General features: G+C 34.6%; 10 protein-coding genes and 1 long non-coding RNA gene across 21 annotated transcripts; 6 read left to right on the top strand and 5 right to left on the bottom strand.

Annotated features, from left to right (window-relative positions):
- Positions 1 to 18: 18 nt before the first annotated feature.
- LOC110424483 (transcription factor JUNGBRUNNEN 1-like) lies at positions 19 to 1,705 on the bottom strand. Its single transcript, XM_021439055.2, has 3 exons — positions 1,499 to 1,705; positions 913 to 1,223; positions 19 to 614 (listed from the first exon to the last, which is right to left on the bottom strand). The coding sequence occupies exons 1-3, from the start codon at positions 1,692 to 1,694 to the stop codon at positions 240 to 242; spliced, it is 882 nt and encodes a 293-aa protein (XP_021294730.1). The 5' UTR covers positions 1,695 to 1,705; the 3' UTR covers positions 19 to 239.
- Positions 1,706 to 6,369: 4,664 nt separating this feature from the next.
- LOC110423779 (Haloacid dehalogenase-like hydrolase (HAD) superfamily protein) lies at positions 6,370 to 10,086 on the top strand. The gene is made up of 11 exons (XM_021438140.2): positions 6,370 to 6,722; positions 7,193 to 7,242; positions 7,379 to 7,442; positions 7,687 to 7,735; positions 7,840 to 7,908; positions 8,150 to 8,208; positions 8,333 to 8,413; positions 8,786 to 8,940; positions 9,039 to 9,123; positions 9,546 to 9,689; positions 9,786 to 10,086. Exons 1-11 carry the CDS (start codon positions 6,451 to 6,453, stop codon positions 9,886 to 9,888), a joined length of 1,131 nt encoding a protein of 376 aa, XP_021293815.1. The 5' UTR covers positions 6,370 to 6,450; the 3' UTR covers positions 9,889 to 10,086.
- A 463-nt stretch (positions 10,087 to 10,549) lies between these two features.
- On the bottom strand, positions 10,550 to 19,363 carry RL2 (Root hair defective 3 GTP-binding protein (RHD3)). The gene is given in 24 exon segments (XM_089784804.1): positions 10,550 to 11,111; positions 11,495 to 11,591; positions 11,924 to 12,018; positions 12,133 to 12,237; positions 12,318 to 12,479; positions 12,586 to 12,682; positions 12,772 to 12,974; positions 12,976 to 13,034; positions 13,148 to 13,273; positions 13,410 to 13,575; positions 14,401 to 14,479; positions 14,792 to 14,883; positions 14,971 to 15,039; positions 15,124 to 15,173; positions 15,176 to 15,281; positions 15,584 to 15,640; positions 15,748 to 15,810; positions 15,909 to 15,956; positions 16,069 to 16,134; positions 16,222 to 16,285; positions 17,244 to 17,314; positions 17,790 to 17,892; positions 18,002 to 18,068; positions 18,759 to 19,363. Coding segments are annotated over 24 exon segments (2,526 nt in total). The 5' UTR covers positions 18,913 to 19,363; the 3' UTR covers positions 10,550 to 10,784.
- Positions 19,364 to 24,341: 4,978 nt separating this feature from the next.
- On the top strand, positions 24,342 to 27,138 carry LOC110424204 (signal recognition particle 19 kDa protein, putative / SRP19). Its single transcript, XM_021438733.2, has 4 exons — positions 24,342 to 24,650; positions 25,228 to 25,414; positions 26,196 to 26,295; positions 26,724 to 27,138. Exons 2-4 carry the CDS (start codon positions 25,238 to 25,240, stop codon positions 26,852 to 26,854), a joined length of 408 nt encoding a protein of 135 aa, XP_021294408.1. The 5' UTR covers positions 24,342 to 24,650; positions 25,228 to 25,237; the 3' UTR covers positions 26,855 to 27,138.
- A 4,217-nt stretch (positions 27,139 to 31,355) lies between these two features.
- LOC110424268 (hydroxyproline-rich glycoprotein family protein) lies at positions 31,356 to 33,878 on the top strand. 3 transcript variants are annotated; one of them, XM_021438814.1, is made up of 3 exons: positions 31,356 to 31,484; positions 31,651 to 32,857; positions 33,259 to 33,878. In XM_021438814.1, the coding sequence occupies exons 2-3, from the start codon at positions 32,171 to 32,173 to the stop codon at positions 33,619 to 33,621; spliced, it is 1,050 nt and encodes a 349-aa protein (XP_021294489.1). In that variant the 5' UTR covers positions 31,356 to 31,484; positions 31,651 to 32,170; the 3' UTR covers positions 33,622 to 33,878. The 3 variants fall into 3 exon arrangements, with proteins under 3 accessions (XP_021294489.1, XP_021294488.1, XP_021294490.1); XM_021438813.2 differs by having other exon boundaries at positions 31,367 to 32,857; XM_021438815.2 differs by having other exon boundaries at positions 31,370 to 32,861; positions 33,275 to 33,878.
- A 2,417-nt stretch (positions 33,879 to 36,295) lies between these two features.
- RHA1 (Ras small GTP-binding family protein) lies at positions 36,296 to 39,271 on the top strand. Of its 2 annotated transcripts, none has more exons than XM_089784860.1 (7): positions 36,296 to 36,579; positions 37,278 to 37,355; positions 37,449 to 37,616; positions 38,344 to 38,392; positions 38,528 to 38,605; positions 38,766 to 38,855; positions 38,935 to 39,271. In XM_089784860.1, the coding sequence occupies exons 1-7, from the start codon at positions 36,541 to 36,543 to the stop codon at positions 39,033 to 39,035; spliced, it is 603 nt and encodes a 200-aa protein (XP_089640986.1). In that variant the 5' UTR covers positions 36,296 to 36,540; the 3' UTR covers positions 39,036 to 39,271. The 2 variants fall into 2 exon arrangements, with proteins under 2 accessions (XP_089640986.1, XP_021293999.1); XM_021438324.2 differs by having other exon boundaries at positions 36,298 to 36,579; positions 38,528 to 38,601; positions 38,762 to 38,855.
- Positions 39,272 to 40,756: 1,485 nt separating this feature from the next.
- LOC149526704 (Eukaryotic aspartyl protease family protein) lies at positions 40,757 to 42,193 on the bottom strand. Its single transcript, XM_089784925.1, has one exon. The coding sequence runs from the start codon at positions 42,191 to 42,193 to the stop codon at positions 40,757 to 40,759; it is 1,437 nt and encodes a 478-aa protein (XP_089641051.1).
- Positions 42,194 to 45,954: 3,761 nt separating this feature from the next.
- Positions 45,955 to 50,509, bottom strand: LOC110424154 (uncharacterized). Of its 7 annotated transcripts, XM_021438667.2 has the most exons (10): positions 50,341 to 50,509; positions 49,940 to 50,097; positions 49,207 to 49,415; positions 48,890 to 48,978; positions 48,666 to 48,804; positions 48,150 to 48,224; positions 47,528 to 47,649; positions 47,380 to 47,455; positions 46,983 to 47,042; positions 45,955 to 46,301 (listed from the first exon to the last, which is right to left on the bottom strand). In XM_021438667.2, the coding sequence occupies exons 3-10, from the start codon at positions 49,345 to 49,347 to the stop codon at positions 46,173 to 46,175; spliced, it is 831 nt and encodes a 276-aa protein (XP_021294342.2). In that variant the 5' UTR covers positions 49,348 to 49,415; positions 49,940 to 50,097; positions 50,341 to 50,509; the 3' UTR covers positions 45,955 to 46,172. The 7 variants fall into 7 exon arrangements, with proteins under 7 accessions (XP_021294342.2, XP_089641065.1, XP_021294343.1 ...); XM_089784939.1 differs by lacking the exon at positions 50,341 to 50,509 and having other exon boundaries at positions 49,207 to 49,366; positions 49,940 to 50,320; XM_021438668.2 differs by lacking the exon at positions 50,341 to 50,509 and having other exon boundaries at positions 49,940 to 50,319.
- A 3,360-nt stretch (positions 50,510 to 53,869) lies between these two features.
- Positions 53,870 to 57,689, top strand: LOC110423681 (uncharacterized). 2 transcript variants are annotated; one of them, XR_016351731.1, is made up of 3 exons: positions 53,870 to 54,069; positions 56,520 to 56,950; positions 57,070 to 57,689. It is a non-coding gene; the product is annotated as an uncharacterized LOC110423681 (long non-coding RNA). The 2 variants fall into 2 exon arrangements; XR_002445844.2 differs by having other exon boundaries at positions 56,520 to 57,274; positions 57,362 to 57,689.
- On the top strand, positions 54,064 to 56,257 carry LOC110423679 (transcription termination factor MTEF18, mitochondrial-like). The gene has a single exon (XM_021437967.2). The coding sequence runs from the start codon at positions 54,204 to 54,206 to the stop codon at positions 55,983 to 55,985; it is 1,782 nt and encodes a 593-aa protein (XP_021293642.1). The 5' UTR covers positions 54,064 to 54,203; the 3' UTR covers positions 55,986 to 56,257.
- A 135-nt stretch (positions 57,690 to 57,824) lies between the features above and the next one.
- NPR3 (NPR1-like protein 3) lies at positions 57,825 to 62,010 on the bottom strand. The gene is made up of 4 exons (XM_021437968.1): positions 61,366 to 62,010; positions 60,200 to 60,953; positions 59,225 to 59,422; positions 57,825 to 58,454 (listed from the first exon to the last, which is right to left on the bottom strand). The coding sequence occupies exons 1-4, from the start codon at positions 61,912 to 61,914 to the stop codon at positions 58,192 to 58,194; spliced, it is 1,764 nt and encodes a 587-aa protein (XP_021293643.1). The 5' UTR covers positions 61,915 to 62,010; the 3' UTR covers positions 57,825 to 58,191.
- Positions 62,011 to 67,015: the final 5,005 nt, after the last annotated feature.

Genomic DNA, 67,015 nt, shown 5'->3' with positions numbered 1-67,015 from the left:
ATTCTAAACCAAGTTTTAATCAGATTGGTATTCTCTACAGTGTTCTGATCCTAAACACACTACTTTACTACTAATCCCATGCACATCAAAAGCCTAAACTCCCTCTTGACATTATTCTGTCTTTACTAGATTAAAAACCCAGAGCTTCCAACTTAAAACTGATTGGTAATTGTCAGAGAGGTTCAGGGTTATTGACTTAATTAACGAGATGATGGAGAGATATATGTATCCCTTAACATCTACAAATCACTGTATAGCAGTGACGTACCCAAGGTATAGTCAACCACTGGCGTAAGCTCATCCCAGTTCTGTTGTCCGAAGAATTCACCTCCGTTTGGGTTCGAGAAGCTTAAATATGACGGAACTTGAGTTGTTCCTGCAAAGAACTGGTTCCTTCCAAGCAGATGGTCATTGGCAAGCTTCCTTTCAATCTCCTTCTCATCTAAAACTCCGAAACTCTTCACCTCGACGCTATTGTCTGACTCTATGCTGCATGTTCTGGAGCCGGAAGCAGTTGTATTTTGTTTGGAAAGATTCTTCTTATTTTGCCAATCCGATGCAAATTTTCTGTAGGAAACATCACGCTTAAAAATTCTGCATAGTGTCCAAACTTCCTGCAACCCCATGAAGAAAAATCTTCGAGTCAATACTTACCCAAAAACCAGATTGAATTGATCATCAATTCATCACTTGTTTATAAGATTTTTACTAATTTTAAAAAGAAAACGGGAACAGTATTATTGAAGTCCACTACGTCAAGTTCTTAAAGATGTTAGTAGTTATTAATAGCAGATATCAGTAAAGTCCAGGATGCTCAGATTCTAAGCCCTTTACTGTTAGGTTTAACATAGAACTTAATTTTCAAGAGAGATTAAGCAATTAACAAGTTTATGGTAAGGAAATGGAGCTTACAGCTTCTGGCAAGTTGTCTTTCTTAGTGTTGGAGAGACTGGGATTTTGACCGGCTGGAAGGCGAAACTCATGCATCATCCAATCGGTTTTGGTGCCTTTCCCTGCACTTCCCCGGTAATAAACTAAGGATTTCTTTAGGCCTATGCAATCATGAAATTCTCCAACAGAATATATTGGCTTGTCGATACCAGTAGCTTTCCAGAATCCTGACCCTGTAACCCTGTTTGGCCTAATGCTATTCCTGTATTTTCTCCCTCTTCTACAAAAGAAGTACCATTCCTTCTCGGTAACAGTGCTAAGTTTGCTAACTTCTGCACCATCCACAGTAATTAGTTAGCATCAATTAAGCAATAAGAAACAAAGTTTAGTGTACATGAAATTCAAATTTATTAATTAACACCCTTGAATCCACTTTCTTCAACGTTCAAAGGGAATGAACAATAGTTAAGAACTGAAGAAAAAGGATTGACAGAAATTTCATGCTTTTAGAAGACAAAACAACATGGAGGATATTAACATATTCCCCTTGATAACTCAATGGAATTTTCATTCTAAAAAAGAAAGAGGTAAAACATTTGAATCATACTTGGAAGATCCCAAGGATCATATTTGTAGATGTCAACATGTTTGATTAAGTCGATACTAAAGAGTTTCTTCTCCACCTTCCTTTTAAGATAAAACCCCACAAGCTCTTCATCAGTAGGATGAAATCGAAAACCAGGAAGCAAAACATCTTCATCATCTCCATTGTTACCTGAAGAAATCGTCTTCTCCACCTCCATTTTTTCCTCCTCTTGAGTGTTTCTCTCCCACTTTGAGAATGCAACACAGACCTTATATGATGCTTGCGAAGAGACTAGTTGTCAGTCAAAGTCATAGTATATGACTGAAACATGCTATGAGATATTGCTTGCTTAATTATTGAAGACTTGGTTTATAATGTTGAAAACTTATTTTTTAACATAGATTTTGTTTTTAGTCAGATGTTTCACCGGAGCAAAGGACAATTAAAATCTTTATTTGAAAAATATTTTGGCCCTATAAACAGCAAACAAGAACAAGAAAAGTCATTAGCAAAGAACAACTAGTTTGACTAACGTTTGCCTCTAGGCATGAAAACTTGACTAACTACTTTGTGGCATTCCACATTGAGAAACTGGTTTTACGTAATCGTTTCCCATTTATTCCAGGGCATAAACGTTTTTGTCAGCAACAGATGGACTCTGAGCAGATGATATATGCATTTTAGGCAAAGATATTTCTCATCTCTATTAATCCACATTGTCCCATGTAATTGCAGATCGTAAGTGGCCATCCAGTTTAATACAGACGTTAGAAAGAAATCTGAACACATCACACTACATCAATAAAGTCAACTACTGCCCATGACTATTGACTATAGATTAGACCGGCTTAGAGACGATAAAAAAAATGGAAAATGGAAAAGATTGAACTTTTTTTTTTCCATCTAATTGAGCCCAAAATATCCTAATCAAATGTGCTTTTAAGTTGTGACACGTTCGAATTCAAGAAATTTGAAGATTAGCTATACTCACCTCATGTTCTGACTATCTGTGGATTGGTGTTGGAAAATCTTGTTTCATGTCTACTTACATATATGACAATGGCTTAGGTTTTGGTCTGAAAGATAGACCGGCTCTGTTGGAAATGGTGGCTCTGTTGGAAATGGTGTGCTATAACCCTCACCAAGAAATGAAATTGAACTTGCATGGCCATTGGCCAATCTGTCGGCCATATGAATGCATGACTCTAGTTTCTCCAAAGGATGGAAAGTGGTCGAGTGAAAGGAAAAACGTGATTTGGATTGATTAACTCTTTTGCAAGGGATAAAAACAAATCCATTCTTAAAACACCAAATTAGAAGACTGTAAAAATTGATTTCAAAATGTATATCAATATTATTGTCTTTGTTTTATTCGTCTTCATTTGACTTATAGTATATAAAAAAATTATTAACATATACATCTCGAAGATATAATAAAATTTAATAAATTATTATATTTTATATTAATAAAATCAATTCATTACGCACTCGTATTAAATTTCTATAATATTTTTGTACAGAAATATAATATAAAAAAATTATAATTATATATTTTTAAAATTCTTTGATGGAACCATACTTTTTATTTAAAAATGTCCAACATCCATCACATCAAATGAAAAGAATTAAAATTAATTTAACAAAAACCCAACACAAATTAAAATTTAATAAAAAAGAAAGTAACCCTAACAACCTTTTTTTGTATTCAGATCCATTTACCACGTTATGTCCTTGAGGTCTGTTTGTTCGCAAAGCCGGATCTCACTTTCGTTCTCGACAGGGGGATTCCCCTGTTCTTTGAATACAGTTTAACTTTCAAAAATGAAAGATCCATTTACCACGTTCAAACATGGAGATGGAGTGGATTGGACTAAACCTGCCGGCCACTTCTAGTTTAAGCTACACTATTTGTGATTTGATTAATAGTGAGTGAACGTTTTCCTCGTACCTCTCTACCAGGCCTTCTCTCCTGCTCTAAGACCTAGACTGAATCAATATAAAATTAATTTTAATAGTAAGAAGGTAATTTTAGGATTTTTAAATTTTGAATTTGATTATAATCTTTATATATTCGATTACTTATTTGATTTGTTCTTTGATTTCTTTTTTTATATAATAATTATATTATATATATATATATTGAAATTTATTTGTGTTAGTGATTATTTTATTTGTGCGTGAACTGTTCCAAGGTGAGAAAAACAAAGACAACTGGCTAGAGATCTTGCAAGGTAATCCTCGTCGACATAGAGATGAAATTTTCTTCTTCTAACATACACATGCTTTTTTTTTTTTTAATTCTGAAATAAGAATAAACCATTTTAAGCAGTGAGTCAAATTTTAACAGAGAAGTTCTTACATCATACCTTAATTAAATCAGCAAAAACCATGTGCTAATTAAATGAGGAAGCAGATATTCAAATGTAATAATTTAATTACATTACTTTCCCACTATAAAGAGAGAGAAGAGAAATGATGTTACCAGTGAATTTTGTCATAAGTTATATTATGAGCAAGTCTTGGATTCTCAATAAAACAAATAATTAACACAGTAGGAAGCTTCTAAGTGAAAACTTGAACAAGCAGTGGACATACTTATGTATATCGACCATAAAGCAACGAACAATGGAGCTAGTCAATTTTTGTTAAAAAGATCAAAAACGAAAAAAAATAAAAGTTAAACTTTTTTAAAATTAATATGTTAAATTTAACCAATGATAAAAAAATTCATAATAGATAATAATTTTATGTAGCATATAAATAAATTAATTAAGAAAAAAAAGATTTATAATAATTATTTAACAAAGTTGTACTTGACGATATTTTTTTGATTCAAATTCATCAATTAGTGGTTTTATACTGAAAAGACTAGTAATGTCTTTTTCAATATAAACAACTAAACTATCAGCAAGAAACTCATCATCTATTTTATTCCAAAATCTTATTTTCACAATTTTCATTACAAAAAAGACCCTCTATGTGGTTGTTGTATAAGGCGAATTAATCTATACAATTTTTTGACTTTTCTATTTCTATTAATCTCTAGCACAATGCAAAAAGTGTCTTAATATCTTCAAAATTTTAATGATGAGGTACATCAAGCTCGTAATGCCTAATTATAACTTTAAAATAAGTCTTCTTGTTCTGTGACATCCTAATAATAAAAACTCTCGGCTAACTTGCAAATATTATCAATAATAAATTATTTGTAATTGTTATTAGGACTTAAAACAGTGCTTAAAGTTAAAAGTTTCATAATCTCAAATTCAATTCTTGTAATAGAGAATCTATCATTACTAAGAATACATCAACTTGATAATAATGCTCCATAGTTATATCTAGTTGATAAAATTGACTTTTACCTAAGATATGTTGTGCACCCATGTCAGGAATTTCTATATCATGTTTTGACAAAAGTTTTTTATATTTTCAAGTAAATTAAACCACTCATCATCTTCCAACTTCTGTCGGAGTGATTTTATAATCAAAACAAGATGAATTGCATTTAAAATATATTGAGAGCCTAATTGTAATGCTCGACAAATAACATTAGTTATTACTATGATCTTATACATCAAGTGTAATATGAAAATAAATTCAAATAATACTGATATTTTAGTAGCAGTAGAAGCATCACCTCTTTGTGAATAACAGAATTTCACATAATAATTAAATAATATAAATAAAAAGAAGAAAATAAAAAAAAAACTTTTTCTCTTCTTAATTTTACACAATGATAATGAATGGTTTATGTCTTTACTTTTTTTAAACAATAAAGTATGTTTTAGTGATGAATTACAAAAAAAGAGAAATAAAAATAAAAAGACATAAAACAGAAAGAGAAAATAAAAGGAAAAAGAGAAAGTAGTGTGGAGAAAATTAAATTAAGGTAAAGTTAAGTAGGTTAGTGAAATTGTTTTATTTTTTTATTTATATTAATTATTAAATATAAAATTTATTTTAAATAGATTATTAAAAATATATAATAAATAAAAAAATTTAATAATTTTAAAAGAGTTATTGATAAAATATATATATATAATAAATATTTTTAAAAATTTCGTGGGCCCCCATTGTCGGCTTACCCTCCGCCCCTGTCTGCATATGGGATTTTATCCCAGAGTGAAAATGTGAACGGGTGGGAAAAGGATTTTTGTTTATGTAATCATGAGCAATGGAAAATCCGGAGGGCGTTGCTAAGAATTGATCTCCATGTCAATGGGGTAGCTGTCCCTTCCCCCCACCAATGCTGACAAATCAGAAAGTCTAAAAGGGTAGTAATCAAGGCACACACAACAAAAAGCTTTGATTGCAAAGGGAATGGAGGAAAAGGTCAAAGTTCAAAGTAGTTGATACCTATGCAACTTGCTGGCCCTTTAGAAACTTCCTGCGCTTAAACATGCCAAAACTTCTCGCACAATGTTTTCCATAATTTACTTATTTTTGCGTCTTTGTTTGACCGTATAAAAGCACTTGTGATCAGCTTTTCTGCTGTTTTTGGTTTTATTAATACAAATGCATTAAAAAATTTTGAACATTTGTGTGGAAAAATATTCATTGCAAAGCATTTTTCTTGTGAGAGCAAGTTAACCTCCTCATCGGTCATCAATCTCTCTCACTTTTCGTCTAAACGGACACATGGTTGCTGAACGCATAGACTTTGATAAGGTCAAATATGATCTCATCATCATTAATCCCATTTATTAATATATTTGGACCATGAATTTGCAAAGGGCCATCTTAGCCCAGCCAAGTGTAAATTTGGGGGCTTTTACGTAAAACCCAAGTCCAAGTAATCCATATCAATTTACCCGGTTTGGTAGGCTTCTAGCTGCATTCGAGCCCAAATTTTGTTTGGATAATTTCAAACAAGGTATAAAGGTCAATTGAGTTGAGGCCGTACACGAACCGAAAAGCAGTAACCAAGTCTTTAGCAGTCATTCACTCGATTGATGCCATAAGAAATTCCGAACATGGAAGCCGCTTCTTGTTCAATCCTTTACACTCTCCGCTTTTCAACCAACACAGTGACTGCAAGTATGAACAACAACAAGTTGTACTATGAAACATCACTTCCTGGAAACCGTCTTTGTCTGCTTCCTTCTTTTCCCTCGAATTTCCCAAGAAACTTTAACTTTCGTGGAAAAAACTTGCAATTCAATGGCTTTGCTGCTTTCAGCTCACCCTCTAGTGCCCAAAACCAAAACCCATCTCAGGAACTAGCCGTTCTTCTTGAGGTTGATGGGTAATTCACTTGTAGGACTAGCTTTTGGTTTCTGATAGTGTTTTCTCATATTAGTTACATTTCTTGTTCTGGGCTTTTTCCTTGATTTGTTTAATCAGTTATTCATTCGATTAAATGGTTGTTCTTTATTTGTATCATCTTTTATGTATTTGGGGACTTGTATGTTCAAAAAAGAAGAAAAGAAAAAGATCTTTGCACTGTAAATTTGGATTGATAGGCTCTCTCCCTTTGCTTACGATTTGCATTTTACCCCTTTTTTTATGGATTTGTTATTTTCTTTTTGTCTAGTTGGTGTTTCAGCTCCTAGTTGAGTACTTTTTCCTTGGTTCTAACCTTGAATGTTTTCGCTATCTTGTTCTAATGACAAACAGTTATGTAAGAGTATGTTTTACTTTATCTTCTTCTAGAGGTGTATAAAATTACATGTTTTTCTTGCTTGTGATTTTTTTTTTCATTTTTAATTCTTTCAGGGTCCTTATGGATGCATATCGATTGGGTAATCGCCAAGCCTTCAATCTAGGTGCGGCAGATGAAGTGATCATATGTCTATTGCGCAAAAGGATCTAAGTTAATATTTCAATGATTAAGCTTCATGGTCATTTGAAAATCATATGTTTATTACTTAATTTACTGTTTTTTTTTTTAAATACTGCCAGCATTTCTAAAGCTTGGGCTTGACTGTGCAAACTGGACTGAACCTGTCTATTCGGATCTTCAAAGGTGAACACTCAGACAAGATTGTGTTTTTATTGTGTGTTATCTTCAAAGCTAGCGCATTTTTAAGTATGCTATAAATCAACTATTTCTTCATCATTTTGGTGGACTAAGTCAGAGTTGATTGGATTTGATACAATGGTATAAAATTTCACCTTTTTCCCTGGGTCTTTTTAGTGGAAAGTCGTGATTTAAACTATGAATTTTGATATTCAATCTTGTTGAAAAGCAATTTATGATTACTTTCCAGGAGGAGTGCTGGTAATGAAGAAAGGATGCTGATGTTATATTTTAACCGGGCAAGTTCTTGTGGTTAAAAGCATTAAAGCTTAGGGGTTAGCTTTCTGTGTTTTTCATGTTATTACATCGATTATCTCTCTAATTATGTCCTGTCATTTGACAGATTGGTTGGCCTACTTCCTTGCCCACAAGCGAGAAGGAGCCATTTGTGAAAAGTGTATTGCGAGAGAAGGTACTTTGAAATGCGATGAAGAAATGATATAACTTTTCATGGATGTACTTGTGTCTCTGTTATCTTTTATCTGATTTTCTCAATCAATAAGCTGGCTCACCCTGTTGCAGTTATAGCCTTGAGTTCTTTCTTTTCATCACAATCTCTCTTCTAATTATATAGGCTTTTCTTGCCATCAAGTTTAGCTTGTGCTTAGAGTGTAGCGTGGTAAGCTAATGAATTGTCCTCTAGTTATTGGCAGAAAAGTGCACTGGAGGAACTGATGTTGAAAAGTTTACCTTTACGACCTGGAGTTGAGGAGTAAGTTGTCATCTAGTTATTGTGTATGTTGCCCCATTTTTATGTTCTATTCATTTCTGAGAGTGACTTTTCCTCTTTGGCATCTAGTCATTGTCATCTGTGTTTACCATGTGTTTTTTTGCAGTTTTATTGATGATGCATGCATCAAAGGAATACCTGTGATCATCTTAACATCCTACAGTAAGAGTGGGGATAAAATTGCTCGGTATGTTCTAGGGATCACCAATATCATGCTGTGTTGTTTCTGAAATATGAGAAATGTCATGCTGTTGTGATTCAAGTTTGCTGCCAATTTTTTCCTTTCTCTTTTCATTCTATTTTTGTCCAATTAAGTATGCTCCAGTCCATTATACAGCAGTACCATGTAAATGCAAATTTCAATCACAGGGCACATGATAGTTCATCTATTCCGTATAGTCCTTTCCCAACACCTCTTTTATAATACCTCCGGAAAATAATGACTTGTTAAGTTATCGTATTGAAATTTGAACACTTTGCCTAAGTGCTGGAGTTCAGGGTGCTTTGTTGACAGTGTTGAAGCTTTCTAATGTTTCCCTTTTAATGTCAAAAACATTAGATCTATAGTTCAAAGGCTTGGTCATGAACGACTCTCAAAAATAAAAGTTATTGGGAATGAGGAAGTAGAAAAGAGTTTATATGGTCAACTTGTATTTGGTAAAGCAATGACTTCTTCTTTGGATGAGCAACTAGCTAAGGAAGCAAGAAAAGCAGGTAGAATCTTAGTCTTTGTGTTTGGTAAAGAAATGGTATGCATCTTTTCAGTTCAGCGGGTCTCTTACAAATCGGTTTTGTTCTTGCTTTTCTGCCAGCTTCTGCTGAGAAACAAAGAATAGCAAAGGAGGTTGCATCCATACTGAAAGTGAGTGTTGACATTGATACCAGCTCATCGGAAAGGTCAGACCATCCTTTTTTTTTTTTTCTGTTTGTTCCCTTTCTTGTCTGAGTTAAATGTAGTACTAGTCTACTGCAGCAGCCAGCAAATCAACTCACCACTTGCTAGCAACTACTCATGCATCATTACCATCAATAACTACCATTAGCAAACAATACCATCAATAACTGCCTTTAGCAAACATCATTAGCAACTGTCAAGAACATTGCTAGCCAATGGTGTTGTCTAGAAGGATATGAATAAACCAAAATCTTTCAATAATTTTTCAAGCGAGGGAAAATCTAAATGAGAAATAATTCACTTTTGAAATATTTTCTTAGAAACCAGAGTCATGAAAAGTCAACTAACAGTTCATGTCTGATGTATCAAGTCATTTATTTGGTGGCAATACCAACTTTACTCTGATATTGTGCATGCTATCCAGCTTAGAGAAGATTGTAGCTGCACTACGTGCAGGGGCAGAAATTGCTGGGATACCGGTCTACAAATGCATCCTTATTGCGGGAAGCAAATCCGGAGTTGCTGGAGCTGAGCAGATAGACATGCCTCGTGTTGTGCTGCGGAGCAGGTAAATGCTTGCTTATAAATCTTGTCAAATATGTGATGAATTCATGCCTGTTTTCAATTATGTGGTGCAATTCATTCCTTGTCTATTCTTTTGTAGTTTCACATCTAGAGCTGAGTTCCCTTCAGCCAATGCTATAATGGATGGTTTTGGAGGTGCAGATCTAACTATCTCTAAACTATGCCAAAAGCGATGGTCATAAGATGAATTGCTTGGCTGCAATTTTTGTTTCTCGGGTTTAAGATGTTATTGGTCAGCATTTCATGCAATCCAATGGAAAACTTTTGTAACATGACCGCGTTCGTTGTTCAAGCACATACAGGCTCAAAACTTGTCATACAATTTTATATACTTGTTCTCGGCAACATTTGTTTTTCTTAAAGTTAAACATTTTCACATGGATGCAGTGCTGCAAACTGTTAAATCTGAATTATTTGGCAACTTCACGCCTGAAATTCCCATGGGCATGTAGGCTGTAGCCCCGACGTCATATCCACTGCAATCACAGAGATAAGATGGACAATAATTTTGCGGAGACAGAAGCTCAATGCACTGCGAACCAAAGTGGAATAAGCTACCTCCACTGTACTTTACCAGGCTAATTCCCTTCTATTGGGGCCTGAGGAGGGACATGACCTGATTAGATTCCTTCCCAGGGAGAAAGAAATAATGCTTCTGTTTTCTTAAACCAAAGAAAGCCTTACATTTTGTTATGGCAACAACTCACTGTTGTTAGAGAACAAAGAGTTATCATGGACATTTACCCAGGGAGTAGAAGCAAAGATAAAGTAACGTAAGCTGCAAGCTGAAACCAACTTTATAGCATCACGTATAATTTTCAGCTAGAATTCCTGGACAGCCGCTTGAGAAGAAAATAGATTTCATTAAGTAAATCTATGAGAAAGTATACAATACAAGTCGCCCCGCTAACTTTGGTGTTATCATATACTAACCTAGAACACAGCCTAATCCTGCATCCTGGATTATTCTTTTGTTACATATGCAACAGACTCTCTCTCTCTCTCTCTCTCTCTCTCTCTCATATATCCCCATTGTTTACGCCAAAGAAAATTTAAGTTGCATGAGGAGCAGCTAAACCTATTTTGGTATACATTTTACACGGGAAGACTGGCTTTTATTAGAAAGCTCTGCTTCTTGAACTTTTGTACTTTTTCTCTGCGTTAAGTTAGGGCTTGAGTACTCAATACCACCATCAGACACTGAGATATTGGAAGATACGGATGACTCTGGAATTGAGCTTGTTGGATTTAGCTGACTTTGATTCCTGAAACTCTGAAAGGCCATTGACGGTTGTTGCCTGGGGGCCTCAGCAGTTTGATGGCCCTGAGCCTCTTCAGCAAGTCGCCTTAGAAGATTCATGACAGTGGGAAGAAACCTTGACGAAATAGAGATCAGCCCAGCCAGCTGGTAAGAAGGCAATCAAAGAAATTGAATCAGTTTGAAACACGTTCCTCTAATCTGGGCAAGAAAACTAAAAATTAGTTCCTGATGATCTTTGCCTCTCATATTAAAAGTACAAGTCTAGCTTTAGAATGATAAAATTTCAAAAGAACAAAAGAAAGCACAAGACATTTTGGACATAAACCCCCGGTAAAACGTTTTAGCACCAATTTGCTTCAATATTACAAGAGTATGACACTGCTCATGCTCTCAATTACAAGCTAAAATGTGTAAATACGATTTTGAAGGAACACATGCCATGCGCAAAACAAACATTTTGAAACAGTAAATCATACGTCAAACCAACAAGCAAATTTGGCAAAAATAGAGTGCATTCTCTTTCTTACAGTGCCATGTTGAAACTGCCCTCCAACATCCATCTGTACCCACATGGCTTTGGAGAGTAAATATGCAACAAAAAGAAGCATGAGATAGAGAGGATTCCTGTTTCATCAGCAGAGAAACATAGCAAGCAGAATAATTAACATGATAGTAGAAAGTAAACAAAGAACATCCACACTAGTATTATGAAATGTGCTAGGAATCAGACTCCAGATGAACACATCCATGCTAAACATCGGGCTTGGCCCAGTAGGTTCACCCACTGCCTTTGGGGATGCAGTCCCCCAGAACTGAGGATCTAGCCCCAGCTCCTGTCGAAAGCCAGGGGGGTTACCCCCCTTAAAAGCATTGCCTAGCAAAACAGAAGTAAAACACAAGACAGAGAGAGCGGTAAAAAGAAGAGACACTAAAGAATCCAGATTAGATGAAGTTACCTTAGAAGGAGCATGAATTCATTAAATCCAAGGACAACCATTGCCACAATGGCCCATGGAGGAGGTAACCAGTTGTTACTTCGCTTGTAAGCCTCCTAAAGAAAACAACCAAAATCATTACAGAGAGCCTAAACTATTTCCTCATTGATATGGCATCTTGCCCCACAAGTAGCATGAGTAGCAACCAACTGGAGCCTTAGATAACATACCTGTGCTGAAATAGCTTGAGTAACTGTATACTCAGTCTCTGCTTTGAATTGTCTCCACAGTGACTTGCATTGCACTGGTGTAATCAGGGTATTATTTGGTGAAACCTAATACATGCGTGACTTTCAAATGAGGAATTTCAGTTCATAAAAGTATATATTACGAAATTAACCAACCCAATCACTACCTCCTCCCACGTGCTAGAGGCAAGAGGGTCTGAAGAAGTTGATATACTTCTTTCTTGTGAAGATGCAACAGCCAAACTTCCATCCATTAGGGAGGAAAACAGTATGCTTTCAATTTTATCCAGTTTCTCAGCCAACCTAATCGCAGCCATTACCGATAACACCTCAGAGACTGCAAAAAGAACAATGGTTGAAAGTCTCTCAGATTGCTGCAGCATGCACAGTTGGTGATATATCAAGTTCAACTCATGAAATGATCCAGAAAATTACCGCAGTACGAGCATCCTTCGTAATTGTTCTAATATCTTCTTTTCCAGTCCAAACTCTTGGCATTGAATCGTTGTCATGACTGAAGACAGTTGAGAACCTGATACATGCAATCAAAGCATTACATACAACAGATTATTCTAAATAATAATAGAAATTATAAGGAATGTGACATTTAAGGTTCTCTACCTATCTTTCATGCGGATCAAAACTTTTCCAGCTTCTTCTCTTGCCTTCTTCTCCACCACATTTCTCGCATAATTGCTCAAATCTTGCAGCATTTTCTCATTTTTCGGTTGGTCTAACTCAAAACTAGAAATGGCAGTTGAAAACTCTGATACAGCAGTCTCAGTCTCACGTGTAAGAAGCTTTCTAATAGAAGCCCAGGTGTCTATTCTCAGCAGCATCAAATAGAGACTCCACTGGTTCAGATAGTGCTTGACTAAGTTGTTTTCTGAGTAGAAAGTAAAATGTCAACATTTTGCTTATATTTGATAAAAAATGGTGCATGGTTTAAGGAATATCCATATATGAAAAACAGTTATTTAATTAATAAATAAAATTACCTCATAGCTGGCCATCAATTCTGACAATTTTGCATTTCGAACAGATGATGTGTGGGCATCAATATCACGGCGAAGTTTATCCCTAACTTTAGAAGCATCCCAATTAGCCTGTCTGATGGCAGCATCTGGAAGGGGAAAAAATAGACAGATAAGTCTCAAAGCGGTACCTCTAAAGATCATATTATTATTATTATAATAATTTAGGATAGCTTTGAATACTCCATAAAAGTACAAGTTTGTGATAAAAGCTTATTACATTACCTGCACATCCTTGGTCAAATTCTAGCATACAAGACTTAATACATGTATGAGCAGCAGCTGCAAATCCTTCTCCTTTATTCAGCATCTGTTCCAGTCTAGACTTAAAATCTTCAAGTGCTTTGACACGTAAATGTCCCAACAGGTTAAGATAAGCAGGGTGCAGAAACTGTTCAATTCAGGAGAACCTCAATCAGAGTAAGGAAGATATTTTACCATATCAAAAATTTTAAAATGCTTACTCATTATGATGCACACAGTAAACCATTTGGAAACCATATCTGCATTCTTAAACACATGAACCCAAACGCATGAAAACAATCCCAGAGCTATGAAGGGGCAACAATTGGAAAATTCTCAATCACTGGGCCTTAAAGAGATTAGCCAGCAACAATACCATGTTTAATTGCTAATGGATATGTCAGAAGTTTTAGAACATTATGCTCACCAGTACTACTATCATAACCATAGAAACAGGCCTTAAATGCTTTGAGTCTCATTTTGTGATCTACCTAAGAATTTTACAACAAAAGTTTAGTTTAGTTGCCAGATTATTCAACATCAAGGAGAGTCCCACAGAAAATTTCCTTGACCAAATTAATATATAGCAGGCCCCGAAAATATAATAGAAAGCTTGATATGAAGCCACAAGCAAAAATATTAAAGCCAAAGAGAAGTGATAAATACAAAATGATAAATATTGATCAGATCACACCATCATGTTTCAAACAGAATGCTGGTTATAGTGAAGATGGAGATTATAACAACTTCCATCATAAAAAGTTTACTGTAAACATTATGAATGGTATTAAAAATGCAGCTGTAGTTTCCTATATTAAGATAGCTTCAAGCACCTCCATTAACAGCTAAAAAGCCTTGGTGAATGCTACAAACTGCTTAGAATTAAATCCTAAAAGCTTGAATTTTAACTAGATAAAAAATCCACTTTTTTGAAATAAAAAGTATCATAATGATAGAAGTACATAGTACTTACATCCAAAGCTATTGACTCCAGTTGTTTTCGTTTTGCATTTCTTACACCTTCATCAAAGTAGATTGCCTCCATGTCATATCTATGGCAACAGAAATTTGCAGTGTACAAGCAACATTAGGGCTTGCAGGAAAAAGAAAAGTAGTTCAATATGAATCATGAATTTTTGGAACCATTAATTCAACAATCAACTAGCATCTATCCATAGAAGTTTGAGGGGTGAAGAAACTTTTCAAGTTGCACAGGCTGGAAGCGTAACACATAACTTAAAGTCTTTACTACAGGTGTTTTTTCAAATCAGATTACCATCCTTTTGCGTACAATTTAAAACTGATATATAGATACATCAAACAACAATATGTTACTCAACATACTAGACATAGTCAAAACTTACTCTGAAAAGTAGGTTTCTAGGATAGAGCTCAGCTTTCTCCCAAAACCAGATACAGGCCCAGACTGAACGGCTTCTTCCAATGCTAACCAATCCTATACAAAATTTACTTGTGCAGTTAACTAAAAGGAGTATTCAATCAGCCAAAGTAACACCTAAGAGGAAGTTAACTGCAAAAATACCTCGTCAGAGGATAAGCGATGGAGCTTCTCATTGGCAATCTCTTCACAACGAACTGTGGCAACCATTACCTGATGACCATGATGAAAGACATTTACTTAAATCAGAAACAAAGAAACACTATTTAGATAGTAAGACAAGGACGAAGAGGAAACCTTGTGAGCAGGAAGATCCAGATCCTTGTTCTCTTTTATAACTTTCCAATCTGCTGTGCACTAAAAGAGAATCCAGAGGCAGGGACAACACCCCGTCTATCACCAGCAAGTCCTCCTGGAGAAATAGAATTGAAAAACCGTTGTCTTAGTTCAGCAACCTGCACAAGATATCAGGCAGACTGTAAGGCGTAAACCCTTTTTTTTCTAATAGAAATTTAAATTGCTAGTTTAGCATCAAGGTCCAGGATTCAACTCACACCCCGCCGCCGCCCCCCCCCCCCCCCTTCAAGCCTTCAAGCCTTCTCCAATGTCCAAAAGAAACAAAGAATCAAGAATGCCCAAAACCCATTTTTTTGGTCAAGCAAAGTAACATGAAAAGACTTAACTGTATCTAACAGTCAGTTACAGCAAATATTTTGAAGCATGATGAAACTCCAGTAACTAGAGAGTGAGACGCTACCTGCTCTTTGAATAGCTCCTCTTTTTCTTCATAGCTTGATAAAGCAGTGACCTCCACCTTCACATCAAAGATCAAATGTGAAACAATGCTTATACCTATATAGTAATATGTAAGCAAAATACAAAAAGGTGATCAGCAGAAAGAGAAAACGGATATTTTCTTACATTAAAGAATTCACTGAGGGGTGTATCTTTATGGGCCCCAGGTTTACGAACTGCATTCCATATCTGCAGTGATCATCATAAATTAAAATGCTAATAAAAAAAGACAGAGAGAAAGAAAGTGAGAAAGGAAGAAAAATAGAGAAATATATATGCAATGTTACCTTTTGAATATCTTCCCTTAGAATAGGCTCCAAATATTCAAAAGGAGTCTACAAAAACAGTCACAAAAAAGGAAAAAAGTTTATCTCAAAGGTTTTAGCACAAAGCCACAAAAATATCACAAATTAGTTTAGAAGAGAATGAAAAGGCATTAATCCAGACCTTTGTTTTATCACGTATAACAAATAGCAATGTTGTTTTCCGGGGGCTGAATAATCGCATCATAACCTAGGTTAAAAATAGCAACAAGACTGTCAAGCACAATAAACAAGCAGAGATAGACAGAAAACAAAAGGATTAGGCACAGTCGCCAACCTGAAAAACTGTTTTCAAAAGAGGTTTGTTGGCAGCCTGCTCCCGACCAATATCATGACACCACCTATATCAATAACCAATATCTCATTAATGCCTAAATTTATTTCTAGGATCCTCTTTGATAAATAGGCCCAAATATAGGAACAGCATCAGATGGCATAAAAGCAAAAGCCACGCATGATAATGTGTGGAACAACACCAAAGGATAAAAACACAAATAAATAAAAACAAGGGCGAGAAACGCCACTTTGATTTATTCGTTGGATCAAATTTAAAAGTAGAGCTATATTCAGTATTCTCCTAAAGCTGAACTAACATATTATAGCATTATCCATTTCTAATTCAGGATTTATTGCAATCAAAACAAGAAAGGAAAAAGAACCACCACCAGAGCCATAAGTGAGAAACGGGGGCAACTGATCTTGCAATAGAGACAGGCCTTTCTTCCAGTGCTAGAATAACCTAGTCAGGCTGATCAATTGATGTTTGGGTACATGCTAGACATTGAAATTTTTAAATCTTGCTTCACACATTCTTTGTTAAAAGCTTTATGAATGTGTACATATTTAACCTATCCAATTTTTACAGTATGATAGTTGACTGTTTACGGACTAGCTGTACCTTCTGTTTCTTTTTTGGGGTCAATATCTTCCATCCAGATCTCAATTCTATTCATTTAATTTAATATCCCTGATGTGCCATTGGCATGACATAAGAGATGTCGGCTTCATCCAGTGTAGGCCATTAAAATGCGAATAATCCAAATAAAATAATGAAGCAAAGACATACTGATAGGAATACGTAGTGTTTTAAGAGATCCTAAAACACAAGCAGTACAACTGACAATTCTGCTTTTAAGACAAGAAGCCCTCAATTCTTTTACCTATTCATTCTCTAGAAGTTCCACTGTTGTTTATTTCCAACATTTCTACAGATTACACAGCTTAAACTTTGTAAGCCCCAACCTAATGCAAATAACAATCAAATGCCTAAGGCATTAAAGCATCTATTTAGATACTTACATGTTTATTAGCACAATATCTGCAACAGCCAAAGCAAAAAGGGCACTTTGTTTCTCAAATGTAGTGTCATCCTGAAAATGCAAAATAATATATAAAATTTCCAAAGTGTACAAATAGTAACAAAGAAATGTAACTGCCCAAACACAAACAAACAAAACCACCCCCAGAATAATCAAACAATAGGTCTTTTATATCTAGTCAGATATACATTGAGGTTTCCATTACAGAATCAAAACACCTATATGCTTCCATGGCGGTCTCTCTGTGTTTGTTGTATGTTGGAGGTTGGGGGACCAAGGGGACGTACAGCAAACAGGATTTGAGATATACATTCTGTCAATGCCCCAAGCAAGTTCATGTTTATATGACCATATCTTGCCAAAATAAAACAAATCCTGAGGACATTTGACTCCATCAATATGATTCAAGCTCCATTCTTACTGAATAGTGCCCTTCCCCTCCAAATGAAACAACTATAAATCATGCTCCATTGGTGCAAATAGTTTTATCTTCAACAACCAAAAATATTTTAACAAGGCTAGTTACCTCGCCTCTTTCTCTTCCATCAGTTCCTTCCAAATCCATGGCCATTGTGAAAGGCTCTATACCAACACAGTGTGCAATCCAAATACCCTTGGTAGTTTGACTCCTGCAATGAAATTAGATCAAAGAAAAAGCAGAAAGAGAATATAACAGAGCAATAAGATAAATTTTTATTCCTTTTGAAACTATAAAATTTGAGAAATGAAAGAACTAACCTTCCACTGTATGCATCCATCTCCTTGAAATTTGTGTGGAAAAGATGATTTAATAGGGTGCTCTTTCCTGTTAACAGAAGAGAATGCCTTTTAGTCTACAAGACACACACCCTTATAAGCAACACATTGTACAAAGAGCGAAAGAGTTAAAGAGACACTGGCATCCCTGTAAATTACATGCCTCAGAAAATATTACAACAACAGGTATAATCAATCTGACGGGATCACTAATGAAACTATATATAGAAAGAAAACTGAAATAATCTCACCGTTGTAGATTAAAAATTATCATGGAAGGATAAATGAATGGTAATCTCTATATCAGCATGCAAGCATTTCAAAACCAACTTTTTAATTAAAAGAATTGGACAAACATTCTCTTCCAAAATCCACTAAATGGTAATTCACAGACAAGTTCATAACTTACATTATCATGAGAAACTCAAAGTTAGAAAATTTTGAATGCCAGGATTCACTCACAGAGATAGTTATGTACAAAAGCCAAATTCAACTACACACAATCAATCAATGCCACTCAAAATTCAGTCTCATTTGAGTATTAGCATAAGAGAATCCAGTAAAGAAACTCGATTTGCATCCAGAAATGAAGTCTTCAAAAAGCTCGGAATTCAACTAAAAAATATTGAACTTTGACTAGAAACGTTAACAAACTACAAAGCAACATGCACGAATCAGAGGAACAAAACGAAGCAATAAAACGGAAGCAAAGGTCGATAATAATGGAAAGGTAACGCACCGCTACTTTGAGGGCCCATGATGGCAACAACGGCATAAGAGAGGCCACAGTTAGAGAGCTTAGTGTTCCGCATGAAGTTGTCGAGTCCAACCACACTGAACTCTCCATCTCCGTCGATCAATTGCGTCGAGTAACAATGGTCCAACCCCGCCATCTCCCAAAAAACCTAAGATCAATGAATCAAAGATGGATCTGTAAACACAGAATAGACAGTAACCAATTAGGTTTTCTTTTTGCTTGGTTTTGGTGAAGAAAGAATCTGATACTGTACGACAAAGCTCTTTTTGTTTTTCCTTTTTTGCCTTTTATTTTTCTTGATGGTTACGGTTTCGCTGGATTTTGGTTGATGTAACAAGGAGAGCAAGTGAAGAGGGGAAGAGTAGAGACGAAGGCAATGGAAAGTGATGCAATCCTTCTGTTTCTGACCGGAGCTCTCAGGTCAGGATGGCTTGTCTCGGGTCGCCAGAATTTCTTTTGTTTTCTTCTACTTGTCTTTCCATTTTTATTTTTTATTTTTTCACTTTTTGGGCAATGATGAAATATTGAAGTGATGATGGTGGTAATCATGGAAATTTAATTGGTTTATTTGGTGTGTTCGTCGTCAGGGGGATTGGATCGGGTCAGGATTTTGATTGGAATAAGTAAAGAAATTATTACTATGCAGATCTCCGAATGCTTTATTTTTTTGAAAAAAGATTCGAAATGTTGTACATTATTTTGTACATACGGTAAGTTACTAACTGATAAAGTGATGTTTACATGAATCTTGTATATTATGGAAAGTGAAGCATGCCTCAACCGTAACCGATCTCTCTCCAAAAATTTAACGGCAAGTAACTCAAGCATTGGTCCTGTTGATGTGATGTTTCAATGTTTAATTTCATAATAAATTTAAATTCGATACTTTCAATATCTTAAATTTATATTTTGAAGGAATGTAATAATTTTATAATATAAAAATAATTATACTTTTTTTATGTAATTTAAGCTCGATGTGTTTTTAAATATGATGATAAATGATATTTAAAACGTTTAAGAAACTAAAATATAAAAATCATTTGGGATCATCCGGTGTTATTTACCATATACATAATTTCTTTCAAAACAATAGATCATGTACATTGAAACAAACACTTTAATTTAAGAATTTAGAATTCAAATGAGCAATCTAAAATCAAAACTCAAAATATACATTATTATTTTTATTTATTGAAACGACTGTTGAAAACTTCAAATTTACAAATAAGAGCACAAAAATAAAAGTATAAAACTCAAGGTTAAAAATATCATTATTTGGTGAGTTTTCTTTTCATTAATTATTGTATATCAAAAATATTATTTGGAATGAAATATTACTTAAATAAGTTTTAGGAAGCTTCAAAAAAAAATATTTTCCTTTTTTCTATGCCAAGACCAAGCTTTGCATTAAAATAATATAAACAGTGTTTTTTTTATGAAAGTAATGTATTATTTTGATAAAAGTAAAATAATATATTATTTTGATGAAAATAAAACTTACAAAAATTTAAACTTTTTTTAAAAAAATATACCTGAGGTTCCTTAAGAAACTTTGCCTTTCTTCTTTTTGCATGAGCTAAACTTCCTCTGTCTTTTCTAAAGTTTTATATTTTTCTACTTTGTCATTTATCTTTTTTGTTTCATCTGACTGTCTCAGCTTTTATATTTTTCTCTTATCCATTATTATTTGTCAAAGATCATGAGCATGTGTCATTCGATTTCAAAGCTAAATTAAGGTGAGAAATTTAAACTCTATTGTTATTCTTGATTTTACATTCAAGATCATTTTTCCTATATATAAATTTTCTTTTTTTAAAATTTGTTAGGCGTTTATTTCAATTTTTCTATTTTCAAAACTTACTAAGGTAAGACTTTTAAAAACACTCGAGTGATTAAAATGGGTATGAGTTTGAGATGGATGTTAGCTCTAATGATAGGATAAATGGAAAATATTAAAGTGATAAATTATATTTTCATTAGCTTAAAAGAATGTATGTGAAATAAAACTTTCAAGAAAAACTTAACTTGTTGAAAGGGTTTGAAAATTTTGAGGATAGGAAAGGAACAACATAAATTTAGCAAAAAGATTATTAGAAGTTGTTAAATGATTTAGTCAAATCTCTAGTTTTGAAATAAATAATTGATTCCTTTATTGTGTTGGTTGTATGTGTTAGGCTCTCTTGAAGCTCCAAGATCAATTAGCTAAAAGAGCTTGATTAAGTGGCTTTACTTTAGTAAGGTAGCATAAAAGGTGAGAGATATGCAATTAAATTATTTTTGAAAATTGCATGCAATGTTTTGATAATGTTATAATTAATGTTTTCAAAAAACAAAATGTGTATGGGAAACGAGCCTTTTGTATTATATGTTTTGCCCTTAATTATGTTTAAATTGGAAATGTTATTAACTTGTTTGAGAACTATTAAGGGTGGGAAACATATATGATTTTTATGATTAATTTGTTCTATGATGGCATGTTTTTAATTTGTTCTATGAAATATTAATTTATTCTATGAAATATTAAGAGTTGAGAAAATGTTTTTAATGTGGAGTACTTATTTGAAGGCCTAATATAGCAGTAGTTTTGCTAACTATTATTCAAAATAAGAACACCTTAATTAGTGGGGGAAAGTAGAGTAAATAGTGCTAATCTTGTTGTCACAGAATAGTACAAGTGATATTGGAGCCAGTAAGTTGGAATGCATTGACTATATGGATTAGCCACCCATCATGTGTGATATGTTTGTATTTTATACTTCTTAAGTTGCTCCACTAATATATTAAATTTTGATCATGATGTTTGGATTATTTGATATACATTGTTATAAGCTTTTCACTACTTTAAATTTACATGAACATGTTGGAATTTAAATATTTTCTGAGTTGTGTAATTAGATTAAGTGTAGTAAAGTTTTGAAAAGAGAAAAGTACCAAAAGATATAGATTTTAAATGAAGTCTCAAGACTTTTTTTTTTTGTATCGATACTTAGCTCCTGTTTTAAAAAAAAATGGTTTTTTTTCATGTGATTTGAGACATAAGGACTTTGATTTTTTAAAATATGATTATATTAATATTTTATAAATAAGATATGATGGATTTTGAATACGTGTATGCACAGTTTTATGTTTCAAATAAAATTGTATGATTTGAAACTAAAATAGTATGATTTATTAAATACTCTCCCATTAATATTCATTTCCCCTCCTTATCCCTTTATTAAGCATTTGTATTCACTTTTTCAAAGTTCATGTATTTTGTTTTCACAACAAGAATTAGCCGAATAGTAAAGGAACAGTTCTATCCTTATTTATCATTGTAATAGGTGTTATTATGACATTCACTAGGCCATACGAACTTGTATCGCTCATAGTATGTGTTACTATGACATTCATTAGGGTGCACCAACCTGTATCACTCATAGTATGTGTTATTATGACATTCATTAGGGCACACCAACCTGTATCACTCTGTTATTTTGTCATGTTCTATTTTTGTAGTAAATAGAAAACGTAGTCATTAGATGACAATGTGTCAAATACTTATGATGGAAAAAGTATAAAGATAACGTTAACACTTGATATTACAATGTTGAGTTAAGACACATTCAAAATATGATAGGTGTTTGGATATGATAGGTATATGATATGAGAGATGTGAAAATCTATTTGATATAGGTATGAGTATAAGGTTTGCTTGAACTTAATGCATTTTGCATATTAGACCCTTGCGTCGGTATAGCCTAAAATCATATTATGATAGAGTGAAAATGCGTTTTTTCATCCAAAGAAAGGCAAAGAGGTGAATTGAGAAAATCAATAATATTATAATTGTTATGAAATAAATCTTACAAGAATAATTATGAGAGAAATATAAGAGAAAGGATTTAAAAGGAAAAAAAGTATTTAGAGAAAGTAAGAAAATATTATTCTAAGTGTGTATTTACAAATAAAGTGATTGACCTATTTATAGGCTAACAATCAATTGAATCATAATCATAATTTAATTCTATCTAAGAATTCAAATCAAATTACATTTTTTGTATCTTGCTTATTAAGTTGTTTGATTTGGTCTACACTTTTGGATCATAACATAATGACAATCACATATTTGTTTATAACAATAATAATCAAATTTGGTCTCAACCATATCAAAGATACATTATTCTCCATTAAATTTTTTTTATCATATATATATATGTGTGTTATGAGTGTTTTTAATATAAAAATAATAAAAAATATTTCATCAACACATTCAATGTCCAAAAAAAACAACATTTAGATGTAATATTTAATATATTAAGTTTAGATTTCGTTATAGGTTTTCATGCTATACATGAGTATTGCATTTATTTATTTATTCAAATTTATAAATTATTTTATCAAATATAAGGTTTTTCCAACTCCTTATAACCTTACTTTTATCTTGTTAAATAACAAGAACAATAATAATAATGATAACAACAACAATAATAATAATCCAAAAAGTAAATTCATAACCCAAATTAAACTCAAATTTTAAAATTCTCCTACAAACAAATACCCATTTTAAAAACCCAAACTTACAAAATAAAATCAACCAACTTTTAAAAAATGAAAGAACATAAAACTGGATAATAATAATAATTATTATTATCTATTACATGTACAGAAGCCAAAAAAAAAAAATCCACCCAAATCATAAAATCTCTTACAATCTTATACCCATTTTTAAAGCCCAAATCAACCTATTAATCATTCACTTCCATTCAAAAAATTCTTCCCTTTTTTCTCTTTAATTTTTTTGTTTAACCTTTAGTATAAAAAATTTTAAAAATAGAGTATCAACCAAAGGGCTTAGGGAGTATCAACTTTAAACCTTATTATGTATCTAACTTATATATATATATATATATATATGTATGCATGTATATAAGCTCATTTGAATTTATAAAATGAAGGTAAATAAAAGTAAATTTATAAAAGAAAATAAACCCACTTTTACAAAGTTAAAAGAAATAAAGATAAATAATAATAATAATAATAATTGTTATTCACTATGTGTAAAATAGTTCAAAACAAATCCACCAAAATCATAAAATCTCCTACAACCCAATACTCAGCTCAAAACAAAATCCAACCCAACTTGTCCACCACCCATTTCAATATTTATTTTCATTTTTCTTTTGACTTTTTTTGTTTAACTTGTAACATAGAAAATTATCAAAATGACCACATGACATGAAAATAACACACAACATTTCAATATAAAAGAGTGCCATGTCGATCGAAAAGCTTGCTAAGTGTCAACCTAAACCCCCATGTACCTTGCATTTGATGCAGTTTTATAGATGTTATAAATATATTTAAACTCCTTTAAAGTTGTTAATTAGGAAAAGATTGGGATTTGGTAGGAAGTTTTTCCGCCTAGGGAAACGCTTCATGACTTGCATCCTGAGAGGATTTCAACCAAATTGTCCCATCATCAAAGGACACCAGAAAAATAATCATATGTTGGTGGAAATCACTTTCCACATTTTAGAATATGTTAATTAAAACTTATTTCTTTAAAAAGTGAGTTTGTTGTTTCTTTTGAGAAAATGAATTTTTTTTAAAATCAATTTTCAAAAAATGTAGATCACCGTTCATTTCCCTTCGTTTCCTCGAGCACCAGCAGCAGAGCTCAACAGCCAACTCCCTTTCAAAGATCGCATAGTTTATTATTTATTATTATTATTACACCAACTCGCCTATGAAACGGTGTCGCATCAGCTTTACTTTGTGTAGCCGTTTTTTATTTTTAATTTTTCCACGGCAATCAGTAGTTTGGGTACCCAAAATTGCAAGCCTGACCGCCAGCGTTACCGCCGAGCAGCAGTAAGCAAATCGAAAATTCAGGTTAGAAAGACAACCTTTTAACATTTCGGTACGATTTTACTGAGAAAACGGTATAGGTCTTGATTTTGGACCAATTAATTTAAGGGAGAAGGATAGAAAATTTCTTTTTTTTTTTCCTATGAAAAAAAAAACCTTGAATTTGATTTAGGGTTGTGCTTTTGCGAGTATTCAATTTTTCCTTGTTCGAACCTTGATTGTTCATGAGTATGATTTGTCATAGAATTGATTAGGGTTTTATTAATCTGATTTTTTATGTTAAAAAAATAAAGGATTTTTCCTTTTTTTTTTTAGATTTCTCAGGGCATTTTTGGGGATTCTGTATGTTAAATTTTTTTTCTAGCTTATGGTTGCTGGTTTGACGGGGTAGAATTAGAAAATTTTGGTTTGATTTGATCTATGTGGATGGTTTCAAGCTTTTGGTAATTGATTTATGTAAAGTGTTAGTGGTTAGTAGGTTTAAATTCGTATTTTATGTCATTAACTTGGCTATGAAAGCTTTTCTGCTTGCCAATATTGGTTTTGAACTTTTTTGCTTGTAACATCTTTGTTGAATTATGTGATATGTTGTTGGATTCAGACAGAAGAAGATGAATGGAGAAATCTCCAACATAAAGAAATGGGTAGTTTTCTATCCCGTTTATATTAATTCAAAGAAAACAGTTGCTGAGGGGAGGCGAATTAGCTTCACTAAAGCATGCGAAAATCCCACTTGTGCTGAAATTGCTGATTGCTGCAGCCATCTCAAACTCCTGAATGCCATTGAGGTCTGTTCTTGTATGATTTGTGATGTCACTTTGTTGATCCCTTTATTCTCCTTTTTCATTGTGGAAACTTGGGGAAGAATAAGACCCAAGCTCAAATATGAACTTTTTTTGCCTGATTAGAAGCCTGAGGTTTCAAGTTACTTATAAGTATTTCCCTCGGTGATGATCGGAGTTCCCTGAGGACAGTCGCCGACATTACTCTAACAATTTTAAGTATTTATCTTAGTGACAATCAAAATTAACCAAGGACAGTCGCCAATGTTGTATATTGCCTCCTTTCAGGATTTAAAACTGTTGTAGCCTCCAAAGTCAGAATGCCACAAGCATGGTTTTTGGGGCTTTCAGGCACTGCTCCTTTCGTCATTTGAGGATCCATCTGAGAGTGTGGCTCTACATTTGCAGTGTCTTACCCATGGTCTCTTTTTATGTTTGCTTCTTTCTGCCCTGTGTCAGAAATCTACCTATATCAACATTTCAGTCTTACTATTATCCGTGTCTCATAACTTCTAAACGCTTTTTCTCCCTGCAAGAAGGTTGCCCTTAAACCTCAATACGCTGCTACCTTTAGAGCAATTTATTAGCTAAATTATTTGTTCATCCCATGACAATAATCGTTTGCATATTATTTTGTTTGGGAAGTTGGGCCATGCTATAAATATATGCCAAGTATCTTCTCCATCTCACTCTTGTTGCATGCTTAATTGACTTGTTACTCTTCAGAAGTTGAACAAACTAGTTCTTGGTACTTGTTTATAGCAGGTGATTTTTCTGACTATTGCAGATTGATAAGGCATACCCTCGTGATTTCATGCAAAGAGGGAGAGTGAGGGTCCAATTGAGAAAGGAAGATGGGACTTTATGCAATCCAGCCGTTTCTTCCAGTAAGTGTAGTTTCACAAATAATCTAATGCAAGTTCAGAGCCTGATTGTAGAATAAATAAATTGAGTTATTGGAAAAAACGCTATACTTTTTGTAGAAGCATTTGCAGGCACGTAAATATGGTTACCTAGTGGTTTAGTAAGTTTCAATACTGTTTATGCAATAGAAGATGGTTTGTAATTGAGTTATCTGATAGTTTTTCCTCTGCTCCTGTACTGCTGCATAAGCTCATCTGAAGTAAAATGTATAAGCACTTTCACTCTTTGATTCACGAAATTAAAATTATCAAGGGGAATGTTTCCTTTGTCACATTAATTTCATTAATTAGAAAAAAAAGAATAGTGCCATAATGGATTATGCCTGGATTGTAACTTGGAGAATTCCGCCATAAAAGACCCTACTTCCCTAATTTGTTTGGATATATTGCAGGAAAACAGCTGATGCTCCAAGTTGCTGAGTTGGTACCTAGACATCCTGGGAGGACTAAGAAGCAGGAAGCTCCATCCACATCAAGTGCTGGACCATCCAAGAGTGGGAAGGGTGGAAGAAAAAAGAGATAACTCCTTCACTCCTCACACAATAGAAGATTTTGGCTTTTGGCATCCAACTCTCTCTCTGAAGCATGGATTTCCCTTAAACGTGTTAAATTTCTCATCGACTTAAACATATTCATATATAACATTTTTTTTTGGCGGGTTTATCTGAGTAATCTTATACCTTTTCAGATAAAACATTAGGTTTTATGTTTCAAAACAAATTCCTTAAATGCTGGACAGGACAATATTTGAGCTTTTGACTTTATTGCCCTTTAGGTTTTGGATTATCAAATACTGCTTATGGTGCATATTATTATTATCATAACCGAAATTAACTCCCTCGTGCTGTTCCTCGAACACTGTTTTTATATCACATAAATAGTGTTCAAGGAAACGGTATTACCCTTTTCTCTAATGCCCATATACTATTGTCTGGTTTCTCATGCTTTGCTAATCCTTTTATTGGCCAAAAGGCAAATAATAGAGGCGAGTGACGGGCTGCAGATAGCTTTTGGTTGAAGGTACACAGTGAAATAATTAGTCTTGGAGAATCTTGGCCATTGTTTTGTTGACTTTCGCCATTTATCATGTGTTGTCGCTAGGTGTGCTGTTTTGTGGTAGGTATTCAGGACCGCTGGGTAGCACATCGCGGTTTTGTGGTGTCCGTTTGGTAGCACGGACGCACGGAAGGTGCTATGAGTATGTCTCGATCTCCGCTGCAGTGGACCCCGTAAATGCAAAATTCATAGTACCATATATGCTCATCGTGAGAACCGTAATTCGAAAAGATATTGGTAAAACTTAAAAGGTTTTAGAAGCAATTTTCATCGATTTTTTTTTTAAAATTTTACATAGAAATTATTACCAAAGAAAAATAAAGACTTGTCCCGCTTTTTTAAAGCATGCGTGTAAAAACTAAAAAGTGGACAGTATTAAATTGTCAAGTGTGTGAATCCAGGCTCCTACATTACAGTCCTTATTTGCAATAAATGTTGCTTTGTTAATGGAACTGTTGCGAATATTCAAGCGTGTGGATATTTCCTATCTCATTATCCTTTTCATCACTGTCCCCGTATTAAATACTGGATGAGTCCTACGGTAACTTTGATGGCCTAACTCTTTAATATTCAACGTATAGCTCTGTTAAGGTTGCATTTGATATGTTGTTTGGTATTTGATTGTTAATATAGAAAATTAATTTGATTGTAGAAATGTGATTATTAAGAAGATTATATCGTAATGTTTAGTTTAAAATTACTTTATTGAAAATATAATATAAATTTATAAAAAAAATTTATGTATAAAAATGTAAAAAAAAAATTAATATTAAAATATATGAAATTACTAAATATTTATTTTTACTTTAAACTTATAAAAATTAAAAATAATAATATTTAAAATTATCACATGAATAATAAAAAACATTATTTAAAAAAAAATCTATTGATAGATACATAAATTTTTGACTACATGTATCTACCTATTGATTACACTATCTATCAATAGATACCCACGGTCAAAAATCTTTGGATAAATGTTCCCATCTATTAATAGATGTACTATTTTAATCATGCTTTATGTTTCATTTCTCTCATAACTGCAGCATCAAACATTTCTCCCTTTCAAATTTTTTTTAACTCCTTAGCAAATTTTTTTTAAAAACTATTTAAGGTGTTTCTCTCTCAGTTTTTGGCATCAAAACTATAATTTTTTTTCAAAACACTGTCAAATTTCTCTCTCAATTTTCGACATCAAAAACACAATTTTTTCTCAAAATATTTTCAAATTTATTAAAAATTTGAGTTAAAGTTTCATAAAACCTTAAAGATCTCAATTTCTCCAATTTTCGAATTTGACGATGAAATTGAACCTAAATGTACTGGTGACTAACTACACTTCTTACGAGTAGTGAGAAGAAGGAGAAGAAGGTAGAAAGGAAGAAGAATAGACCCTAAAATAGAATAAGTGTCGGGAGGTTAAGTTGGGGAGAAACCTTTTTCTTATTTTCTCTTTGTTGAGAGAAAATAACTTTCCCTCCATGACATTTTCTTTTCTCATTGTAATCCAAAAACACCAACCAAATACTTTAAAGACATTCCCTTCACCCCTCGTCTAGCAAACGCTCCCTAGCTGACCTTTAGGGTTTTTTTTTATTTTATTCTATCACATCACTATCATTGGATATATTATGTTGCCACAATTTTTTATTAGTCTACAATTTCTCTCACTCACAATATTAGTATATGCATAAGCTACAAGATGGGCATTAATCTTGAGCCAAAATGGGTTGTAAACTTTGGTTTGAATTGATGCCCTAAAACACTTTTTACATGTTTGGTTTGAGGGAATAGTTATTTCATTTGTCTTTTATTTTCTTTATTTGTCTACGGAATCATCATTTTTATAGAAGTCGGAATAACTACTATTATCAACTCTTTTAAAACCCTTTTTACATGTTTGGTCCAGGGAATGGTTATTTCATTTGTGATTATCTTTCATCCTCCTTTATTTTCTTTATTTGCTTGCAAAATGGTCATTTCTATAGAAGTCCCAATACCTACTATTATCCACTCCTCTTGATAATAGCTATTTCGCGAGTCGTACAATAGGTTAAAAAATTAAATAAATAATATTTATAGTCATTTTGTGAAATTATTGTCCTATATATAACAAAACTTAATCTCTTTCATTTTCCTTTTTATTCTTTCTCTCTTTACCTTATCTGTCTCTTTTTTAAAAATCTTTCGACTACAATGGTTGACCAATGCCTCCATGGCCAGATCTGATCCATAAATCAACACTTTATTATGCCAATCACATCTTCGATGCCTAGTCTGCAAAGAGACATGAAAAGAATTGAAAAAGAGATAAAAATAAAAATAAAGAAAAAAAAAGAATTCAAAATAAAAAAATTATATTAAAGTTTAATTATAAATTATAAAATGTTAATATTTTAATATATAAAAATAAAAAAAATCATATCAAAATTTTAATTAAAATTTATTAATATTTTAAATTAAAAATCTTAAATTATAATGAAGGTTTTTTCTTTAAAATTTTTTATCTCATGTTCCTCTATTAGTTTAAAATTTTTTTGTCCACTAAATATTGGGATAAAGTTAAAACGACAATTCCATTACATAAACGAAATTAAATAATAATTATTTATATCATATTCTATTTTTACAGAATAGTAATTTCATTCTGCTAACTTTACATGTCCTTTAGATTTATGATGGAGCTGTAATGTGTAAGCTTTAGTCACTATTATATAAAAAATAAAGTTGAAATAACTAAGATAAAAGAAAAAAATAATAATAAAATTTTCATGTATAATAAAGAAGAGTAAAAATGAAGAACACAATAGTACTAGTTTTTGAATGGACGGAAGAAAACATAAAAGCTTGTTCCTATAACATTTTTATTGATCAAATTAATATCAGCCAGTGTACATCATCCTTCGAAAAATATAAATAGGAGACAGAACTATATATACATATATATAACTTAAATCTATAGAAATTATTGTAGTGCGAAACTTAAAAGGTATCATCAAGGGTTAGCAAAGAACACAGAGAATTAAAGCAAACCAATAAGAACAGTAACGAATTTACCATAGCTTGCATTTGTACAGCTAAAATAAAAAGGGTGCAGGCTAGAGTCCAAAAACTTAGAACGAAAGAGACTTGTCAAGGGGCTTCGAGACCCCATGGTTCGTCCTCTCTGTGGTCAAAGCCCTAGTCAAAGTAACCCTGGCAAAATTTTGGTACCCCTTTCCTGTCCTAGCTGGCAGGTAGAGAAAAGAGAAGGAAAAAGGCTGCCGATGTGGCACTGAGCTTTAAATGTCTTGCCTTAAAAGACGAAATTGACATCTGTGTATCCCAAAAGGACAAAACTGTCCTCTTCGTCCCCTAATGTCCAAACCCTTGAGGGGTCTTATTGTAATAATCTGCCCCCAGGCCCCAACTACACCATGTGACATTGTGTGCTGCCAATTCTATTTGTTCTCCCTTGTCTATCTCTTCCATGGTGGCATGGGATTTATTTAAGATGCCTAACCAAATGATTAGGGTGCTCTTAGCCATGTTGTTTAGTCTTTTAATGTAGATCTTTCTTGCCTGATCTTGCTTGCTTAGGGGAAATATCCTGTGCTTCGCGAGTTATCATGATCTTATTTTATCAGTATTGACTATTTTATTTGGACAAGTGCATCAAGTTTCAATGCAATTGTCTGCAAGTTATTCATTACTAGTATTGATTAAAGTGGAGAAATAAAAGTCAATTTATTCAAAACTGCGTTTAAATGGAGTTTAAAAGTCAAATGCGTTGTAATGACTAGTAATAAGTAGAAGCATTTCTTTTTGGCAAGAAATGTCTTAGGAATGGGTACAAAGTTGTTCTGAAAGTGTTAATGGAAGGTGTAGGGAAGAACTGTAGAGGTAGTTCAAAAGCTGTGTGATGATTGGTGGCTTAGCCACATGTGTGGTCTTCATGTTGACTCTCTCTAATGCAGGCAACACTACATCTTTTTCTCTATCCTAATCTACCTTTCCTACAAAAAGATCTCTCTCTCCCTCTCCCCCTCTCTGTGAAATTTTTTGGGGTTTGTTGATATGTCAGTTTGAATGGATTTGCTTGGCTTCTTCTTATAATGGTACGCTAGATAGCTCTTTCTCTCTCCCACCCTTCCTCTCTCACCCCCCTTCTCTCTCTCTCTCTCTCTCATTGTTTTCTTTCCCTCACTTTGTGGGGAGCAGTGGTTTGAATAAGTAGTTTTAGATTTCAACTTTCAACTTTGAAGATTTTTTGATGATTTTAAGGGCGGAGTGCAAACCAAAACACAGGCACACGAAAAAGGAGTTAAAAGTTTGAAGTGGAGGAAAAAGAAGAGATAGATGGTGACACCAAAACAGGCAGCTGCTTAACTTGGCCTTGCTTCCCCCATTTTCATTTTCATTAGCAAACATAATTCTCCTCTTTGAAATCACCAAAATCATGAAAACAAGACGACCCTTTGTTTTTTTGTCTTAAAGAGTGATGTGTTATTGAGGCACTGATCTTTAGCTTTAGGTAGAACCCATATTAATTCTTGCCTCAATTAGCAATCTTGTGATATTTGACTACTTTTGTTACCCGACATCAAATCAGGTCTCCAAAAAGAGAGCAAAAGTCACAAGTATTCAGTATTAGACCCCCTTGGGCCAAGTTTTCATTCTTTCAAGCTCCTCTTGTAAAAAGGGTTCATCTTGCTCCCTTTTCTAGAGCATTAATCAGATAGCTCCAGCTTCTCCCTAGCTCTCCTTCTCCCTCATCTCTCCCTATGTTTTGTTAGGGTGTCGCATGCACTTGGTGATGGCTGATCAAGGTGGTAACAATATTGTAATGAGGGAATACAGGAAAGGAAACTGGACTGTTAATGAAACAATGGTATTGATTGAGGCAAAGAAGATGGATGATGAGAGGAGAATGAAGAAAAGTGGGGACAGTGAAGGGAGGAGCAAACCAACAGAGCTAAGATGGAAATGGGTGGAAGATTATTGTTGGAGAAAAGGGTGTATGAGGAGCCAAAACCAGTGCAATGACAAGTGGGATAATCTCATGAGGGACTACAAGAAAGTGAGAGAGTACCAAAGGAGAACAGCTGAGGCAGGAGAAGGGAATAATAATAATAACGAAGGATCTTATTGGGAGATGGAGAAGAATGCAAGAAAAGAAAAGAACTTGCCCAGTAACATGTTGCGCCAGATATATGAGCATTTGGAGGAGGTGGTGGAGAAGAAAGGAGTTCAAAGAGTGGTGGCTGCTGGTGGGTCAGGTCCCAATCCCAACATACCTTATGTTATGGATAGACCAATGACTAGTGTGCAACCTTTATTGCCTCCTCTATTGCAACACCAACTTCCTGCTGCTATTCCTCCAGCAATTGCATTACCTCTACCAGCACTGCCGCCGCTGCCGCCGCCAACAGCTGCTCCTGCACCACTCGTGCAACCATCTCCCCTTCCTTATGCTCAGCCATTGCCCACAGTAGGTACTCTTCTCTCTCTCCCTTGCCTTGCTCATATCGCATTTTTTTCACTATTTATCATAATATTGCTAACAATTTTCTGAATAATATTCTTTCTTTGCCCATACATCAAGGGTTGCTTTCAATTTGCTCCATAATAATGTTGCAGGGTTTGTATTTTCTCTCTTTTGCGAAATTAATGTACTACTTCCCATGCTTTTCGTATGCCATTTTAGAAACTACTACTGTTTATGATGATGCACTGATTGAATGTGCCTTTTAAGAGTAGTATTCATTTTTGTTGGGAAGGGCTGAGAGTTGGCTGATTTCATCGCTAATTATTAATAGTAGTAATCATGTGTCATAAATTTTCAGTTAGTATTGATTGATTTCATTGGTTCCATATTTTTATGTTTTGGAGATGTGTGATAGCTCAGATTCTGATACAAGTGAGTATTCCGACTCACCTGCAAAGAGAAGGAGAAGATCAGGAGGTAATGGGGAAGGCACCAGTGGCACTGCAAGTGCAAACAACTCAAATGAAGTGGGCACTGCAATCTCTAAAAGTGCTTCCATCATAGCGGAAGCCATCCAGGCTAGTGAGGAAAGAGAGGAGAGAAGACATAGAGATCTTGTTAGTTTGCATGAGAGAAGACTCAAGATTGAGGAATCTAGGACAGAGATCAACAGAAACGGCATTGATGGCCTGGTTGTTGCCATTAACAAGCTTGCTAATTCTATCCTCGCTCTGGCTTCCCACAAGAACCAGTCAGCTCCAAAGTGATTCTCTTATTGATGAAAAAAGAGCAACTATCCATTAATATCTAAGACAGGGAGAGATTAATTAATCACATTGGTAGTTGTATATAGTAATTGGTTGTCCCATTTGTGATCTAAATTTTATGTTGTACTCACTTTCATTGATCATTCTAATTATGTCTTTAAACTCTTATCTCTTTCATGTCAAGTGTTTAAACACAAACTAGGGTTGGTTGTAATACTACCAAAAGTGAAATATAAGCAAATTGTTGTGCATTTGGGTTTATCTTCAAGGACAGTATGGCTTGAATATGGATTACATTAATTCTCTTGTTGATCAGATGGTAAACTTTATATGTATTGAGTGAGAAAATGATATATTCTTCTTCCAAATTCTTGATCACATGAATTAAAGTGGTAGGTCACACCATAAGTGCTTGACATCTAGATTGTGATGCAAACTCTACAACTTTTATTAAGTTGCCGTAATTTGTTACAGACTTGCAGTGTTACAGTACCTTTGCAAAACATTGAACAGGGAGATTCCGCTAAAGTATCTAATGACAGGTATGGGATATCAACCCCACTCTCTCTTGTTTACAAAAGAAACCCCAAGGATCCGTTTCACATTACAGAGTTTGGAGTGTGAATCACACATGCCATGGTGGGGAAGTGGAACAAGGGGAGCTGCTCATCTAATCATTTATGAGGTAGAAATGTGAGAGAAACGTTGCAGCAACTGGGCAGCGACCAGAACTTCTCTGGGACTGGTCAAAGGCGACCAGTCAATGGATCTCTGAACCCTGAGGGATGCCAATGGTTGATAAATTTACCAAAGTGCCATTCTGGCGCTATTATTGGAGGTAGTCTTGTATTCTCTTGAGAAGGCTGGTGGCCTGTGGCAAAAGTTGGGCCTTCTTTCTTTCTCTTTATTTTCCACTGAGAATTCAGAGTGAGAGAGAAAGGAAGAGGGGGTCATTATTGGCTAATTTGGTAGGCTTGGTTGTAATTTTCTGACAAAAGGTTGTGTACTAATAAAGTTTGCTTTCTTCTTTATAGAGTGTTATGATAGAGAGCCTGGATAAAATGGGCATTTTCAGCTTTTGTATCCTTTTTTCTGTGTTATCATCAGTCAAATTACTATCTACCACCCCCTCTATTTTGGCCATTTGCAACACTTTTACTGTTTCACATTTTTTGTTCTTTTGGTAGAATGGTACTGCTGCTTCACCTTTCTCTCCCCACCCCCCACACTGTCACAAAAAGACAACAACCCCTTCTTCCCTCTGTGTTTTATCTCCTTTTCTTCTCTAGGGATGAATATAAAATTGCTCTGTTGCACATTAAGGGTCTAAACTCTTAAAATCTGCGTATTACTTCATTATTTTTCTTCTCTTAATACAAGCAAGTAAATTCTCAATAATCAAGTTTTGTTTCTGACTGAAATGTCTAATGATTTCAGAATTCGATAGTACAGTTAACAGTAAGGATAGTACTATGACATTTACTTGCAGACTTAGCTAACCGCATGAGACCTGATAATAGTTGTTGCACAGTGGACATTTTTTGTATAATATAAATATATACTTGAGAAGTTAAATGAAACTGATTGGCAAGGAGGACCCATTGATGCCCAACATGAATTCGAAATGGAGGACTATGACCTTTCAAAGATGCCTTATCAACAACAAAAGAAAAACAACTATAACTACTAGAGCCATCTTTGGGTTGAGACTCCAGGTAAAAAGCCAAATCTGCTGGCTTCTTGCTTGTTCCAAAGATGCTTTGTTGTGATCTGACAGAGCATACAAACAAAAAATATCGGGGAAAAAAAAAGAATAAGAGTCCTCAAGAACATCAACATTTCTAGCCATTGTGCACAGTATATCAGCTTCACCTTTAGAGCATGCTCATATAAAGAATGCTTGCCCTAGGAAAACCTTAGAAGTCTTGTCTTAAGACTCCAGAGATTAGAAAATTTATTTTCATCCGTAAAACTTAGTAGGCACGAGCAGTGTCATGCACTATTCCCAAGCACCTTGATATGGGATTCAAAGGCTCTTAAGATCCAAATGAAAAGCATTGAGAAGCTTTGCTGCTGAATTTGAGAACTCGAAATCAACTATGCATGAAAATGAACAGCTAAAATTTTGATTCTTCACTAATTACACCAAATGAGAAGTTACATAATACAAACCAGTTATTCACTAGTTGGAAGTTGTCACAGTTTTCTGTTAAGATTTCTTCTATTATTGGGGAAACATGTCTGGAAAATTCATGAAAGGTATGAGTTCAGAACTTGATGTTTCTGCACATTATTAGCAGGATGAGGTCCCATGGCCGGTCTTTTGTGTTTGTGTTTGTTGCCTGGTTTATATGGAAATGCAAATGTTGAGTGATGTTTTGGATTTCCCATCTTTCATTTTGTTGGGCTATTGTTGTTGAACCCTGGTTTCTCAGGGTCAGGTGGAGTTCTTTGAGGGCTCAAATGCCCAATGGCTTATGGGCCCTAAAAGTCTTGAATTCTGAAAGACAAAGCCCAAGCTTGTTAAGAGTCATTCAACAATGGAGCATAATCTTGGGCTATGGCAAAGAGCAGGTGGCCGAAAACAGAAAAGATAATGGCTCAGTTGTTGCCACGTGGAATATGACGAAATAAAAGTAAAAGAGATTATAAAAGAATGAAACGCAATTCCAATAAAAAATAGAACAGCGATCGCTTTCGAGTTTGGGTTAAGACATTGTGAGAGAGGGAGAGAGAGTATAGTTTGGTTTGAGGGTTGAGGAGGATCCTTCCCTTTGCCTTTACCCTTTTGCTTTAACACCCTCTTTCTTCGTCAACGCCTTCAACAAGCCACAACTCTCAATTTTCTTTTTAATTAATACATATAATTTCCCTAGATCTGTTTTTGTTCGGAACATAAATCTGATTACAGAGGATCTCATGGCCACCACTGGAAACAAGAACATTAATGCTAAATTGGTTAGTTTCTCTCTTTCTCTCTTGATCTTAAACCCCGCTTTTGTTCCCTACGATAGCCCTTTTTAATTGTACTTTGTAATTTGTGCGTTGGGGCGGGTTTAGATGCTGAATTCTGATCTGGGTCTTGGTGGATGATGCATGTTTTTTTTTTTTAATGTGAATTGTGATAAGGGTTTGGCTTATTTTTGGAGAATATTGTTTCCATTTTGTTGGTTTGTTTTAGAGCCGATCGAGTCATGTGGGTTTTGTTTTGATCCTCAAAGTTAATTTTCTTGTTTTATTTTCCTTGTTTCTTTCTCTTTCTAGGCTGCTGATTTAGGTTGCTTATAACTTAGAGGTTTTGTTAAAATTTTGACTCTGTCTTACTTACGAGTTTATGCTTAGATTTATGCTAATTTCTTTGGGATTTATTGTTGTTCTTATAGTGGATATTATGTTGATATCGTATCAACTACTTTATTTTATTAGCTTCGACTAGTAGTCATGTGTTCTAATTAGAAACCTTACACTTTGTGGATGCATCATTTTGGCGTCAAATATATCTATTTTAATTTGCCATGGTGCAGCAAAACATGTCTAGAATATGATCACCTAATTGTTGTGTTTATACCAGAAAGTTGAGTTGGGCCTTTGGTTTGAACTCTGAACTGGTGGCTTTCTTCCATGTAGTGGTTGTTAACCTGTATTTTTTTATTCAGGTTCTACTTGGGGATGTTGGAGCTGGGAAGTCTAGTCTTGTGTTGCGCTTTGTTAAAGGACAATTTGTCGAATTTCAGGTTGGTGCTGTTATTGATTTTTGTGAGTTAGAACATTATTGATTCAAAATCTCACTGAGGAATATATAACTTGACGTTTATCTTATAATGTAGGAATCAACCATAGGTGCAGCTTTTTTCTCCCAGACGTTGGCTGTGAATGATGCAACTGTAAAGTTTGAGATTTGGGATACAGCTGGTCAAGAGCGATACCATAGCTTGGCACCAATGTACTACAGAGGAGCTGCAGCTGCAATCATTGTGTATGATATAACAAATCAAGTAAGTTCATGATGGCAAACCATTGTCATCTCTATGTGTTTTGGTCCTTTGAAAACTAAACTGCCTATTGCTCAAAATGTGAAGCTGGGAGATGAACAATCAAAACTTTGGGAACATGTAATACTGAGTTAAAATCCGCTAAACATTACTGTTCTCAAGGCAAGCTTTCTATGAATCTAGTTTTATGATGTTTGCAACTCAAGTTTTACTTGAATTTTGTCTGGTTGATGCCTCAATCAAGACTACTGGAGTATCTTCTCGAGAATCATGTTAGTCATGCTATGATTTCGCTTAGAGGGATCTCAAATAGGAAGGTTGTCAGTTGAAGGAAAAGTAAGATTCTCCTGGATTTAGCGTAAATTTGTTAACATTGGTCCTTCTCCCCTTCCCCCCCTCCCATTCTTTCCTCTTAAATACTTTTGTTCGATTGGTTTCCTCTTCTGTATTTAAAGTTGCTCTTATTGCAAGAGAAGGAAAAAAAAGGAAGGGGCGGGGGTCTGTGAAGAGGATTTGTATTTGAGGCATTTTAGTGCATAATTCTATACAGTATTAGAACTCGCCAACTCATCGAAGCTAGCACTTATTATTAAGGATTTTAAAAACTCAGGGTGAAATTTTGTTTTAGTTTGAAGAATAAAACAGTAATATTGCTTTTGTTGAAATTTAGTAGAGATGTGGAGTGACATTTAGTATCCAAAAGAATAGTAATAGAGTTCTTATTTTGTAGGCATCATTTGAGAGAGCCAAAAAATGGGTCCAAGAACTTCAAGCACAAGGTAGGATTTTTGCTGATCATAAATGTTTAGGTTATTGTTCTTATTTTTATCCTTGTGACATGTTTATTTAACTCTATGAGTAATTGAATTCTAATATTTTGTTGTTAACTTTCTTCTTTTCCTTTTCCTGTGAAGGCAACCCTAATATGGTTATGGCACTTGCTGGGAACAAAGCTGATTTACTAGATGCAAGGAAGGTGGCAGCTGAGGCAAGTTATCAAATTTACTTCATATCTCTATTGCTTTCAAATTTAAACATTATATCTCTCTTTGATATTGTAAAAGGTCAATAGACATGGTTCAAGTTTATTTTGACTTCAACCTACATACAAATGTTAATTTGACTTCATATTCTTCTTGGTGATTCAGGAAGCACAAACCTATGCTCAGGAGAATGGTCTTTTCTTCATGGAAACTTCTGCAAAGACTGCATCCAATGTCAATGACATTTTCTATGAAATAGGTATTTTATTTGTTAAGTTTCCAAAAGCTTGCATTATTTGTTTATTGAATTGGCAATTGACTGATTTTATTTTGTACAGCTAAAAGATTGCCTCGAGTGCAGCCAGCACAAAATCCTGCTGGAATGGTTCTCATGGATAGACCTGCGGAACGGACAGCAAGTGCATCTTGTTGCTCTTAGGTGGTGGTTGCTGCCTGCCTGAAACTCCTAAGTAGCTCTTGTAATGCTCTCCGTAAAGCAAAGTTTTATCTTCCTTACTTTACCTTGTTCATTCAGAACTGTACATGCATGTCGTCCAGACCCATTAATTGCGATGGAGATTGGTTTTTCTTGTAAATTAAGTGTGGTAATGGTATGTTTAACTTCCATAGTATAACCTACATGTTAAAATAAAAAAGTGCCATTTCCTGTGATAATTGTGAAGAGACTGTATTGCTTGATAACGATATAGTGAATTACCATCTGGATTCTGGGGTCTTGGGGATGACCTATACTCCTTAACTCAGCAGCTGGGGCGCACCCGGACGGGTTTTGGCTCATTCAGTTTATGTATTTAGTGAAAGGCGCTTAGAATGCTGTTCCTTGTGCCGCTGGTAGCTTTTAAAATGCTTCGGAGTAGATTCTGTGGCCTTGTCATGCGCAAGGACGTTGGACCTTTTCCTTTTTTATTCCTCTGCTTTAAAGCAGTACAAAATCTTGCTATAGGCTTTTAATGGGTGGAGCTTCACTTTCCTGAAGTGAATATTTTATAGCTTCTTCTAGACCTAGCACTTACCGGAAGATGCAAAAGAAAGCCAATCAACTAGTTTCAACATGACCATTTTCATTCTTCCTGCGCCATGATAACTGTGAAGTCTCAACTTGGGTAAATCTATTTAGAAGCCTATGCTTCCGTTGAGTTGAGACCCAATTTTTTAGATGTTGGATTCCATTCCGAAAGATCGATCTCTGCTTTAGTGATAGTTATGGCTTACGAGTAAAGTCTAAAAGGTATTAGTGTTATTATATACTATAATAATTCTCCTGTTCAACTCACTGTGGGGGAAAAGCGGAAGGCAAAGCTTTTGAATACTCATCATTCCGGATATTATAGGTGAGCTTTCCAGTTCCTAGTTTCCATTTTTCTAACCAAGCCATGCTTCTCGCTTGTTTTAGTTCTGTTTTGCTTATTTTAGACGTAGTTGGTGAACTTAACGAAACCTTATATAAATAAATTGTTTGGTGGCGTAATCAAAATCCAAATTCATGTTATTTGGCATATCTGATGCAAAAAAATTAAAAAAAATAAAAACCTCCATCTTCCATGATCGTGGATTGGATTTCTAGCTGGCAAGATGAAGCTTTAATTTTATGCTTGGACTTATGTTAGTTAAGGACAAGTAGCAGACTGAGTAGAGGACGAATTAAGCTTCTTTTAAAAATGAATCTCTAGGTCAATACCAATGATTGATTGCATGATAAACAAACTACATCAATATTATCGTGCGAAACATAGAAGCAGAAAAAGAATCCCATGATCTCTGAGTTGCTCATGATTCCACCAATTTTAAGATGTTTATTTCTTATGCTCTTTTGGCATGTGCAACACTACGTCATCCTCGTCACACCCATTACTCTGATAATATACTTCATAAAAACTTGCTCCACCATAATTTGTTTCCTTGTAGGTAAGCAATAAGAATAACACCAGCTCGTTTATCTTGATGAATCCGAAACCTTACACCATCAAATCTAGTTTGTACATTGACTAATTATCAAGTACAAACTAACTTGAGCAAAAATAAAAAAGCAGCAGCTACAACACATTATTCAAATGTAGAAACTGTCATGCCTCATTATTATGTGGGCCAAATGATGCACCACAGGCTAACAGCAAGAACTACCATTAACTACCACTGAAATCAGTTCTTGTGAAGTCCCTGAGAGGCTGCGGCTGCAGCACAGTCCATTGGTTGAAACCCAATTCTCTCTTTCTCCAAGTCATAGACAACTTTCACGTTTTGCTGTTGGAAGTTCCCGAATACCCCGGCTGGTCCATAATTACCATCATCCATGCCTTGGAACAGTAGGCATTTCACCCCAGTTGAGTTACTTGGAGCACTCATGGCATAGAAGTAGTTAGCTTGGGGCAGAACAAGACTTACATTGTTCAAGAAATGGAAAGTGATTGAAGGGAAAGGATCATTTGTAAATCTGTTATTTGGACATGGAACTCTATAACAGAGATCAAATCCTGTTCGCGTTTCTACATCTGTGGCTCGAGGATAGGTCACCACTGATTGGAGCATTGAGAGAATTTGTGAATAGAATGGCTCTGGAAGGTGAGTGTAAGTGGTTCCTGAATCAATCAACATACCCCCATTGCCTTGTGAATCAAACTCCCTCAAGTTTAAAGGGACTTCAGCAGAACTAATATTGCCTACAGTTATGGCCTCTAGACCAATGTAGTAGTAGTTGGGGAACATGGGACTCTTCAACATTGGGGTGAACTGCAAATTGTCATCCGAAGATACAGCAACATCTCCCATGAATAATGGGCTTGAAATATTCGGATTGTTCGCATACTTAAAGGCTAAGAAGCAGTAAGAAAAGCCTTTTTGGAGGAACCCTAACTGTGAGGGTACAGAAAGTACACCCTTACCAAACCCTGCAATGCCAATAGGCTCTCGATAAGTAGAGCCGACACAACCGAAAGAAAACCTGGGAATGTCCCTAGTGATTTCAAGGCTACTACCATGAACCCTAAGGTTATCCCTGGTGAGTGTCCCTGTGACTAGCCCTCCTTCACCATAGGTATAGGCGAAGGAAGGACAGGGCCTTGAACAGGTGGCTTTGAGTAGGGTACTTAATGAACATCCAGCCTCAACGCATGGATCAAAAGAGTTATCAGAGCTATGGATGTCAAGGCAAAAAGTGCTGCCGCAGGAGTCTCTAACAGCTGAAGAAGAATGAGAAGGGGAGAAAGTACCCATTAACTTATTGTTCCTATAGTCATCACAATCCAGGCAGTCAAAAGATATATTGCCACAAGGAACCCAAGTCAGGTCACTCCCAGTATCCATGTAAACTTGGATAACCTGTGCAGGTGTTCCTATATTTAAACTTATCAAATATCCATCTCTAACTGCCCTCAATTGCTCAACCATATCTGATACTTCTGAAAGTCTCTTTCTTGAGTGTTTGGAGGCTTTAGGTATAGGAAAGGAAGTGCTAGAACGTTTAAGACCAAGAACGACTGAATTAGGGTTTCTATTCCCAGCTAGGGTTTGATTGAGATTGAAGAATGCAATGAGTAGGAGGAAAAGAATGGTGGTGATGGTGGAGTAAGATGTTGCCATTGGAAACTGTTTATTTGTGTTCTGAGATGAATTGAATCGATCGAAAGAAGGTATTTATAGATGGAAAACCTTGGTTAATTTATGCTTGAAATTAGGTTATAACAGAAATTGCATGAACAGAACAATTTGAATAGTATTTTGAACGTGGAGTGCGCGTGATCCACATTTATTCCCACCAACATGTCCATGAATTATAATCAAAGAGTACTAAGATTAATGAAAACAAAAGTTTGTCTGCATGACATTAGTTGAAGTCGAAATGGACGGCAAGTGGTGCTCGCCGAATGGATAATCAGAGGGTACTGCAAACAAAATCCCCTTTGAAGCTAGTTGAAGTGCGCATGCCAAATATTATAATATGTTTATATGTGGTATCAAAGTTTTGTCTTCTGATTCAAGCAAAACAAAGAGGAACCCATGTTTCAGTTTCATGTGAAGCAGGAGCTTCCATGGAATATTGTGTCTTAAAACTTGATGATGATAATAGTGGCGAGCACGCATCATGCGTAGTTACTTTGCTAATCACTGAGCACAACTGCTGTTTAGAAGAAAACATTTTCATCAGAAAGGCATGCCTTTTTTGTGGAAGCATGTGCTAAACGCCTTTAAGATGCTTAGAATATGGGATTTACTTTGCTCCAATACTTCTGTGTAGCAGAGCCATAAGTTACGATATGATCAGTTTCAAAACCTCTTCTTCTGTAATCTTTTGGACGATGATGTCCTTAAAAAAACCTTCGTAATTAATCTGTACTCGAAGGATGGCTTAGAAAATTTCATCTCTGTCTCCAATCTGATTCAAAAGCAGTTGTAAAAGGAGTTCGAATTTAGTTCTACCATTTTGATAATATTATAATGGGAGTGAAGACAGCGGCAGTAATCCCCGCAGCATTGCCTTCTTAACTTTTTAAGTTTCGCCTCGGATAGAGTCATTGACAAGTCTCACAGAATCAACGGAGAGAGATAGTGGCCTGCATGCTACTTAATCTGAATGCGCCAAAAGGTTGAATGCGGCTTTAGGAGCTTTAAATTTCTGTAAAATTAACAGGAGCAATCTTTGGACCAAATCCTTCTTTTCCGCAGGCAATGACATGGATTTGACGCGAAATCCATAAACTCCAGCGTCCATGTGTGGCAACACAATTGTCGCATGAGAATCACATATAATTCTAACACAAAATTCTCACATGCCTTTGACTTCATTTGGCAAAACTAACTATATATCACTAAATTTAGTAAAGTACACAAACCCCTTGAGACTATACCTCAACTGCACTTGGCCCATATCTTATTTCAAAATGCATTGTTTCTCCCACTTGCAATCCACTACTGTTAGTCAACTGATGATCATTTTGCAACAAAAGGGTTTTAAGTGTACTTAAGGTATATTTTCAGGGGAGGTTTTTTGTATTTTACTCAATAATGATGTTGGATTACAACATCGGACCACTTCCAAAGACATTCTTTCTTTTAGTTAGGACTACAACTCGTGAATGTACTTGCCAGATTATTATAGTGAAGAAGTTAGTTAGTTGTCAGATGTTAAACATTTAAAAACAATGCCCTGCAGCTCTTCTGCAAGACTGCAAACACTAAAGAACTTCATCTTTTTTTTTTTTTAATATTGCAAGTATCTTAACTGCTTGCACTTGTTGTAGGTTTGTCGTTTTTTTGACTTTTTAATGGAATTCTTACAGCAAAGTAATGCATTAAAGAGCTTCAAAAGTATATATATATTTTCTTTTAGTTACTGTACTGATCCTGTCAGATTTATATATGTGGATATGCTGTTAGGTCACTTGGATTAATTCATCATTTTTGAAGCCTGATCAGTTGAACAAATTTGTGCTGAAATTAAGAATGGAAGACTAAAACAAGTCAAGGAGGCATATGAATTGAAAGCTTGCTAGCTATATATATACTTGTCTAATTTAACTTATTGTTCTTCATTTTATAGTTCTTTTGATCTAATTATACGGAAAAGGAAGAGAACATAAAAAGGAAAAAAAAAGGGGGAGACAAAACAGAAAGAAGAGCTGCGTAAAAGCATTCGCATGCCAGGTTAGTTTCTGGTACCAAAAGTTGAGAAAATTAAAATGCTGTTCAAGATTCGTCCTAATGCATCGTCTGTGTCATTAAGCATTACAGAGTAGGTAAAAGACATGGGGCTTAAGCTTAACGGACTATGGACAAATATACAGATGCAAAGGTGCCTTTTTGTATAGAATAATTGATAAACCAACCTTTGATATCTGGTGAACAAATCTCTGCTGCGATATGTTCTTAATAAAGAATCCAGCTCATTTCTGCCAACCCCTTATCTAGTCTTTAGCAGAAACTTCAAGAACAATATGACTTGTTGTAGCCACCAAATCATTGCCTGTTTGCCTAGTTCAGTTGTGTTAGTTACTTGTTAATGAAAGGAGTTGCAGAAGCTTCAACATGTTACGACCAAAGAAATTTCCTGTGTACTTCTTCCCAAGTTACTTGTTAAATATCTGTTTATAGATCACTTCAGTTGATTGTTTTGTTCGGCCAATGACGTCTCCATTTTAACATACGCAAGCCATTAAGGGCTTGAATGCTTGATCAATACATATATCTGATCAGCTAAAAATATCATGCTAAGTTAGGCCTCAAGGTCTGAGTTTGCATAATCTCAGAATAAAACCACTTTCTGCAATGGTGGTTATATGAACAAATTAAGAAGAAAAATGTTGATACAATTAGCCTACTTCCTTCTTGCTGGAAAGTATCAAGGTTACTGCTGTCCCATGCAGATCATTGCTGATGTGGCTTTTGGTTTTGGTGTTTTATCAATGTTGATACAAGTACATTCCACTAGAGGTAGAACGGTTTAGAATTCAACTGGTATCATAGCGAAATAAATAAACCAAATAACTGAAAAGAACAAAACTGTAGAGGAAAGGGACTTATGCATGAGAATTATGTTTTCCTGTCTTTGGTGCTGGAGATGAATGTTACTGGCGAATTGCATTGTCCATTCTAAGAGACAGTTACATAGGAAAAAAACTACTAGTATTTTAGTGAATCAAGTGACATATGCAGAAGCACCCCATATAAATAAACATTTCTGAAGAGTAGTATTTTGTGGTTGTGGTGTCAGTCAGAGAATCCTCAATATGCTAAATGAAGTAATGTGAATATCAACTAGCAGAGTTTAGCACCCATATTGGCAGTGTGATACTGCAAGCATGTTTAGCACCCATATGCACTTGACCAAGGTTTTTTCTCTTGATCAATATCAACTAGAATAATGATTGTGAGAGTTTACTGCCTTGTGGCTATAGACAAGAAAGGGATCATGAACAAGGGTTCTATTGGAATTGTTGATCTGTTGTCAAAAACGCGAGATTGGTTGGTTTAAAAAGATGGTCAGTTTTGGGCCAATGGAGTGGAAAAGATCAACACTTTTTCGTCTTTCGGATTACTCTATTGTATGTAGGAGCATCTTTAACTTTAAACGAGAAATTCTCCACTAATACTATAAACAATAACAAAGCACATATATTAATCGCCACCACTTTATCATCAATACATTGATTCTGATCTTAGTGCAGAAAGATTGAATTTGCTCCATGCAGAATGAATATGACTTAGCTGATAGTTAGGTATTGGCGTTTTGCTTTAAAGCATTACTTGTCCTTGGAAATCTTTAGAAGTAACTTACATTCATAAAAGCCAACAAAATTGCAAGATATGGTGTACAGACCGAGAATAAGACAACTCTGAACCAGACATTTGAAGTAAATACTGAAATAGTATATTAAATTGGAACAATTTACAGCAATGCCATCTCCAGCAACTGGAAAAATCAGATCAGAGTCATTTTTCTTTGGTACTCAGATTTTGACCTTTTCTCTATCATTTATACATTGCAGAAGTAGAAAAATATACAAAGCTTTGACAGAACAATAGCTGAAGATATTAGAATCATGTCTACTTCCTCTGGTATCTGTTATTGCCTCTTTGCTAAAGTCTTCACCAAACCTCTAACAATTTTCCCAAACCACATCAAGTTCATGGTAGCTAATACTGATGGCACCCCAAAAACCAAGACATAACCAAAGGTATGCATCTGGATCACCTACTGAGCCAAACAAGTCAGAACAGATTTATACCAAAAACCTTACAGCAAAGCAATCAGGGATGCCGGATCTGTTCAAATAGTATATTATTTGGACATGGAATTTCTAAAGAGTTTATTACTGCAGGAAGTACAGGATCAATCTACAGGAGAGTAGCACTCTTATAGAATAAATACGAAACAGAACCAAAAAAGAGGGTAAATTTCAGGATGAAAAGAAGACTAAAGACTGATATGTATAAGACCCATGCTTTAAAATATTACTTGGAACTTTTTATGGGATGAAGTATACACAATACTTGGAAGTTGTAATTCGTAAATCATTAAATAATTAATGATGCTTAGCAATTCTTTCATGCAAATAAGAAAGATAAGGAGAATTTAAAAAAAAAAAATGAGAAAGAAAAGAAAGATGGGCAAGGAAAAAAGACGTTGCAGCAAAGCTGGAAGCAATAGCCACTGGAAATTTGGAAATTTTGTTGAATAAACAAATGATAGATTCCTACTTTTAATGCTATTTGTCTCTTCCAGACACTACTCTTAGCAACAACCAGATATTAACACAAACCAATTCGTGGAAAGAAGATACAGAATCACAGCCAAATATTAGTCAATGCAGCAAACTAGTTGAAGACAACATAAATATTCAGTTAAAGGTGGAAATCAGGATGGTGAATTTACCTGATCATAATGCAAATACACATGGTAGAACATGTAGCCAAACAGCAGAACTCTTGCAATCTGCAATTCAAATTTAATTCAGCTCCTAGAAAAGGTTTAAAGTTCAAGGAAAAGGAGCTTATTAAAAAATGAAAAACAGCAAGGAAAAAAAAAAAAAACTTAGGAACTTCCCTTCTTTACTATCACAAAGATATGCAATATCCTCAAGAAAGTTTCTAAGTGATGGAGAAACTTCAGTCAGTTAGTTTTGATGGCCATTGGCCATCCACATTTAAACATCGATGCAACCTTTCTTCCCCTTCGTTTCCCTATTCTTTCTGTGGCACAGGTTTTATGGTGTAATATTTAACAACACATGTCCATTTTATAACGAAAACTTAAGAAAAGTTTCGCTCACCAGCCAAGCAAAAAAGATGACAACACCATTAATGAGATATGCACTGGACCTCTTCATACCAGCTGTATCAAGATACCTTCATCACAGAAGCATGAGATGATTACAATCAGAATTTCAACAAATAAAAACCTAACTAGTAAGAACTTACCATCTCATATTAATCTCTGGAGTTGTCAGCTCAGATATAAGAACCATGTACGTGTAAAGCTGTGCTTCTCCAGTAGACATCGCATATGCCACCGCAATTCCAGAAAGTGAGTGATGGATAACCTGCAATCAGATGCTAGAATCTTATTATTTATTGCTTAGATTGCATATACTCCACAATCATATGAACTTTAAGCTTGCAACACCTTTTAATATGTGACCTACTGTGCTTTTAAACAGTTACCAGTTTTATGCAGATTCAACTCTACTCAACATGAAAAAGACACTTGTCAAAGTTGTTCCAAAATTTAATTAAATTAAAACCTTGGATCTAGAAGCCTAACTACCCTATGCTTGCATGCTTTCTGTTTCATAGTCAGTTAATGAACCATAAATCAAAAAATATATATGTTAATGAACCAAAATAGGTTTGCTGTAAGTTAAATGGTGTAAGGAAAATAGCTGAGCCTTTAAAGATTCAGCTTACAAGGATGTTGCAGGTGTCATTCAAATGTTGAGGACAGTGCCAACAGTTGAACTGTTACCTACATTCCTTACAATAACAAATAAACAAAAAAATAACATGTAAGCCAGAGTGCTTTTGTTGTAGAGAATACACTTACATATTCCATTCCACCTAAAGAGGGATATAACCACAAAATCATTCCAAGATCCAAAAGGAAGTATCCAACAGAAACCTGTAAAATATTGTAACATTAATTTAAAAAGTCCTAAGATTTATACCAAAAGTTGATACCTAATAATTTATCCAAGAAAGTGATCGAAGAAGCTGTGAACATCCATAAAGGTGAGAAGCATGTTTTAAGCGAAAAAGAGAAAAAGGAAGGGATGTCCCTTCTGGTTGCCATTATGCAGCTTGTTCTAAAAGTATGCTAATCACTTCATTCAAAAGGTGAAAAAGATAAAAGAAACTTTCTTCTTGGAAGAAACTATAAGCATATCTCACCTAATGAATGAGATGAAAACCAGAGCAAGCATAAGCATATACATAGGACATAGTGATTCCTCATTAAATAAGCATAGAACATGGATACTAGTTCAAAGTTGAGATTCTATAGACTCAACAGATACATGGTTGAACCTCTTCAAGATCACATAAGAAGATGTTCAAAACTTACCCCTAATCCGAAAGTAGAGAGTGGTGAGCTTCGGAAGACAACAAGACCAGCAAGCTGTTGATCAGAAAAGAGATCCGACCAGAAAACAAAGTACACTGACAAAGCGGATACAAAAATGGCATGAATTGTAGAGATGCCACTGCCAAGAATATGTTAATGACCAATGAGTGAATGAACATAATAACAGAAGCGGAAAAATAAACCAGATCATGCACTAAACTAACCGATTGTTCCACTCTACTCGTTGAATTTTAGTTAGACTGGGGTAAGTCTTGATGTAAAAGTTGCTGATTAACTGGGTAAGATCATAGGCCTGAGGTATGGGAAAAACATGTAAACTGAATCAATAAAGGAGACCAAGGGAAAAGCACCCATGTAATCACATAACAATATCAAAATAAAGACTTATGATTTAACTTAAAATATGTAAATTCATTCCTGCAAGCTTCATTAAAGGGTATAAGGAAACATCCTGCCTTAGGATTCAATCATCCTGAATTCAAAAGTAAAACATATTTACTAGGGGGAAAAATCAGCATACCACTTTGCAAGCAAGAATGCCACCAAGGATGGAAGTATATGGAATGAAGGGATCTGCCAATAAGTAGTTCTTGACCAACATCTGAGCCTGATTGTGGTAAGACTTTATAGCCATAACTGTCTGTTTAGGCACTGCCGTCATATTGCAATCTCAAAATAAGCTTAGTAGCAAGAGAATTCCCGTAGTTTAATCAGTCCTTCATTCTCCAACTCCATAACAAATACAAAAAGGTAGTCAGGAAAAAAAAAAAAGGAAAACCTTCAAACATGTCAATTTTAGAATAAAAGTTCTAAAGAAGAAAAATAGATATGGAGGAAGTTTTGACATTTGATTGTGCACCAACCATATAGTCTAAAAGCAAACACTCCAAGGAGATAAATAATCAAAACAGATATCAAATGCATCCTATTCCAAGAGAAATCAGGTATAAAATCTTCTCCATTTAAAAGACAACTTCAATTTAGTCAAGTTGAAGCAAACAAGGACCAACCAAAACTCTGAAAGCTTAATTAAAATGAAGAAAGCAAATACTAATAGTTAAGATTTGAGGACTGAATACAAACAAATATTTTCGTTTCAGATAAGCAAATGCATTTATAGTGAAAAGCATTGAAATTTGAAGTAATCCATGAGGAAAACACCTAGATTACAATGGGATGAAAAGCAACATTAGGTAATCAAATGTAACATGACAGAAGCAAAGAAGCTTTAGAAATGAGACTTATGTGCTTACCATAATCATGGCCTACATATTTGACGAACCAACCATGCAATCAAAACAAATGCAGGTAGGTATATTTAAAGGGAGAAAAGGAAGGAGGAAAGAGGAACCTCGAACCAAGGACCAGAAAAAAAATGGGTGCTTGAAGAAAAACCAAAGCTAATCAATGCCTGAGACCCAAAAAGAAGGAAACCTTAAAACCCAAAACAAGGAGCAGAAGCAAATGGGTACTTGACAAAATGACAAATAAAAAAAATGGTAATCAATACAAAAACCAAAGCTTTTCAATGAATGCAAAGGGGAACAACAACCCATGAAAGAGAAGGCTCAAAATATAGGGTGAAAAGAAGGGAATTGCCGAAATGCTATTATCATTTGGATACAAAAGAAAAATAAAATTAATGTGCACCAACCGTAAGGTTTAATCAATTGGAAAGAGCACTTCGAATCTCCAACTAACTCAATAAATGAAAGATGTTTAAGTAACTAAACCATAGGGATATGAAAAATTAAGGGAGGGACCGAAGAACGCAAGGGCAGTTGGGATCTGTGGATACGTGGAGTGATGGGATTGGACCATGACTGCTTTGGGTGTAGTTTTTTGGTTGGTTTTGGGCCCTTAAGAGTGTGGGGTGGTTAATCCTTGTAAGATTGCGAGATACGAGAAAAAAATGGGAAATGTGTGACTCTTGTTTTTGGGTGATGTGGGATTTTGGATTTTGCTCTCATAAATTACACCATTCAATTTCATGTCTTCTAAGTATGTATCTAACTTCTAATAGTGATGAACTTTAACATTGCTATTGAATTAAATAATTAAGACAAAAACCAAAACCATTATAGTTCCAATTTTGGATTTCTATCCAACCCATCATCTCATTTGTATTTTGGTGCCACTTTACTTTTTTGGGTTATGCCACTTGCATGATTGCTTGGATAAATCAGGAAGTTATTCTTCATTTCATATATCCACTTCTTACCAAATAAAGAGAAGTTTGGCTTTTGAATTATGATAAGATTTATAATTTTTTTTATTTAAATTTAAGTTTTACTATTCGAAATATTTATAATCCACTCTACTTGTAGCAATTTTTTTAAAAGAGAGTACCAAACTCAACATAAATGCTTTGAGCCAAAATGCATATGACTTTGTAGGTCCTTATTAAATCTACACCATATAATTACCCCATCTGCTGGTGTGGTGTGGTTGTGACAGCGTGGGAGGGGAATGGTTGGTGCTTGGTATTGGGGAGTAAGCATTTGAGGCATCAAGGTGTAGGGCAATTAGCAAGGGATGAAGAGCATGTGGTCCAATTTAGTTTATCTGAATTTTACACAAGTCCAAGAGAATAAGGACTCTACATTTGCAAATATTGCCTCATACAGAGATTTCTTCAACTGAGAGAAATTTGCCATTTTTATTTCTTATGAACAATAAGTTGTTTTGATTTGATATTGCAACCATTTATTAAGTGGATGATGTGAATTTAAATCTTATATTAAGAAATAGATTTCTAAAATGATTTTACAGAAACTTTTTTTGCAATTGCATCCCCATTTTGTTTATTGTAAGAGTGAGAGTGTGAAAGTATAAATCAAGCTTTCTTGGTCCCCCTTTGGTTTCCAACCAATTTGGTAAGGCACCTCATGTGGCATCATGGAAGGTAAGAGGATATACACTATGCCTATACCTTCAATCTAAGATTTAAATTTTGTACGCAATTTCACTTTTAATTATTTTTAAATAATATTTTTAAGATAATATATTAATATTTTTAAATTCTAAAAAATAAATTTAATTATTTTTATATTAATATAAGTTACGTGATAAAAAAAGCTCACATTAACATGTCACGTTACCATATAATTGAAATTAATACATAAATTAAATTTAGTTATCCTTAAATCAATTTTTAATAAAAATATAAGAATAAATTGAAGTAGATACGTTAAAACTATATAATTGAAAGACCTCAACCTTCAAACTTGATTTGTTAGATGCAATCAGGGTGTTTGAAACCAAATGATTCCAAGACTGAGTAATGGAGTCCCCGAGCTGATTAAATATTGTGTGGTGGAATAGAATTGGGAGCTTGCATTCAAGTTTGAGTTTGTAAAACAGGACGAGAGAGTCAAGAACATTCTCCATTTACGTTTTATATATATGAGATCACTGCAGTCTTGTTGAAAAAAAGCATCTAAGGGCAATCTTATGCAGCATGGTGTGGAAAACGAGTTCCACGAGTTAATGATAATCATGATGGAGCAGACCATCCCTTTGTGCCTTTTGGCATGATGATCTTCCATGGCTGAGCAACTCCCTGCATTAGTTAGGAGAAGGCAAAAATAACTCTTTCACATGTTTTTCTTGTTCTTTAACAATAAATTAACAAGTAGCATATGACTTGCTCAACCGACGCATGTCTTTTTCGCATTTGGAATCCAAACCTCTTGGATCTCCAACCTGCTACGTTTTCCTTTACTAAGTTTATTTGTAAAACCGAAGGACCATGAAGAAACTTTCGGCCATCAATTAACCAAAAACCTGTTTTCATGGTTTTATCCTTGCATGGATTATGTTAGAAAAGAGAGAAAAGAATTTGCAAATTCTACATCGAACTCTTTTATCATGAACTTAAGCCTTCAACGCTTCAATATTTGTGATAGCAATTGATTTTTGTTTTTGATTATATGAGATTGATGATTTGGTAGGTGCTACTTGTCACGGTCCATATCATTCTTTGTAAAGTATTAGCAGTTTTGGTTTTCTGATTTCATGATTTTGTATCATAAAAAGAGTCTTTTCTTTGTAAGGTATTATCGATTTTAGTTCACTAATCTTATGATTTTGTCTCATAAAAAGAATCTCACAAGTTAAAGGTAGTGTGAACCTTTAAATGACCGTGACATCTTTCCATGTGAGATTCATATGGTTTCACGTTAAGAAATATCCACTATTGTCTATGATACATTGTTAGTATCCAAAGTCTACTTTGATACCAATTGTCATGATCTACTATAATCATATGAAGTATTGTTCATTCCACTGTCTTTAATGGCACATTATTAGTATCCAAAGTTTACCTTCATACCAATTGTCATAATCCACACCAATCCTTACGATCCACACTAACATCTATAATGAATTATCCGCTTTTGCCCACTTTTCTTAGTGACACATTGCTAATACATAAGTTAAAAATTATGTGATTTATGTGGGATTTACTCTAATACACAACCAATGTGTGATTTATTACTCCTCCTAAAACCATGACATTATCCCTTAACTTCCCGCTAAAGGCTTTTCTTTGATGTGTGACTTATGTCTTTATCTGTTGAGAGTATATCTCTATGATGTGATATTTACATGGTTTCTCATGTCAAGATTGTGACACTACTACTATTAGAGAAATATATATATATATATATATCTTAATTAAAGAATTATGAAAGAATTTAAATGAGGGAATTGTATTCAACTACTCATTTACTGATACACAAATTCCTTAGTCTCTAAATAGTGATTTTAAGTTGATAGAAATTTAGCTGCCTGCCATAATAAGTAGGCTTCCACAAGCCTATAAATATCCTATTACTACTTTACGCAGTTTATTAATAAAATCCACATTTTGGCTGAGAACAAAAAAACGTATAAAGATCCTCTCTTTCGGTCTTTCCCCTTCAATGATTAGGGATAAACATGGTCTGGATTAAGATCACAGACCACTCAGACCAGCTTCCCTTAAAAACCAAACCAGTCTGCTAAATTGGGCTTGGGTTAAAACTTCAAAAGGAAGTGAAGTTTTAATGGGCTCCTTTTCAAGATCTGGTGACAGTTTGGACTGCCCACCAATATAGGAGCGCAAGCCCAAAGCCCCCGATCATGCATCTCTTTTGAATCTGCATTGCATTTGCAATTTTTTGTCACTTCAATGACGAAATGAATATGTGTAATCGTTGGCTTAGGAGTTAAACCCTAATGTAGGATTTTATCAAATGGCAAAACAGAGCTCAAAATTTCCATAAAAACACTGGCCGATATTCTCAAAAAACCATTCTTCCTCTATTGTTCTTCTTCATGACCTGAAGAAGTTTGTTTGGTGATAAACCCCTGAATCAGGTTAGCAACCCCAATCAACACGGTAGTCCACCGACTTCTCTTTTTCATGTTCTTTACTTTCATTTAAGCTTTAACATGATATAACCACAAATATTTTCTGTTGTTTCTCTCGAAAAACCGTTCTCGAATCCTGTGTCTTTTTATCTTTATCTTGCTATGTTTATAGGTAGAATACGTAGGAGGATTTGTAAGTTGTCTAAAATGATTACCCATTTGGACAAGTTTGTTGTTTTGTCTCCTAGTGTCTATGAGAAATCCTATGTTGTTCACAACCGATGTTCTGTTTCACTCGGTGTTAGATACTTTAGGAGTTCTGGACTTGTCTTTAAACCAAAAGCATCTCTGGCTGATTCCATACGATTATCAAGTTCTGGTTTAGCTAGCCGTATCTCACGGGCGGCTAAAACTGAGGCTCAGGTTGTTCTATTTGATTACTTACATTCTACTAGGAGCTTTAGCTTCATGGATGCTGAGCATATTAGCAAGAACTCACCTCATTTTCTTCAAAATTTGTTGTCCAAGATTGATCCTGAGAAAGATGTGGCAAAGTCTTTAACTAAATTCCTTAGGTACAATCCTGTTAATGAGTTTGAACCATTTTTTGAGAGCTTGGGTTTGAGCCCTTCAGAGGTATCGACACTTGTTCCTCAGCACTTGATATTTTTGAGGGATGATAGTGTCATGCTCGACAATTTTCATGTTTTATGTGATTATGGGATTCCTCGTGGTAAGATGGGTAAGATGTATAAAGTGGCCAGGGAGATTTTTGGATATGATTATGGAGTATTGGCTTTGAAGCTTCAGGCTTATGAGATTTTGGGTCTCAGCAAACCAACAGTTATAAAGCTTGTTAGTTGTTGTCCATCTCTTTTGGTTGGTGGTGTTGATACTGAATTTGCTGGGGCTCTTGAGAAATTGAAAGTATTGGGGATCAAGAATGATGACATTGGAGGGTACCTTTCAGGTAAGGGCATGTATGATTGGGGTAGGATGCTGGACATGCTGAATTTTCTTGATAGAGTGGGTTATAATGAGGAGCAGTTAGGTAATTTATTTAAAACAAATCCTGCGTTGTTGTTTGAAGGTTCAGGGAAGAAGGTTTATGTATTATTTGGCCGCTTAATCAAATTAGGTCTAAGGATGAATGAGGTTCATTCCTTGTTTAAGCAGAATCCGCATATCTTGTCAGTTAAGTGCACCAAAAATCATTTGAAGGCATTGGATTTCTTGTTTGATATTGCAATGGATACTGAAGATATTGCACACATTGTATCTAGGCATGTGGAACTTATGGGTTCATGTTCTCTGAAAGGCCCTAAAACAGTTTGTAGGGAGTTAAATGTTGAGAAAGAAGAATTATGCCAAATTATAAAGGAAGATCCGCTGAAATGGTTCAGTTTGGCTTCTAAATCAAAGGTCCAAAGCAGTGGGCAGGTAGCTTCAAAAGATACAAGTAAATATCTAGAGAAGACAGCATTCTTGTTGAGATTGGGTTATCTGGAAAACTCAGATGAGATGTTGAAAGCATTGAAACAGTTCCGAGGCAGAGGGGATCAATTGCAGGAGAGGTTTGATTGCCTGGTAAATGCTGGTTTGGACTGTAATGTTGTCAAAAAACTAATTAGACATGCTCCAATGGTGCTTAACCAGTCAAAGGATGTAATTGAGAAGAAAATTGACTGCTTAAAAAACTGGTTAGGCTATCCACTTGAATCTGTAGTGGCATTTCCAGCATATTTGTGTTATGATATGGAAAGAATTAGCCGCAGATTTTCGATGTATGTGTGGCTAAGGGAAAGAGGAGCAGCCAAGCCCAAGTTGTCCTTGAGCACACTCCTTGCCTGTTCAGATGCCCGATTTGTAAAATATTTCGTAGATGTCCATCCCAAAGGTCCGGCCAAATGGGAGAGTCTAAATAAATCATTACATTCAATTTAATCTAAATTCCATTCGTTCTTTGTACTCATTATATTTTATGCCTTAGAAATTGATGAATGTAGGATACAAGTGGAGTCTGATATACACATAGTATAAATTTTCTTGTCATCTATGGAGTCAGTTTTTAGTTGATGCTCTTTTAAGGCAGGCTAGTAATATAGGGCTGATTTGGTAGGGGTTCTTTTGGGTTTTTGTTTTTCTTCGTTTCTGCACCTGCTATGGCAAAAAATTCTTCCTTTTTTACTAAATGAAATTCCTAACTTGGGAGAAAATGTTCTCTTCTGTTTTCATTCAAGAAAAAGAAAATGGTGCAACATTTCATAAATGAGTTTGCCATGCGGCATGCAATGGGCTCACGAAAAATTTGAGTTCATATTTCGGATAATGTAATATTGAAGCTTCGGAATCCATTATATTCAGGCTCCATCATTGACACTCGATCTTTTCCTGTGATTTTGCCTGAATAATCATCATGATAGCGTAATTATCTTTGGGATATAGAAATAATCTGTTATATCTTCACTTACATAACAGGTGTATTTGACATAACGTTGGTCGCTGAGCTAGCTTTAATTCCCAGGGATATTCTACAGGGCTAGTGTTCATGTATGGACATCGTCAGGTTCGTAGAAAACCAACGTTCCTTCAATATTTTGTAAGCTTTTCATCTACACGTCTTTAAGGATCAGGGGGATGATGACGATGAAAACAATTAGTGCAGTTAAACTCAGCCTTGTCCTTGTCAAATGACCCCTGAATATTCTCTTTTTTCTCAACGCAAAACAAATCAGGAAGATCATCCTCCATGAACTTATCTAGCTCTTCTGATCAATCAGAGGGGTCCAGTGCTGTTTTCAAGGTGCACAAGTCTCCTTTGCAGATCATCATGCAATGTTTTGGAAGTGACCGACACATCTCCGGCCATTTGATTACCAACTCAGTTCCACCCTTTGAAGCTTTACCAGGCAAGCGTTGGTTTAGTTACTGATTAGTTATGGGTTTTTGGGGTTATGATCCCCCATCAGCGTCCCATCATGCTACCGTGTAAAAGCTTAAATGCTCTAGTTTTCCTTTTGTGTGCCAGATTTAGTTCACAAAAGATGTCTTGATACCCAAGTTTCTTAGTTCCCAGCATAATCAAAAGGGTGTGAGATGGATTCGTTAACTCATTTGCCTAAACTACATTAGAAAATGTGGACAGACGGTGAATGGACGATGGCATGTCTACGGTAACAGTTGCAGAGAATAAAGTAGCCCCCCCTATCTGGGCTAAAATTGCTGCATAAAGGGTTGATTCCTTCTAGCTAAGCCCGCTATAAGCCAAGAATTCTTCCTACTTTCCAACAAATTTTCTGATGCAATCGTTCTTTTTTCAGATTTTGAGACTTTTGCAGGCATCCGATACGCTCACCAAAAGCAAAGCTTCACATTTTAGATGGTATCAATGCAATTGCATAATGCCATGGTACGAAAATCAGCTTGGAAACAAGTACACGCCAGAATGCTTGCAAACATGAATAAAGATGCCAACGGCCAGGTATTTTCTTTGAAGATGATGGGTTTGCACGGCTTTATGTTCCTCCGCAGACATTTTCGATTGAGAATATTAGCTCATAAATATACATTAAATTTTGAGCTACACACATGAACTGATGTCGGTCTCAAACTCGCAAATTCACCCCTTCCCAACACTTTTTCTGCAATTCAGCGACATAATGATCACCATTATGAAGATATTATCGCCGGGATATACAAAAACTGCCACTTCCTTAACATATTTACACACAACCCATTCTTCAGAACGTTGGACGTACTATCTTAAAATTATTCACGGGAAGATACAAGGTAGGATAACTTTATATAACACCGTTTTCATTATCATCGTCATTCTCTAACACTACCAGACCAACCTATCGATCCAAAAATGAAAGCAAAAATTGAAAGGTGAACAAATCAGCTTAAGAACTCTTTTATCAGAGTTCTCTGAGTCACTAAAGAACATGACATTCCTATAGACTTTATAACGGTATGTAACTTCTGCTAACTTTATCACCAAAGGCTAAATTACAGAACAAGTTTTCCTGGCCAAACATTTATACACAGAAGCAGCAGCAAACGCTTGGTTTCTCTCACGATAAACCTTTGTCTAAACTCCAAAGCTTTTAGCTCGTGACCATCATCATTATTGTAGACAACCTACATTTCTTCACAATTTTCTGAGCTTGTAAGGGCCACCATCTTTTAAAGATGATGAGGATGAGGATGAAGACAAACCACAGCGGTTAAACTCAGCCTTGTCCTTATTAAATGCCTTCTGAACATCATCCTTCAACTCCCTGAAACGTGATCTCTTTATTTTCTGCTCCTCTGAGGAGCCCTTCTCCAGGTAAAATAAATCAGGAAGGTCATCCTCCATGAACTTATCTAGCACTTCTGAGCAATGAGGGAAATAGCGCCGACCCATCTCCACTGTGACATAACAACCACAAAGATCAGACTAAGAAGTTACGAGCAAATTTTGCTTGTTCCGATTTCCACTGATTTTACATCTCCTGAAGATGTATTTCTTTAAAAGAAGAATCTGATGACTCTATTGAACTCAAAAACTACAAAGCAAGATGTATGATAGTTTGTGGAATAAGAAGCCTAACATTTTAAAGGCCAAAACCTCATAGTGGTCAATGAAAGTAAAAGACGCAAAACATTTTTGGGAAGTCTCAATGAGATAGGATGAAACGACATAATTTCATAAAACCAAACCAAGTATGAAAGGAAGAAAAATTTAGTAAGAGAAGATGCATCCAACTGTCCATAGTACTAAAATCCATTAAAGCCTAAGATATTACTAAATAAAGGAACAACTTCACAAATATGACCAAGAGAGAATAACAAGGAAAACTTTTTTTTTTGGGTCAAATTTCTTATTTTTCTTCTTATTTTTTTCTTTAAAACTAGCATTGGCTTATATTTTCACAAGTAAATCTATTTCCATTCTATCTACCTGACCTAAAAACCAGTTCTTTTGTTCAGCCCCTTATGACCAATCGCTGTTTAAGAATAGCGATTTAGCCATACTAGTGTGACCAGTCACCATTTGAGAATAACCATTTAAGAATACTTGTTCGAACAGGACATTGAAAAAAAAAAGTGACTGCTAAGTGCTAAACCCAAAAAACAGGCTGCCATCAAAATATGAAACAAAAGACCTGCACATGAGGATATTTAAAGCTTTCAATCACCTGTTTTCATGAGGGCCTCCATCCTTGCAAGAAGTCTTTTCTTCTGCATAACGGGTGTCTCATTCAAGTCAACCTGCCTTAAGTTTCCATTTGAACCTTTTGATGCACAAAGACCAGCAAACTCAGAGGTTGTCTCAGCATGTGCTATGTCCATAGCAAGTTTTGCTTCACTAGGGAAAAGTAGCCTTGCAAAAGCCACTGCAATTGACAACAACAATCAGAGCTAATCCTCTTAAATATATAAACTCATAAAAAAGGACCTCGCAGGATGAATCAAATGATAGTAGATATATCCAAACGACCCAAAACTACATCTTAACCAAATTCATAATGTGCAAAAGTTTCCATGTGTAAGTCTAAAATTTAAATGAGAGGAAGCCCTTTTACCAAGTCAGACTGGCTAAGTTTGTACAGCTAGCATAGGAAGCATTTCATTTTATCATACTTTTTCAATTAACAAATAGAATCTTTCATTGGGACATCATAAATGAAAGACTACATATATAAGATCTAACAAGTTTAGCTCAGCTACAGTTCCAGCATGACTTATCCTAAAGTGATGATAACCTCAGAAACTGCATCCATAACAAAGTTAGCAGCCATTATGGAATCTTCACCTATATGCACATGGGAATGTATCCAACTTTCGAATGAGTTATTCAGATGGACCTTGTTGCTGATTAACACTTCAAAATTCCCCATATATTATTCACAATGGAAAGAATATAAAAAGTATCTTTTCAAGACATGGTTGGTTAGCTTTATCCATGCAGTACTATTTGTACAAATTTAATATCACATATCAGGCTATATTACAGCTATTAAGAAATTTTATCCATGAAAATTTTACTCCAGTTGATAATTTTACATTGACAACAATTATTGTCCAGTATTCAATGAAAATTTGGGAAATGCAATCTGATAAAACAAGAGTGGAAATAGAGAGCCAGAGAAAATTCCCACATAGAATAATACCTCTGTTCTCTAGATACAGAAGTCTCATGTGCAGATCATCAGCCAATGTATGGGAAGTAACAGACACATCCCCAGCCATAGGATTCCTCCTCATTTCCCTTTCTAGAACATCAACGCATATCCTGTCTTTATTTGTTTCCTTTCCCTGCTCTGTTTTTGCATGATAATCCTTTGGTCTTGTCAACCTCCGGCAGATGTTAACTGCACTTCGTCCATCCACTGTCAACTCTGAAGCAGAGGCCCCTTTTGCCAGAAGAGACATTATCACTGATGGTTCTTTACGCATTGCAGCGATGTGAAGAACGGTGTAACCACGAGAATTTCGCAGATTGACATCAGCCAGACGCAGGCCAAGAACCTCAGAGACAACCTTGGGATCACAATATGCTGCAGCATAATGGAGGGCAGCAGCATCATCCAAAGTTATGTCAGACTCAGTTAAAAGTAGTTTAACAAGTTCAACATCGTCAGAGTCTAATGCTTTATGTATTCTCTGGATTCTTTTTTCTGGCAAAGGGTCAACCACAGCATCATTATCTTCACCATCAGGTGGAGACTTGCGGCGAAGCAACCGAATACTCTCCGCAACTTCATAAGGAAGCTCTTTCTCAATAGAGACGCTATCAAGATCTGACCGTGCCACTCTATCAACACATTGAGAAACAAGCTGACTGCATTGACAATGGAAAGCAACCACAAGAATTGCGATAATATCTTCTACAAGAGCCTTCTCAACAAAATTAAGAAGACGTCGCTGCAAATGCATAAAAAATGAAATTAGTATACCTTCTCTTGGTCTAATCAAGCCAAAGAGTTATTTAAATTACAGAGTAAATCAGAGGCCAATACCTAGCCATGCTTCTTTATTTCAATCACCACCTACTTATAATGGTTCCTATTATATTTACTAAAGGCTGCAAAGGCAACCATCTTGTTGCAATGATCTAATAAGGTTCATGTGTTAGAGCATTCAACGTATCATAAGTTCAAATCTAACTTTACAGCGAGCAGATATAAATATATTTCTAAATATTGAAAACTATTACCATAATTGATCACACCATTATATCAAGTCGATAGTCAACACTAAAAGATGATGCTCATGACAAGTAAATAAATTTGCTAAAAGAAATTCAAAACTATCACAATATCAATTCCATACTCACCTGAAAAAGTGAAACCAGCTCCGGTATTTGAAATATCGATGATGCATACATCAACTCCACAGCAAAATTGATGGCGGGTCGACAAGCATCATGAGCACAAACATTATCAATACATGTAGAAACCTCCATAGGAGAAGGCTTCAGCTTCCCAGTGTACAAATAATGCAAGACGATCCGAAAAGCTTCAAGTCCAATCTTGCCATAAGGCAACAACTCACTCATGTTATAACTTGGTTTTCCTTCTTTCTCACAAGACCCATTTCCTTTCTTGAATAACTCATTAAAAAACTTACTCCTAACAGCTAAAATACATCTATGAACACCAACAGGAACATCTTCAACAACTATATCAGCATCACTAAAATCAGGACCGTTGTCATCAACAAGTTGCTCCAAGCTGGTGCTGAGCTTGGTCAAACTTAAAACTTCAAGGCTAGCCCCAGTTTCAGGAACAGTAAAGGAGGGTATATTGTGAGTAATTGAGCCATTTGATAGATGAGAAGATGAACTGAAGCTCAAAGAAGATGATGGCTCAGATAAATACGCCATTAAAACCGTAGTCAAAATCTTAATTCATGAACAACAACGTTCAAAACTTTCGTCCCAAAAAACCAACTTCCTATTGCTATTTGATCTAAAACAACGCCACCCCCCCCACCCTATTCGCAAAAAAAAAAAAAAAAAACCCAAGTCTAAAAGTTAATTAAAAACAGGTACTAGTTTACATAAAAAAAATGTTAAACAAGAGCAAGATTTTCAAAACTAACAATAAATCCTATATTGGTTTTCCAGAGAACAAGTATACAGGCAAATTATACACAAAACTCCGTCTTCTTTTGGTTAATTTTCTTAAACTGATATCATTGCAAAAATCTTATACAACAAAAAGGCTGAAAGTGAAGATCCCAGATTGAAATTTTTGATAGCATTATTTGTATCAAATCACATGAATGAAAACAATTATATGAAGGCATAAAAAACCCAGCTTGCTTGAATTTCCAGGACCTCTTAATTAGCATAATAAAAGATCAAAAAAAGAAATGAAAAAGATTTTTAAAAAAAAGAACAAGGTTTTGGAGGATGCTAACGAATCAGATCCTAGAAAAAAGAAAACCCAATGAACATTTATATAATTACTTTACAAAGCTGCAATAAAAATAGATACTTGGCAAAGATCAGAGGAATTGAATTTGCTTTTGTGTTGAAGAGAAGATAGCGAAGACTTGAAAGAAAAGAGAAGAAGGTCAAGAGACAGGTGAAAATATAATTAATGAAGATTAAAAAGAGAAAAAAAAAAAGAAATCACAGAAAATAGGAATTATCAGTAAAAAAAAAAACGTCGCCACGTCCCAAAAAAAGAAATGATAATCAGGAAATTTCATTTTTCGCTGTCGATGGTTTTGTCAAAGAGAGATGAAGTCGTTTGGGTGACGACGAAGATGACGTGGTAAATTGGAGCTGGGTTCCACTGACGTCAGCGATGGCGTTGGCGTTGTGAGGGGATAGGGGCTGTGGTGTGCACATTTAAGATATTGCCTAAAAACGTCCCTATCAATGATTTCTTTTTCAACCCAAAAAAGATAAACATAATCATTAAATTATTATAATTTTTATGAAAAAATATATAAATATATTTACTAATAAAATATTTAGTGGCTGTTTCAATGTTATAAATTAAAATTTAAGTCTAATTTCGTAACGTTTTAAATGTTGAAAATAAAATAATATTTAATATAAATGATTAATATTTTTTATATAATAATTTAATAAAAATGTAAAAATATAAATATTTATTTTATATATTAATAATAAATAAAAACATAGTATTTCGAAAATATACCCTCAAGGATGGGATAGAATAAAATTACAAATCTTGCCTACATTCCAATCTAATTTTCTTACCTAACCTCTTATATATTCATCTTTAGATTTTTTTTTAAAAAATCTGCCTAGATAAGACCTTTAGTTGTTTGGTTATGTAAATTTTTTTATCTTATATTATTTTGTAATCAATAAAAAATTTATTCACTTTGCTAAATCGAAACATCAATTCTCTCATTATCGTTATTTAAAAGGTGAATTCTCAAAATAAGCAAAAAATTTCATGATTATATTTAAACAGTTTATTGATGTTTAAATTTTTGATTAATCCAAAAAATGTATTGAATTTAAAATATAATTCCTTTTAATATATTCCCAACTCCAAATTCTCATACTTAAACACAAATAAAATTCTTCTTTTGTCTTAAAATATACTATATAACATAAAATATATTTTTATGTCTTTTTTTTTAAATTGAGAGAATAAGATTTGAATTTTATTTTTTAGATAAAAAATCATATATCAAGCAATGAATCAAATATTAGAGTGTATTTAATAATTAATTTAAAATTAAAAAAATTACTAATTATATATTTTCTTACATTTAAAACAAAATACCCAACAAAAAAAATAAATAAGCTACTTCTTTATTGAAACCTATAAATATATATATATATATATATATATATATTAACTATTCAAGTTAAACTGAAATGATTCCAAAAAAGAAAAAAGAGAGGAGGTCAGCTCCAGAAACAAACAAAATTGGGTAGGTGTAGTTAGTAAAAAATTCAACTACTTCAGCGCAAACTAATTATCTGCAATTTGGGAAGATTAATGTTTTAAAAGCAAAACCTTTCGTCATTGAAACTTAAGCATGAAAAACAGTGATAATTTAATATGGGCATCGTATGGGCTGTTGAAACTTGAAAGTGAATGACATACGCGGGCCAGGCAGAGAAGGGAGCGTGCACTTTCTCGGATCCCTCGTCTCTACCGACAGCACTGAGAGGTTCTCTCCAGTCAATATCTTTACTTCCACTATTTAGGTCTAATTTATCAAACAACAAAAAAAAAATTGAATTAATATCTTTTGTTTTTTTTTTATTGACTCCATTGACTTTGTATGGCCCCATTCCCCTATTGCTAAGATCAGGACATTTTCCTTTTGTTCCTTGGTAACCTTTACCTTTCTTTTCTGTATTAGAAGAGATATTACAACAGTTAACGTTTCAGTATAAAAATCGATCATATATTTGTGTACATTAATTAGGTAAAATAAGATTTATGGTTTAGGACGAATGAGCGTCACATTAAATTAATTTGGTGAAGCAGTCAAATCAAATGGAAAACAGTACCGATGCAACATTAGCTGTACAATGTAGATTCAAAGGTTTTTAATTTATTATTTTGCAATGGACTACAGCACATAGGACAAATTTCTTTCTAAATAAAGTGAGAGGTCAAGAAATGTACATGTACATGTACATGTACATGTAAAGTCAGCAAACACCAAGTTGTGTGTAGTTTCCAAGATCCTTCCCTTCAGCGTTTCAGTTACATTTGACAAATAGCCACCCCTTTCCCTCCTCCAATCAAATTGTTCACAAGGTATTTGCATTGACGTATGAGCATGAGATATGACATTGTGGCATACAGGTTCAATGTTATTGGACCTTTTTCTTTAATTTCCACGTGGATACTTAAACACCTTATATTTAATTTACAACTTGAACGGATATAAATAAACTTATGTCCACTCATTTTTTGAAGTTTCTACGTACTACCTTATCGCCATTCAACCATGAGGTAAATGAGAACACACAAAAACAAAGGGGAAGAAAACAAAGCCGTGTTTCTTGTACGTGTTGCTTTTGTCAGAAACCCAATACTAATAACGTGAAAGAAACTAGTTTACATAACATGATCCTCTTTAGAAAAACAAAGTCCTCTACCAGATATGGAGACCCTAGCTAAGCCGACTGGGCAAGGCAGCTAATTCTCCACGGTCAAATCTTTCATTTCTACACTTTGCTGTATTCTTGAACGGTATAAAGAAGAGGTTTGCTGACTCTATGTTAAGCTGAAGCTCTTCTGTTTTGTTCCTGGTCTAGGGTTGGATGCGGTATTTATGGGGAAAAGAAAAGGGAACGAAGAATCTCATTTAGAAGGGAAAATTCAAGGAGATGAGTATATATATATATATATATATATATGCTGCTTTAATTACATCCCACATTAACACTTTTTGACTGTTGGCCAGGAAGTTCCCATCCCAGGGAAAAAGCAACCTCCCTAGCTAGGGGATTCATAATTTATTCCCTCTATTCTCTTTCAAGGCACTCGTATTTCAGTTTTGGCTTTGATTATTCCATACCCATTTTTGTTTCATGTCATGTTAACGTACAGCTGAAAACAAGAAAAATACTCCTTTGAAGAACAAGTAAATTAATTTGAATGCTAAAGAATAAGCATGCAATAAAGCTCATCTCAGTAATTTCGGGTGGGGAAGCAAAGAAGGATAAAAATAGTTAAAAACAACCAACCCCACATTAAGAATATAATCACTTCATTAGATTCCTCTTATGTCATTACCTTAACTTTATATCGAAACTAGGTATAAAGGAAACACTATGATTCCAAGGTGGGTTAATATGCTTCCACTGCAATTCTAATCTTGCTTTAAATGCTTAAAGAATCTTTACATTTTGCGTGTTAGTCAGATATTCTTGTGATCTAATTAGCTGGTGATGCATATCTGAGAATGGGGGACGAGGGTTTCACGCCTTTTGCAAATACTCAAAATGTGGTTTTCCATTTTTTACGGCAGAGTAAGGGCTGGAGTCTGGACCATGACTGACTGACACACCCAAATTGCTTGTGAGCAGGTCCAACATTCAATGGGCTTCTTCATTGGTCCTCTCAGCATTCTATTATTTATATACCATGATTCTTGGGTTGCCACTTTTGAAACGTTTAACCTTTTCAACAAGCCTCTTAACTTGTTAATTTAGTATTGCATCAATATCTTGTTAGCCACAAGGTTAATTAAGTATATAGTAGCCAAAAACTTCTAGCAAAAAGTAGGAAAAATTTATTGTATTCTTGTACGTTCGTACGGGTAATAATCAAATTGAAAAGAAGTAAAATATTTTTTAAAATATTAAAATATTTAATTTAATAATTGATGTACGATATGTTAATTAAAAAGTAAAATTCAAATATCTCTTTTTTCAAATAATTTTTTTTAAAAAAATATTTGAACCAAGCTATCACCGTAACCACATCTTTATTCTATAGGTCAAGGATGCTTGCATACCGTTTACTAGTTTGAAGCAAGAGAGGAAAAAAAAAAGCACTTTCAAAGTTTGGGTAATAATACTATTTTCACACTCATTTGCGGTTGATTATATTTCCTTTGGGTCAAAACACTTCAACAGTCTTTATACTCATGCATTTTCTTCATTTTAATCCTTCAAACTTAAAATCGTAATAATTTAGCTCTTTAATTTTAAAATATAATTTAAATCTTTAATTTTAAAATTATTTATTTTCTTTAACAAAATTATATGCTTGTTGAATTTTAAATCCAAAACCTCATCTACTCTAAGCCATAGTCTTTTAATATATATTGCTTTTTTTTTTTCCTTCTTTACTTCTTTTCTTTTTTTTTTCTTCCTTTTTTCTCTCTCTTTCCTCTCTCTTTCTCCATTAAAGACCGACTGCCAATCATCAAACGTTGTCGTCAGTTGCTGGTCGACAATCATTGGTCACGGTCATGGCATGGCATGTTTATTGACTGTCAACCAACGACCAGTGACCAAAGGC

Source organism: Theobroma umbraticum, unplaced genomic scaffold (assembly GCF_002168275.2).
Source record: "Theobroma umbraticum cultivar Fairchild unplaced genomic scaffold, ASM216827v3 scaffold_204.0, whole genome shotgun sequence".
Lineage (NCBI taxonomy): Eukaryota > Viridiplantae > Streptophyta > Magnoliopsida > Malvales > Malvaceae > Theobroma > Theobroma umbraticum.
The sequence above is the reverse complement of the archived record's forward strand: the minus strand, read 5'-3'. Positions and strand labels throughout refer to the sequence as shown.

Bases quoted from the DNA above. Each gene is read 5' to 3' on its own strand.
- LOC110423679 (XM_021437967.2), top strand. From the start codon at position 54,204: ATGTTTATAGGTAGAATACGTAGGAGGATTTGTAAGTTGTCTAAAATG.
- LOC110424204 (XM_021438733.2), top strand. From the start codon at position 25,238: ATGAATGGAGAAATCTCCAACATAAAGAAATGGGTAGTTTTCTATCCC. The intron at 25,415-26,195 runs GTCTGTTCTTGT...TGACTATTGCAG, and splicing joins AACTCCTGAATGCCATTGAG to ATTGATAAGGCATACCCTCG. The intron at 26,296-26,723 runs GTAAGTGTAGTT...GATATATTGCAG, and splicing joins CAATCCAGCCGTTTCTTCCA to GAAAACAGCTGATGCTCCAA.
- LOC110424154 (XM_021438667.2), bottom strand. From the start codon at position 49,347: ATGACGGCAGTGCCTAAACAGACAGTTATGGCTATAAAGTCTTACCAC. The intron at 48,225-48,665 runs GTAAGTTTTGAA...AATATTTTACAG, and splicing joins TCTCTACTTTCGGATTAGGG to GTTTCTGTTGGATACTTCCT. The intron at 46,302-46,982 runs GTAAATTCACCA...TTGGCTCAGTAG, and splicing joins TGTATTTGCATTATGATCAG to GTGATCCAGATGCATACCTT.
- LOC110423779 (XM_021438140.2), top strand. From the start codon at position 6,451: ATGGAAGCCGCTTCTTGTTCAATCCTTTACACTCTCCGCTTTTCAACC. The intron at 6,723-7,192 runs GTAATTCACTTG...TAATTCTTTCAG, and splicing joins GTTCTTCTTGAGGTTGATGG to GGTCCTTATGGATGCATATC. The intron at 7,443-7,686 runs GTGAACACTCAG...ATTACTTTCCAG, and splicing joins GTCTATTCGGATCTTCAAAG to GAGGAGTGCTGGTAATGAAG.
- RHA1 (XM_089784860.1), top strand. From the start codon at position 36,541: ATGGCCACCACTGGAAACAAGAACATTAATGCTAAATTG. The intron at 37,617-38,343 runs GTAAGTTCATGA...CTTATTTTGTAG, and splicing joins TGTATGATATAACAAATCAA to GCATCATTTGAGAGAGCCAA. The intron at 38,856-38,934 runs GTATTTTATTTG...TATTTTGTACAG, and splicing joins TGACATTTTCTATGAAATAG to CTAAAAGATTGCCTCGAGTG.
- LOC149526704 (XM_089784925.1), bottom strand. From the start codon at position 42,193: ATGGCAACATCTTACTCCACCATCACCACCATTCTTTTCCTCCTACTC.
- LOC110424268 (XM_021438814.1), top strand. From the start codon at position 32,171: ATGCACTTGGTGATGGCTGATCAAGGTGGTAACAATATTGTAATGAGG. The intron at 32,858-33,258 runs GTAGGTACTCTT...TATGTTTTGGAG, and splicing joins ATGCTCAGCCATTGCCCACA to ATGTGTGATAGCTCAGATTC.
- NPR3 (XM_021437968.1), bottom strand. From the start codon at position 61,914: ATGGCGTATTTATCTGAGCCATCATCTTCTTTGAGCTTCAGTTCATCT. The intron at 60,954-61,365 runs GTGAGTATGGAA...ATGCATTTGCAG, and splicing joins AGCTGGTTTCACTTTTTCAG to CGACGTCTTCTTAATTTTGT. The intron at 58,455-59,224 runs GTGATTGAAAGC...GTTATGTCACAG, and splicing joins GGAGGCCCTCATGAAAACAG to TGGAGATGGGTCGGCGCTAT.
- LOC110424483 (XM_021439055.2), bottom strand. From the start codon at position 1,694: ATGGAGGTGGAGAAGACGATTTCTTCAGGTAACAATGGAGATGATGAA. The intron at 1,224-1,498 runs GTATGATTCAAA...TGGATGGTGCAG, and splicing joins TGATCCTTGGGATCTTCCAA to AAGTTAGCAAACTTAGCACT. The intron at 615-912 runs GTAAGCTCCATT...ATGGGGTTGCAG, and splicing joins AAGACAACTTGCCAGAAGCT to GAAGTTTGGACACTATGCAG.